This window comes from Nerophis lumbriciformis, linkage group LG19, assembly GCF_033978685.3.
Source record: "Nerophis lumbriciformis linkage group LG19, RoL_Nlum_v2.1, whole genome shotgun sequence".
Lineage (NCBI taxonomy): Eukaryota > Metazoa > Chordata > Actinopteri > Syngnathiformes > Syngnathidae > Nerophis > Nerophis lumbriciformis.
Window position 1 is genome coordinate 39374589 of NC_084566.2, and position 64536 is coordinate 39439124.

Here is a 64536-nt window from a genome sequence, read left to right on the forward strand (position 1 = left end):
AAACTTAACCACTTTCCACCTTAATATTGAGTAACATAAACAAGTTAAACAGTTTACTTACAGACTTATCTTTTCCAAGGCTTGTAAGAGCTAACACAACTTGTCTACTTCTCAATTGTCTCAACCCGGAAGTGCCCAAACTAATGACGCGTAGTATTTTCATATCGCCACAAGGTGTCAGTAAGAGTCTACAATCAAATGGGCATAACATTGTAGGCATGCTTGCCAACCCTCCCGGATTTTCCGGGAGACTCCCGAAATTCAGCGCCTCTCCCGAAAACCTCCCGGGACAAATTTTCTCCCGAAAATCTCCCGAAATTCAGGCACACAATATAAACAGCGTACCTGCCCAATAATGTTATAACTGTAGAATGATCGAGGGTGAGTTCTTGGTTTCTTATGTGGGTTTATTGTTAGGCAGTTTCATTACCGTCCTCCCAGCGCGGCAACAACACACAACAACAGCATTTCGTCTACCATAAAGCAGTTCGTCTGCCGTAAACGGCAATGTTGTGACACTCTTAAACAGGACAATACTGCCATATAGTGCATTTGATGAAAGCACTTGTTGCGTGCCACACAGCAATGCATCATCAGAGAGGGCGTTCAGCATGGTTAGAAAAATAGTGACAAATAGAACAAGGATGGACAATTCAACCCTTAACTCAACAATGAGTAGATGAGTGTTATGTATGTGTATATGTGTAAATAAATGAACACTGAAATTCAAGTATTTCTTTTATTATATATATATATATATATATATATATATATATATATATATATATATATATATATATATATATATATATATATATATATATATATATATATATGAAATACTTGACTTAGTATTTATTTTATATATATATATATATATGAAATACTTGACTTAGTATTTATTTTTTATATATATATATATATATATATATGAAATACTTGACTTGGTGAATCCTAGCTGTAAATATACTCCTCCCCTCTTAACCACGCCCCCAACCACGCCCCCGCCCCGGCCCCCACCCCCCACCTCCCAAAATCGGAGGTCTCAAGGTTGGCAAGTATGATTGCAGGTCCCACAGGGCATTTCCTGTACGTGGGAAGGGATTCGTTCTCAGGGATTCGAATAAAGAACCAACTCTTTTTCTTTACTGTAGTGGCCTCGATAACGGGAACCGGTTCTCAAAAAGGGATTTGAGTCCATGGAATCGGTTCTTTTCTTATCGAACAACCGGGAGAACCGATTTCGAACATCATCCCTAATTAGCAGTAACATTTATATTACGATATTAGCAGTATCTCTATTTTCATGTGGTTAGCAGTACCAAATACATTGCGTTATTAGCAGTAACATTTACATGACGTTGTTAGCAAAAATGAAATACATTGCGTTATTAGCAGTAACATTGCGTTATTAGCAGTAGCATTGCGTTATTAGCAGTAACATTGCGTTATTAGCAGTAACATTTACATGACGTTATTAGCAAAAATGAAATACATTGCGTTATTAGCAGTAACATTGCGTTATTAGCAGTAACATTGCGTTATTAGCAGTAACATTGCGTTATTAGCAGTAACATTGCGTTATTAGCAGTAACATTGCGTTATTAGCAGTAACATTTACATGACGTTATTAGCAAAAATGAAATACATTGCGTTATTAGCAGTAACATTGCGTTATTAGCAGTAACATTGCGTTATTAGCAGTAACATTGCGTTATTAGCAGTAACATTTACATGACGTTATTAGCAAAAATGTTGACATTACTTTATTAGCAATAATGTTTGCATCCCGTTATTAGCAGGGCATGCACATTACTCATTAGCAATAACATGCACATTACGTTATTAGTTGTAGGCTTAACGTTTACATTCCAATACAATTACCATGCCAATGTTAGCATTGAGGTTTGCTGTGGTAATTGTCATCCAGAAGACAAGCAAATACAAACATTGGAGCAAACCCCCTAATAAAGGACTTTGGAATTAAGCAACCCAAAGAATTAAGACTTTAAAGGAGTCATCTAAACCACTAATTTAGGCCGAGTAAGCTTTTCCTGAGGGATTTCTGTCCATCTTGTTTGCAGCCAGCATTATGGAGTCACAACCAGGCAAAGGGATCAGAGCAGGTTTAACCTCCACCAGCTATAAATTCACCAGTAAGACACAAACTGTTTGTCCATCTTCTAATTACAGCAACAATCTGGTGTCCGGATCAAACACGTTTACACTGCAGCCTAATCCAGCTAAAGTGAAGCATTACGTCTTTTGTGCCTGCTGCAAATCTTGTTTAGGTCTTGATTACCATCAGCTTGGATTGTTTAGCAACCAATAAGCTCTGAGATGACACAAAATAAGACCACGCTGCATTAGGGAGTACAATCAAAACGCTGCACTTTGGAACAAAAATTCTATTTTAGATGAGTTGACACTCTGATCTAAAAACTATTACAAATATCTATTTTTTTTTTTTCAAATACAGCAATTTTATTATCTTTGTGGAAAATATTGGACACAGTGTGTTGTCAAGCTTGTGAGATGCGATGCAAGTGTAAGTGCAAAAAGTCAGTGTTCAAAAACAAGAAAAAAAAAAAATACAAAAATGAGGGGTATTTTATTTGAACTAAGCAAAATTATCTGCCAATAGAACAAGAAAGTTTGGCTTGTCAAGACTTTCCAAAACAAGTCAAATTAGCTAACCTCAATGAACCCAAAAATACCTTAAAATAAGTATATTCTCACTAATAACAAGTGCACTTTTCTTGATAGAAAAAACAAATATGAGACCTTTTTTGCTCAATATGTTGAAAAATATTCTTAAATGAAGTAAATGCTAGTGCCATTATCTTGACATAATGATATGCGCTCGGCATTACATTTCTTGAAACCAGCAAACTTATACTAAAAACTAATTTATTGTTCTTAATGGAAAGGCAACAAGGCAAGCGCTTGTTACTCTCGGGGTCTCCTAGCCGCTCAGGCAAATCATATTGTCGAAAAATGCATTTTTCCATGGATAACATGACATCATCGCGCCAAGTGCGTGCTCTTTCAGTCATTAGTGCGCAAGGAATATATATACAGGTAAAATCCAGTAAATTAGAATATTTTGAAAAACTTGATTTATTTCAGTAATTGCATTCAAAAGGTGTAACTTGTACATTATATTTATTCATTGCACACAGACTGATGCATTCAAATGTTTATTTCATTTAATTTTGATGATTTGAAGTGGCAACAAATGAAAATCCAAAATTCCGTGTGTCACAAAATTAGAATATTACTTAAGGCTAATACAAAAAAGGGATTTTTAGAAATGTTGGCCAACTGAAAAGTATGAAAATGAAAACTATGAGCATGTACAATACTCAATACTTGGTTGGAGCTCCTTTTGCCTCAATTACTGCGTTAATGCGGCGTGGCATGGAGTCGATGAGTTTCTGGCACTGCTCAGGTGTTATGAGAGCCCAGGTTGCTCTGATAGTGGCCTTCAACTCTTCTGCGTTTTTGGGTCTGGCATTCTGCATCTTCCTTTTCACAATACCCCACAGATTTTCTATGGGGCTAAGGTCAGGGGAGTTGGCGGGCCAATTTAGAACAGAAATACCATGGTCCGTAAACCAGGCACGGGTAGATTTTGCGCTGTGTGCAGGCGCCAAGTCCTGTTGGAACTTGAAATCTCCATCTCCATAGAGCAGGTCAGCAGCAGGAAGCATGAAGTGCTCTAAAACTTGCTGGTAGACGGCTGCGTTGACCCTGGATCTCAGGAAACAGAGTGGACCGACACCAGCAGATGACATGGCACCCCAAACCATCACTGATGGTGGAAACTTTACACTAGACTTCAGGCAACGTGGATCCTGTGCCTCTCCTGTCTTCCTCCAGACTCTGGGACCTCGATTTCCAAAGGAAATGCAAAATTTGCTTTCGTCAGAAAACATGACTTTGGACCACTCAGCAGCAGTCCAGCTGGTGTCGGTCCACTCTGTTTCCTGAGATTAATTGTAATTTTTAAGAATTTATCTGAATGTGCATGAATTATTTCTGTTCAGAATTGTTTGAAATGTCACATGTTAAATGTTTAAATATTAACTGTCAGTTTACTGTACTGTGCCAACTGTACTACTATATGAGTACCTATTTTCTATTGTTTCATTGAAAATAAAGCAGCAAAGTCCATTTGGCTGTCATCTGTTTTAATTATGAGACACAATTGTATCAAAGTCATGATTTTTTATTTCATGCTTGAAATAAGAAATGATTACTTTAAAAAAGTAGTTTTATACTTGTGAGTGTTGATGACACAGCTTTGCAACAGTTGATATTCTAGTTTCAAGCATGTTTTACTCAATATAGGTCATCAAATCTCAGCAACAAGCTGTAATATCTTACTGAGATCATTTAGGACCAAAACCCTTAAAACAAGTAAAACACTCTAACATAAAATCTGCTTAGTGAGAAGAATTATCTTATCAGACAGAAAATAAGCAAATATCACCCTTATTTGACATATTTCATCTTACTTAGATTTCACTTTTTGCAGTGTATACAGTATATAATTAAGTTAAAGTTAAAGTTAAAGGGGAACATTATCACAATTTCAGAAGGGTTAAAACCATTAAAAATCAGTTCCCAGTGGCTTATTTTATTTTTCGAAGTTTTTTTCAAAATTTTACCCATCACGCAATATCCCTAAAAAGAGCTTCAAAGTGCCTGATTTTAACCATCGTTATATACACCCGTCCATTTTCCTGTGACGTCACATAGTGAAGCCAACACAAACAAACATGGCGGAAAGAACAGCAAGCTATAGCGACATTAGCTCGGATTCAGACTCGGATTTCAGCGGCTTAAGCGATTCAACAGATGACGCATGTATTGAAACGGATGGTTGTAGTGTGGAGGCAGGTAGCGAAAACCAAATTGAAGAAGAAACTGAAGCTATTGAGCCATATCGGTTTGAACCGTATGCAAGCGAAACCGACGAAAACGACACGACAGCCAGCGACACGGGAGAAAGCGAGGACGAATTCGGCGATGGCCTTCTAACCAACGATTGGTATGTGTTTGTTTGGCATTAAAGGAAACTAACAACTATGAACTAGGTTTACAGCATATGAAATACATTTGGCAACAACATGCACTTTGAGAGTGCAGACAGCCCATTTCAGGCGCGCTAAGAACATATATTTTTCCACGATTTCAGCACTCAGGTTAACCATACCTAAATAGACACAAAATACTGCATTACACAAGACTACCCGAATGTACTCGAATGATTGAAAAAAATAAATGTTTTTAAGCTAAATTATTGGTAAACACAGTTTATGTATAATAATTTACGTAAAACCGCGAGTAATGAATAAAGTTTTCATCAATTAATATATTCTGTAGACATACCCTCATCCGCTCTTTTTTCCTGAAAGCTGATCTGTCCAGTTTTGGAGTTGATGTCAGCATCTGCTTTGAGTGTCGCAGGTTATCCACACATTCTTGCCATCTCTGTCGTAGCATAGCTTTCGTCAGGTAAAGTGTGCGGAACAAACGACTGACCATTTCGTCGGCTTTCCCCACAGCCTCGTATTTTGAACAAATTTCGTCCAATTTCTTGCCACTTTCGCATCTTTTGGCCACTGGTGCAACTTGAATCCGTCCCTGTTCGTGTTGTTACACCCTCCGACAACACACCGACGAAAGTGAGAAAATGGCGGATTGCTTCCCGATCTGACGTCACGTTGACAGCCAGCGACACGGGAGAAAGCGAGGACGAATTCGGCGATCGCCTTCTAACCAACGATTGGTATGTGTTTGTTTGGCATTAAAGGAAACTAACAACTATGAACTAGGTTTACAGCATATGAAATACATTTGGCAACAACATGCACTTTGAGAGTGCAGACAGCCCAGTTTTCATCAATTAATATATTCTGTAGACATACCCTCATCCGCGCTCTTTTCCTGAAAGCTGATCTGTCCAGTTTTGGAGTTGATGTCAGCAGGCCAGGGAAGCTAGGGTCGATAGGGGGTTTAGCTCGCTCGTCTGCGGGAACAAACTGCCGCCATTGCTTGCCGAGCTAGCGAGGTCCTTTGTCCCTGAATTGCTCACACACTCCGGCAGATTCAATGGGGGTCTGGCGGAAGATTTCTTTGACTTTATCGTTGGAAATGCATCTGCTTTGAGTGTCGCAGGATATCCACACATTCTTGCCATCTCTGTCGTAGCATAGCTTTCGTCGGTAAAGTGTGCGGAACAAACGTCCAATTTCTTGCCAATTTCGCATCTTTGGGCCACTGGTGCAACTTGAATCCGTCCCTGTTGGTGTTGTTACACCCTCCGACAACACACCGACGAGGCACGATGTCTCCAAGGTACGGAAAACAGTCGAAAAAACGGAAAATAACAGAGCTGATTTGACTCGGTGTTTGAGAAAATGGCAGATTGCTTCCCGATGTGACGTCACGTTGTGAGGTCATCGCTCCGAGAGCGAATAATAGAAAGGCGTTTAATTCGCCAAAATTCACCCATTTAGAGTTCGGAAATCGGTTAAAAAAACATATGGTCTTTTTTTCTGCAACATCAAGGTATATATTGACGCTTACATAGGTCTGGTGATAATGTTCCCCTTTAAAGTATCAATGATTGTCTCAAACACACACACCAGGTGTGGCGAAATGTTGGTACAAAGGTTGAACTAACATGTGTACAAGTATATTTCACATGTCTTTATTGTGTATATAATTGAACAGTGTTTATGTTGTGTACAAGGTGTATTTATAATATGTTGTGCAAAGGAAATTTCATATTTTTTGGAAGCTCATCTTGTACTTGACATTGTTTATAGCAGGGGTGCTCACACTTTTTCTGCAGGCGATTTACTTTTCAATTGATCAAGTCGTGGAGATCTACCTCATTCATATATATATAATTTATGTTTACTTATTTATGAAATATATGTTTTTGTTAATAAGTTAAAGGTGTTTAATGATAATGCAAGCATGTTTAACACATATAGTTAATATTGTTAATAAATTAAAGGTGTTTAATGATAATACAAGTATGTTTAATACATATAGTTAATATTGTTAACAAGTTAAAGGTGTTTAATGATAATACAAGCATGTTTAATACATATAGTTAATATTATTAATAAGTTAAAGGTGTTTAAAGATAATACAAGCATGTTTAACACATATAGTTAATATTGTTAACAAGTTAAAGGTGTTTAATGATAATACAAGAATGTTTAATACATATAGTTAATATTGTTAACAACTTAAAGGTGTTTAAAGATAATACAAGCATGTTTAACACATATAGTTAATATTGTTAATAAATTAAAGGTGTTTAATGATAATACAAGAATGTTTAACACATATAGTTAATATTATTAATAAGTTAAAGGTGTTTAAAGATAATACAAGCATGTTTAACACATATAGTTAATATTGTTAATAAATTAAAGGTGTTTAAAGATAATGCAAGCATGTTTAACACATATAATTAATATTGTTAACAAGTTAAAGGTGTTTAAAGATAATACAAGCATGTTTAACACATATAGATTCCTTTCTTTCATGAAGACAAGAATATAAGTTGATGTATTACCTGATTCTGATGACTTGCATTGATTGGAATCAGACAGTGGTGCTAAAAACGTCCGCATTTTCGAATGGAGGAGAAAAAAGTCCTCCTTTCTGTCCAATACCACATGAAAGTGGTTGGTTTTTGGCATCTTGTTTGTCCAGCTTCCGTACTCCTTTGTATACACTTTACAAGAAATACATTGTCGGCAAACTCCGTAGCTTGCCAGCTTTCTGAGACTCTTATTTTGTTAACGCAGGCAGGATGAAGCAGAGCTTTTACTGTGCAACTGTGCAGTCGGTCTTTGGAGTTTTGACGACAGGTACGGCGCCAGAGTCTGTTGAAATAAAGTGTTTCTCGCCTTCCGGTCGGTAATTTTAATGAGCTGGCAGCAGCCAGCGTCATCTCAGAAGACCCTCGGGTGCCGTGAATGTCAATCAAGTGACGAAAGTGATGTCATAGTGAAGATTTATGATCGCTCATTTTTAGGACTATTTTTTTAATGCCTGGCTGGTGATCGACTGACACACTCTCCGAGATCGACCGGTAGCTCGCGATTGACGTAATGAGCACCCCTGGTTTATAGGGTTAGGCACAATAAGTGTTCAACTTCAGCCTAAACCCTTTCGGTCTGCAACATTTTCAATTTATGAACGTACAACTGTTTGTTTATGTAAAACTGTTTGTTTATTTTGTTGACCACTGACCGAAGAAATAATAAACTGACTAACCTAAACTAATACCAAAATTGTTGTTGGATTGCAATGATCTACATCAGGGGTGCTCATTACGTCGATCGCGAGCTACCGGTCGATCTCGGAGGGTGTGTCAGTCGATCACCAGCCAGGCATTAAAAAAATAGTCCTAAAAATGAGCGATCATAAATCTTCACTATGACGTCACTTTCGTCACTTGATTGACATTCACGGCACCCGAGGGTCTTCTGAGATGACGCTGGCTGCTGCCAGATCATTAAAATTACCGACTGGAAGGCGAGAAACACTTTATTTCAACAGACTGGCGCCGTACCTGTCGTCAAAACTCCAAAGACCGACTGCACAGTTGCACAGTTGCGCTACCAAAATAAGAGTCTCAGAAAGCTGGCGTGCACAAGCTAGCAAGCTACGGAGTTTGCCGACAATGTATTTCTTGTAAAGTGTATACAAAGGAGTACGGAAGCTGGACAAATAAGATGCCAAAAACCAACCACTTTCATGTGGTATTGGACAGAAAGGAGGACTTTTTTTTCTCCTCCATTCGAAAATGGGGACATTATCAGCACCACTGTCTGATTCCTATCAATGCAAGTCATCAGAATCAGGTAATACACCAACTTATATTCTTGTCTTCATGAAAGAAAGGAATCTATATGTGTTAAATGTCACGTTCAAACACTGAAGACATCTATTAAACAAGACAAAAGGCAAGGAATCAAACAGAGACAGAATTCAATTTGGACTCAATATTGAGGAGAGACATGGCCACTGCACTCTCTGTACAGTCCTGCACCACGCTCTGACGAAGAAGGTTTTCGTCTCCTCTTTATTACAATATTCAATGTTCACGCACCAACACATGTCTCAGCAGGAATGGGGAGTATGTAAAACAGTCATTGTTTTCGGTCGCTTTGAAGACCAAGAAGTGGGATTTCTCGGGCTTGGGCTCTTCCTGGATCCAGCTGGGGCAGGTGTTGGAGGACAATGGATAACCCCTCCCGTCTCCTGACCACAGTTGCTTCAAAAGGGCAGCGGGACGTAAATAGCGTTGACTTCAAAGAGAGTTCGTTTAACACTTCAAAGAGAGTTCCTCTGGAAGTTGAGCAGATCCTGCCATCTGTCCGTGTTGAAATCACAGTGGCGTTTTACGAGCCTTCTTCCTCTTGTTAGGCCTCGAAAGACAGCATTCATAATACAACTTTTCTTTTGTGATAACTTACAATTATTCCAACATTAAACATGCTTGTATTATCTTTAACCACCTTTAACTTGTTAACAATATTAACTATATGTGTTAAACATGCTTGTATTATCTTTAAACACCTTTACTTGTTAACAATATTAACTATATGTGTTAAACATGCTTGTATTATCTTTAAACACCTTTAACTTGTTAACAATATTAACTACATGTATTAAACATGCTTGTATTATCATTAAACACCTTTAACTTATTAACAATATTAACTATATGTGTTAAACATGCTTGTATTATCTTTAACCACCTTTAAGTTGTCAACAATATTAACTACATGTGTTAAACATGCTTGCATTATCTTTAAACACCTTTAACTTGTTAACAATATTAACTATATGTGTTAAACATGCTTGTATTATCTTTAACCACCTTTAAGTTGTCAACAATATTAACTACATGTGTTAAACATGCTTGCATTATCTTTAAACACCTTTAACTTGTTAACAATATTAACTATGTGTTAAACATGCTTGTATTATCATTAAACACCTTTAACTTGTTAACAATATTAACTATATGTATTAAACATGCTTGCATTATCTTTAAACACCTTTAAATTGTTAACAATATTAACTATGTGTTAAACATGCTTGTATTATCATTAAACACCTTTAACTTGTTAACAATATTAACTATATGTATTAAACATTCTTGTATTATCATTAAACACCTTTAATTTTTTAACAATATTAACTATGTGTTAAACATGCTTGTATTATCATTAAACACCTTTTACTTGTTAACAATATTAACTATATGTATTAAACATTCTTGTATTATCATTAAACACCTTTAATTTTTTAACAATATTAATGACGTGTTAAACATGCCTGTATTATCATTAAACACCTTTAACTTGTTAACAATATTAACTATATGTATTAAACATGCTTGTATTATCTTTAAACACCTTTAACTTGTTAACAATATTAACTATATGTGTTAAACATGCTTGTATTATCTTTAACCACCTTTAAGTTGTTAACAATATTAACTACATGTATTAAACATACTTGTATTATCATTAAACACCTTTAACTTATTAACAATATTAACTATATGTGTTAAACATGCTTGTATTATCTTTAAACACCTTTAAGTTGTTAACAATATTAACTATATGTATTAAACATTCTTGTATTATCATTAAACACCTTTAATTTTTTAACAATATTAACTATGTGTTAAACATGCTTGTATTATCTTTAAACACCTTTAACTTGTCAACAATATTAACTATATGTATTAAACATGCTTGTATTATCATTAAACACCTTTAATTTTTTAACAATATTAATGATGTGTTAAACATGCTTGTATTATCATTAAACACCTTTAACTTGTTAACAAAAACATATATTTCATAAATAAGTAAATGTAAATTATATATATGAATGAGGTAGATCCCCACGACTTGATCAATTGAAAAGTAGCTCGCCTGCAGAAAAAGTGTGAGCACCCCTGATCTACATATAAGAGCATCATGCGAGTTACAAAACAACACACATGCTACATTTCCCACGCTCCCTGATAAGATAGCATTTGGAGTAAATACGAGGCGCCGCTGATGTATAAAAACACAGAGCGTCAAACGGGGATTTCACTACCAATACTCCGAGCCGACAGGTGAGTGTGAAAACCATGCCATGTTTAAACTGAACGACTACCCACATTTTCCACTGTACAGGTTTGCGAGAAGAAAAAAAAATGGCTGCCACGCAGGTCACGTCCTTGATGTTGCTGTCCGTCCTGGCGGCAAACGCTCAGGTCATCATGCCGGGAAGATGCCCCAAATCAGTCGAAGTCCAGAAGGACTTCGACACTGCTCGGGTGAGACGAAGCTAGCTCTCTTTAAGACGGACGTGAAGGAATAAGGTGAATTTGCGTTGACAGTATCTGGGGAAGTGGTACGAAATCCAGAGGCTGCCTCAGTCCTTCCAGAAAGGACAGTGTTGCACTGCCGCCTACAGCCTGAAGAGCCCTGGAGTTGTCGGGGTCCTCAACAGCGAGCTACTGTGAGTGTGGCGGCAAATACCATTGATTGATTGATTGATTGATTGAAACTTTTATTAGTAGATTGCACAGCACTAAATGGTAACACCCCAATAAGATTTTCAACTTGTTCAACCACGTTAAAGGGGAACATTCTCACCAGACCTATGTAAGTGTCAATATATACCTTGATGTTGCAGAAAAAAGACCATATATTTTTTTAACCGATTTCCGAACTCTAAATGGGTGAATTTTGGCGAATTAAACGCCTTTCTATTATTCGTCACATCGGGAAGCAATCCGCCATTTTCTCCCTTACAACGGCAGCGATTTTTTGGATGGTAAGTGGCGGGGAGCGAACCTGCAACCCTCAGGTTTCTGGCACGGTTGCTCTACCCACTACGCCATGCCGCCCCAATTCATTCAACCATGCAAAACCCAACAGTAGTCTACCCCACATGAGGCATTAAATATAAGTGGTTAATAGATACGTTTTTAGTTTATTTTTGAAGTTGGAGAATGGATACAGCATCTTGAGGCTCTCATCAAGCCGGTTCCAAATCTTTGGTCCCCTGCATACAACACTTCGAGCGGTACAATCCAGTAAACGATGTTTCCCTGATATCAGATCTCAGCCTTCCCGGTAAGGTCTATTCAGGTGTACTGGAGAGGAGGCTGCGCCGGATAGTCGAACCTCGGCTTCAGGAGTAACAGTGTGGTTTTCGTCCTGGTCGTGGAACTGTGGACCAGCTCTATACTCTCGGCAGGGTCCTTGAGGGTGCATGGGAGTTTGCCCAACCAGTCTACATGTGCTTTGTGGACTTGGAGAAGGCATTCGACCGTGTCCCTCGGGAAGTCCTGTGGGGAGTGCTCAGAGAGTATGGGGTAACGGACTGTCTTATTGTGGCAGTTCGCTCCCTGTATAATCAGTGTCAGAGCTTGGTCCGCATTGCCGGCAGTAAGTCGGACACGTTTCCAGTGAGGGTTGGACTCCGCCAAGGCTGCCCTTTGTCACCGATTCTGTTCATAACCTTTATGGACAGAATTTCTAGGCGCAGTCAGGGCGTTGAAGGGATCTGGTTTGGTGGCTGCAGGATTAGGTCACTGCTATTTGCAGATGATGTGGTCCTGATGGCTTCCTCCGGCCAAGATCTTCAGCTCTCACTGGATCGGTTCGCAGCCGAGTGTGAAGCGACTGGGATGGGAATCAGCACCTCCAAGTCCGAGTCCATGGTTCTCTCCCGGAAAAGGGTGGAGTGCCATCTCCGGGTTGGGGAGGAGATCTTGCCCCAAGTGGAGGAGTTCAAGTCCCTCGGAGTCTTGTTCACGAGTGGGGGAAGAGTGGATCGTGAGATCGACAGGCGGATCGGTGCGGCGTCTTCAGTAACGCGGACGCTGTATCGATCCGTTGTGGTGAAGAAGGAGCTGAGCCGGAAGGCAAAGCTCACGATTTACCGGTCGATCTACGTTCCCATCCTCACCTATGGTCATGAGCTTTGGGTCATGACCGAAAGGACAAGATCACGGGTACAAGCGGCCGAAATGAGTTTCCTCCGCCGAGTGGCGGGGCTCTCCCTTAGAGATAGGGTGAGAAGCTCTGTCATTCGGGGGGAGCTCAAAGTAAAGCCGCTGCTCCTCCACATCGAGAGGAGCCAGATGAGGTGGTTCGGGCATCTGGTCAGGATGCCACCCGAACGCCTCCCTAGGAAGGTGTTTCGGGCACGTCCGACCGGTAGGAGGCCACGGGGAAGACCCAGGACACGTTGGGAAGACTATGTCTCCCGGCTGGCCTGGGAACGCCTCGGGATCCCCCGGGAGGAGCTGGACGAAGTGGCTGGGGAGAGGAAAGTCTGGGCTTCCCTGCTTAGGCTGCTGCCCCCGCGACCCGACCTCGGATAAGCGGAAGAAGATGGATGGATGGATGGATGGATCTAAGTTACGAGTGTTGTGGGCATGCTGGGGATGGTAGATAGGAACCAAGCTACAGAGCCTTAAATTCAGCCTGTAAATGACTTGATAGGTTAAACAAGCATTTTGATAAATATTGAACTCTGTCAGTCTTAAGAGATGATAATTATGGAATAGATGTCGAGTGGGGGCATTAAACTTGGACCATGACAGGGCCCGTATAATTTTCTTTTGCATGGATTCTAATTTGTGGAGGTAGGTAGGGAAGGTGTTACACCAGATGACATTGCAGTAGTTTAGATGTGGTTCAAAGAGAGTTTTATATATATTACTTTTTTTTTAAAGTAATAATTTCCTATTTCAAGCATGAAAAAAAATTATGCTGAGCACATATGTCAAGATAGTGGCACTAGCATTTACTTCATTTAAGAATATTTTTCAACATATTGAGCAAAAAGGTTTCATTTTTTCTTCTACCAAAAAAGTGCACTTGTTATTAGTGAGAATATACCTATTTTAAGGTATTTTTGGGTTCATTGAGGTTAGCTAATTTGGGACCCCAATGTCCCTTTTTTAAATAATAATTTATTATTATTATTATTATTAAGCTTTGACCCCCTTGACATGATTCAAAACTCACCAAATTTGACAGACATCAATACTGGCGAACAAAGCGATTTAATCAAAAACCAAACTCCAAAACTCAAAATTGCTCTCTAGCGCCCCCTAGGAAGAAAACCGACAAAACTGCCTCTAACTCCCAGTTCGAATGTTGTAGAGACATGAAACAATAACCTCTATGTAGGTCTCACTTACACCTAGATTTCATACACTGACATCCTTTAGCAGAAAACAGGAAGTTGGCAATTCCCCCTTCAAAAAAACAAAAGTTTCATAAAAACAGTCATTTTTGCCTGTTTGAGCTGTTATTTGACCCCCTTAACATGCTTCAAAACTCAGACTGGACACACATCAGGACTGGCAAAATAGCGATCTAATTAAAAAACCTAACCCCAAATCTCAAAATTGCGCTCTAGCGCCCCCTAGGAAGAAAACAAACAAAACTGCCTCTAACTCCCAGTACGTGTCAGGCTTGTCCCTGACAGTTTGGTCAAGTTTTAGTTTTTCCTCTGTCATTTCCTGTCAACGCTCTTATTTTGGTTCTGTTTCCTGTTTCTCCCTGAGTGCTGTGTCCCTTCAGCTGGGGCTGATTGGCACCTGGCTATTTATACCTGCCCTACCCTCCAGTCACTGCTGGATCATTGTCGTTCCTACCTGTCGTGTCGTTGTTCTTAATACTTGTCGTTGTAGCTCTGTCTACTTTTGTTTCACTCTGCTCATGTCCTAGTTCCTTCGTGTCACAGAAAGTGTTTTTGGTTTCTTGTCCACAGTTAGCCTCTGTGCTATTTTAGTTCATAGCCAAGTTTGTTCTCCGCCTTGTGCGCGCCTTTTGTTACCCTTTCGTTTGTTGTTTTGCCTTAGTGTTTAATTAAATCATGTTTTCTCGTACAATGCCTTCCGCCTTCTCTGCATCCTGGGGTTCGTCACCTACAAACTCTGACAGTACGAATGTTGTAGAGACATGAAACAATAACCTCTATGTAGGTCTCACTTACACCTAGATTTCATACACTGACATCCTTCAGCAGAAAACAGGAAGTTGGCAATTCCCCCTTCAAAAAACAAAAGTTTCATAAAAACAGTAATTTTTGCCTGTTTGAGCTGTAATTTGACCCCCTTAACATGCTTCAAAACTCAGACTGGACACACACATCTCTGTATTTCCTGCCCATTGATGTTGATATGGCAGTGCTCAGTATTTGTCCGGTTTTTATTAGAACGAAATAGAATAAAATTTGTTTTATTTACATTAAGTGAGAGCTTATTGCATTTGAACCAGGAATCCACATTCACAAGCTCTGAATTGACAGTTACTTGTAGATGGTGTAGGCTCCTGTGTGAGGTAAACAAATTTGTATCGTCAGCAAAAATTATTTTATGAAAAGTTTCGGAGGAGTTTACAAAATCATTTATGTATAGGATAAAAAAGGTGGTTCAACTTGTTCAACCACGTTAAAGGAGAACATTATCACCAGACCTATGTAAGCGTCAATATATACCTTGACGTTGCAGAAAAAAGACCATATATTTTTTTAACCGATTTCCGAACTCTAAATGGGTGAATTTTGGCGAATTAAATGCCTTTCTAATATTCGCTCTCGGAGCGATGACCTCACAACGTGACGGCACATCGGGAAGCAATCTGCCATTTTCTCAAACACCGAGTCAAATCAGCTCTGTTATTTTCCGTTTTTTCAACTGTTTTCCGTACCTTGGAGACATCGTGCCTCGTCGGTGTGTTGTCGGAGGGTGTAACAACACCAACAGGGACGGATTCAAGTTGCACCAGTGGCCCAAAGATGCGAAATTGGCAAGAAATTGGACGTTTGTTCCGCACACTTTACCGACGAAAGCTATGCTACGACAGAGATGGCAAGAATGTGTGGATATCCTGCGACACTCAAAGCAGATGCATTTCCAACGATAAAGTCAAAGAAATCTGCCGCCAGACCCCCATTGAATCTGCCGGAGTGTGTGAGCAATTCAGGGACAAAGGACCTCGGTAGCTCGGCAAGCAATGGCGGCAGTTTGTTCCCGCAGACGAGCGAGCTAAACCCCCTATCGACCCTAGCTTCCCTGGCCTGCTGACATCAACTCCAAAACTGGACAGATCAGCTTTCAGGAAAAGAGCGCGGATGAGGGTATGTCTACAGAATATATTAATTGATGAAAATTGGGCTGTCTGCACCCTCAAAGTGCATGTTGTTGGCAAATGTATTTCATATGCTGTAAACCTAGTTCATAGTTGTTAGTTTCCTTTAATGCCAAACAAACACATACCAATCGTTGGTTAGAAGGCGATCGCCGAATTCGTCCTGGCTTTCTCCCGTGTCGCTGGCTGTCAACGTGACGGCACATCGGGAAGCAATCCGCCATTTTCTCACTTTCGTCGGTGTGTTGTCGGAGGGTGTAACAACACGAACAGGGACGGATTCAAGTTGCACCAGTGGCCCAAAGATGCGAAAGTGGCAAGAAATTGGACGAAATTTGTTCAAAATACGAGGCTGTGGGGAAAGCCGACGAAATGGTCAGTCGTTTGTTCCGCACACTTTACCGACGAAAGCTATGCTATGACAGAGATGGCAAGAATGTGTGGATATGCTGCGACACTCAAAGCAGATGCTGACATCAACTCCAAAACTGGACAGATCAGCTTTCAGGAAAAGAGAGCGAATGAGGGTATGTCTACAGAATATATTAATTGATGAAAACGTTATTCATTACTCGCGGTTTTACGTAAATTATTATACATAAACTGTGTTTACCAATAATTTAGCTTAAAAACATTTATTTTTTTCAATCATTCGAGTACATTCGGGTAGTCTTGTGTAATGCAGTATTTTGTGTCTATTTAGGTATGGTTAACCTGAGTGCTGAAATCGTGGAAAAATATATGTTCTTAGCGCGCCTGAAATGGGCTGTCTGCACTCTCAAAGTGCATGTTGTTGCCAAATGTATTTCATATGCTGTAAACCTAGTTCATAGTTGTTAGTTTCCTTTAATGCCAAACAAACACATACCAATCGTTGGTTAGAAGGCGATCGCCGAATTTGTCCTCGCTTTCTCCCGTGTCGCTGGCTGTCGTGTCGTTTTCGTCGCTTTCGCTTGCATACGGTTCAAACCGATATGGCTCAATAGCTTCAGTTTCTTCTTCAATTTGGTTTTCGCTACCTGCCTCCACACTACAACCATCCGTTTCAATACATGCGTAATCTGTTGAATCGCTTAAGCCGCTGAAATCCGAGTCTGAATCCGAGCTAATGTCGCTATAGCTTGCTGTTCTATCCGCCATGTTTGTTTGTGTTGGCTTCACTATGTGACGTCACAGGAAAATGGACGGGTGTATATAACGATGGTTAAAATCAGGCACTTTGAAGCTTTTTTTTAGGGATATTGCGTGATGGGTAAAATTTTTAAAAATTTTGAAAAATAAAATAAGCCCTGGGAACTGATTTTTAATGGTTTTAACCCTTCTGAAATTGTGATAATGTTCCGCTTCAATCAATTCATCAGAAAATTCATTAGGTACAGTCTGTCACACAATGTGCCTTTTCAAGGACAATGAGGCTGCATTTTGATTGACACACCCAAAGGTATTGATTGAACTGTGTTTATTGTAGCCCTTTTTCTACACTGCAAAAAGTGAAATCTAAGTAAGACGAAATATGTCAAATAAGGGTGATATTTGCTTATTTTCTGTCTGATAAGATCATTCTTCTCACTAAGCAGATTTTACGTTAGAGTGTTTTACTTGTTTTAAGTGTTTTGGTCCTAAATGATCTCAATAAGATATTACAGCTTGTTGCTGAGATTTGATGACCTATATTGAGTAAAACATGCTTGAAACTAGAATATCAAGTGTTGCAAAGCTGTGTCATCAACACTCACAAGTATAAAACTACTTTTTTAAAGTACCGTAATCATTTCTTATTTCAAGCATGAAAAAAAAATAAATCAGGATTTTGACACAATTGCGTCTCATAATTAAAACAGATGACAGCCAAATGGACTTTGCTGTTTTATTGTCAATGAAACAATAGAAAATAGGTACTCATATAGTAGTACAGTTGGCACAGTACAGTAAACTGACAGTTAATATTTAAACATTTAACATTTCAAACTATTTTGAACAGAAATAGTTCACGCACATTCAGATGAATTCTTCTTACAATTAAAGATTTTTTGTCCGAGGTTCCGGGCTGTATTTATGCGCACTAATTGATTGAAAGAGCACACACTTGGCGTGATGATGTCATGTTATCCATGGAAAAATGCATTTTTAGACAATACGATTTGCCTGAGCGGCTAGGAGACCCCGAGAGTAACAAGCGCTTGCCTTGTTGCCTTTCCATTAAGAACAATAAATTACTTTTTAGTATAAGTAAATGTAATGCTGAGCGCATATCATTATGTCAAGATAATGGCACTAGCATTTACTTAATGTCGGAATATTTTTCAACATATTGAGCAAAAAGTTTGTTTTTTTTCTACCAAGAAAACCGCACTTATTGAGAATGTACTTATTTTAAAAGGTATTTTTGGGTTCATTGAAGTTAGCTAATTTTACTTGTTTTGGAAAGTCTTGACAAGCAAAATATTCTTGTTCTATTGGCAGATAATTTTGATTAGTTCAAATAAAATACCCCTCATTTTTGTATTTTTTTTTCTTGTTTTTGAACACTGACTTTTTGCAGTGCGCTAACTGCCTCTTTGCTATAACTTTTACCATCATATTTGTACATATCGTATTTGCTGATGTTGCTCTATTGTTGCTGTTTTTGAGAATTGAGAATTTGAGAATTTACTTATTTTAAAGGTATTTTTGGGTTCATTGAAGTTAGCTAATTTTACTTGTTTTGGAAAGTCTTGACAAGCAAAATATTCTTGTTCTATTGGCAGATAATTTTGATTAATTCAAATAAAATACCCCTCATTTTTGTATTTTTTTTTCTTGTTTTTGAACACTGACTTTTTGCAGTGCGCTAACTGCCTCTTTGCTATAACTTTTACCATCATATTTGTACATATCGTATTTGCTGATGTTGCTCTATTGTTGCTGTTTTTGAGAATTGAGAATTTGAGAATTTACTTATTTTAAAGGTATTTTTGGGTTCATTGAAGTTAGCTAATTTTACTTGTTTTGGAAAGTCTTGACAAGCAAAATATTCTTGTTCTATTGGTAGATAATTTTGATTAATTCAAATAAAATACCCCTCATTTTTGTATTTTTTTTCCTTGTTTTTGAACACTGACTTTTTGCAGTGCGCTAACTGCCTCTCTGCTATAACTTTTACCATCATATTTGTACATATCGTATTTGCTGATGTTGCTCTATTGTTGCTGTTTTTGAGAATTGAGAATTTACTTATTTTAAAGGTATTTTTGGGTTCATTGAAGTTAGCTAATTTTACTTGTTTTGGAAAGTCTTGACAAGCAAAATATTCTTGTTCTATTGGCATATAATTTTGATTAGTTCAAATAAAATACCCCTCATTTTTGTATTTTTTTTTCTTGTTTTTGAACACTGACTTTTTGCAGTGCGCTAACTGCCTCTTTGCTATAACTCTTACCATCATATTTGTACATATCGTATTTGCTGATGTTGCTCTATTGTTGCTGTTTTTGAGAATTGAGAATTTGAGAATTTACTTATTTTAAAGGTATTTTTGGGTTCATTGAAGTTAGCTAATTTTACTTGTTTTGGAAAGTCTTGACAAGCAAAATATTCTTGTTCTATTGGCAGATAATTTTGATTAATTCAAATAAAATACCCCTCATTTTTGTATTTTTTTTTTCTTGTTTTTGAACACTGACTTTTTGCAGTGCGCTAACTGCCCCTTTGCTATAACTTTTACCATCATATTTGTACATATCGTATTTGCTGATGTTGCTCTATTGTTGCTGTTTTTGAGAATTGAGAATTTACTTATTTTAAAGGTATTTTTGGGTTCATTGAAGTTAGCTAATTTTACTTGTTTTGGAAAGTCCTGACAAGCAAAATATTCTTGTTCTATTGGCAGATAATTTTGATTAATTCAAATAAAATACCCCTCATTTTTGTATTTTTTTTTCTTGTTTTTGAACACTGACTTTTTGCAGTGCGCTAACTGCCTCTTTGCTATAACTTTTACCATCATATTTGTACATATCGTATTTGCTGATGTTGCTCTATTGTTGCTGTTTTTGAGAATTGAGAATTTACTTATTTTAAAGGTATTTTTGGGTTCATTGAAGTTAGCTAATTTTACTTGTTTTGGAAAGTCTTGACAAGCAAAATATTCTTGTTCTATTGGCAGATCATTTTGATTAATTCAAATAAAATACCCCTCATTTTTGTATTTTTTTTCCTTGTTTTTGAACACTGACTTTTTGCAGTGCACTAACTGCCTCTTTGCTATAACTTTTACCATCATATTTGTACATATCGTATTTGCTGATGTTGCTCTATTGTTGCTGTTTTTGAGGATTGAGAATTTGAGAATTTACTTATTTTAAAGGTCTTTTTGGGTTCATTGAAGTTAGCTAATTTGACTTGTTTTGGAAAGTCTTGACAAGCAAAATATTCTTGTTCTATTGGCAGATAATTTTGATTAATTCAAATAAAATACCCCTCATTTTTGTATTTTTTTTTTCTTGTTTTTGAACACTGACTTTTTGCAGTGCACTAACTGCCCCTTTGCTATAACTTTTACCATCATATTTGTACATATCGTATTTGCTGATGTTGCTCTATTGTTGCTGTTTTTGAGAATTGAGAATTTACTTATTTTAAAGGTATTTTTGGGTTCATTGAAGTTAGCTAATTTTACTTGTTTTGGAAAGTCTTGACAAGCAAAATATTCTTGTTCTATTGGCAGATAATTTTGATTAATTCAAATAAAATACCCCTCATTTTTGTATTTTCTTTTCTTGTTTTTGAACACTGACTTTTTGCAGTGCGCTAACTGCCTCTTTGCTATAACTTTTACCATCATATTTGTACATATCGTATTTGCTGATGTTGCTCTATTGTTGCTGTTTTTGAGAATTGAGAATTTGAGAATTTACTTATTTTAAAGGTATTTTTGGGTTCATTGAAGTTAGCTAATTTTACTTGTTTTGGAAAGTCTTGACAAGCAAAATATTCTTGTTCTATTGGCAGATAATTTTGATTAATTCAAATAAAATACCCCTCATTTTTGTATTTTCTTTTCTTGTTTTTGAACACTGACTTTTTGCAGTGCGCTAACTGCCTCTTTGCTATAACTTTTACCATCATATTTGTACATATCGTATTTGCTGATGTTGCTCTATTGTTGCTGTTTTTGAGAATTGAGAATTTGAGAATTTACTTATTTTAAAGGTATTTTTGGGTTCATTGAAGTTAGCTAATTTTACTTGTTTTGGAAAGTCTTGACAAGCAAAATATTCTTGTTCTATTGGCAGATCATTTTGATTAATTCAAATAAAATACCCCTCATTTTTGTATTTTTTTTTCTTGTTTTTGAACACTGACTTTTTGCAGTGCACTAACTGCCTCTTTGCTATAACTTTTACCATCATATTTGTACATATCGTATTTGCTGATGTTGCTCTATTGTTGCTGTTTTTGAGAATTGAGAATTTGAGAATTTACTTATTTTAAAGGTATTTTTGGGTTCATTGAAGTTAGCTAATTTTACTTGTTTTGGAAAGTCTTGACAAGAAAAATGTTCTTGTTCTATTGGCAGATAATTTTGATTAGTTCAAATAAAATACCCCTCATTTTTGTATTTTTTTTTTCTTGTTTTTGAACACTGACTTTTTGCAGTGCGCTAACTGCCTCTTTGCTATAACTTTTACCATCATATTTGTACATACCGTATTTGCTGATGTTGCTCTATTGTTGCTGTTTTTGAGAATTGAGAATTTGAGAATTTACTTATTTTAAAGGTATTTTTGGGTTCATTGAAGTTAGCTAATTTTACTTGTTTTGGAAAGTCTTGACAAGCAAAATATTCTTGTTCTATTGGCAGATAATTTTGATTAATTCAAATAAAATACCCCTCATTTTTGTTTTTTTTCTTGTTTTTGCCTCTTTGCTATAACTTTTACCATCATATTTGTACATATCGTATTTGCTGATGTTGCTCTATTGTTGCTGTTTTTGTCTAATCCCCCTCTTGTCCCCACAATTACCCCTCTGTCTTCCTTTTTTCTCTCTTTCCATCCCCTCCTGCACCAAATATAAATACATTTAATAAAGTCAAATACAAATAAGGCAAACAAAAGTATCTCACACTTCTCTTTTGTAAAGTAAATCTGAACATCTACATCAACTATATGATTTGCCTGAGAAGCTGAACAGACATGGAACATTTTGGCCCCAGTATTGATCTGTGGTAGGCCAATATTTTTATTGCGCTGTTGACATTTAACTAGATTTTCATATTGCTCCCTGTTGGTTAAGTAGCTTCTTACCCAGTTCGAGACCAACCCTTTGATGCCATACTGTTCTTGTTAATGAAGATACGATTGTGTCAAATGATAGTTTACCAATTGCATCGGTAATTCCCTTATTTGGAATAATGCCATTGATATTGAAATATTTGCTCTGTATCCGTATAGCAGGGGTGCTCATTACGTCGATCGCGATCTACCGGTCGATCTCGGAGGGTGTGTCAGTCGATCACCAGCCAGCCATTAAAAAAATAGTCCTAAAAATGAGCGATCATAAATCTTCACTACAACGTCACTTTCGTCACTTGATTGACATTCACGGCACCCGAGGGTCTTCTGAGATGACGCTGGCTGCTGCCAGCTCATTAAAATTAGCGACTGGAAGGCGAGAAACACTTTATTTCAACAGACTCTGGCGCCGTACCTGTCGTCAAAACTACAAAGACCGACTGCACAGTTGCACAGTAAAAGCTCTGCTTCATCCTGCCTGCGCTAACAAAATAAGAGTCTCAGAAAGCTGGCAAGCTACGGAGTTTGCCGACAATGTATTTCTTGTAAAGTGTATACAAAGGAGTCCGGAAGCTGGATAAATAAGATGCCAAAAACAAACCACTTTCATGTGGTATTGGACAGAAAGGAGGACTTTTTTTTTTTCCTCCATTCGAAAATGCGGACGTTATCAGCACCACTGTCTGATTCCAATCAATGCAAGTCATCACAATCAGGTAATACACCAACTTATATTCTTGTCTTCATGAAAGAAAGGTATCTATATGTGTTAAACATGCTTGTATTATCTTTAACCACCTTTAAGTTGTTAACAATATTAACTATGTGTTAAACATGCTTGTATTATCTTTAACCACCTTTAAGTTGTTAACAATATTAACTATGTGTTAAACATGCTTGTATTATCTTTAACCACCTTTAAGTTGTTAACATTAACTATATGTGTTAAACATGCTTGTTTTATCTTTAACCACCTTTAAGTTAACAATATTAACTATATGTATTAAACATGCTTGTATTATCTTTAACCACCTTTTTGTTAACATTAACTATATGTGTTAAACATGCTTGTTTTATCTTTAACCACCTTTAAGTTGTTATTAACTATATGTGTTAAACATGCTTGTTTTATCTTTAACCACCTTTAACTTGTTAACATTAACTGTGTTAAACATGCTTGTATTATCTTTAACCACCTTTAACTTGTTAACAATATTAACTATGTGTTAAACATGCTTGTATTATCTTTAACCACCTTTAAGTTAACAATATTAACTATATGTATTAAACATGCTTGTATTATCTTTAACTACCTTTAAGTTGTTAACAATATTAACTATATGTGTTAAACATGCTTGTTTTATCTTTAACCACCTTTAAGTTGTTAACATTAACTATATGTGTTAAACATGCTTGTTTTATCTTTAACCACCTTTAAGTTGTTAACATTAACTATATGTGTTAAACATGCTTGTTTTATCTTTAAACACCTTTAAGTTGTTAACATTAACTATATGTGTTAAACATGCTTGTTTTATCTTTAAACACCTTTAACTTGTTAACAATATTAACTATATGTGTTAAACATGCTTGCATTATCATTAAACACCTTTAAGTTAACAATATTAACTATATGTATTAAACATGCTTGTATTATCTTTAACTACCTTTAAGTTGTTAACAATATTAACTATATGTGTTAAACATGCTTGTTTTATCTTTAACCACCTTTAAGTTGTTAACATTAACTATGTGTTAAACATGCTTGTTTTATCTTTAAACACCTTTAACTTGTTAACATTAACTATATGTGTTAAACATGCTTGTATTATCATTAAACACCTTTAATGTATTAACTATGTGTTAAACATGCTTGCATTATCATTAAACACCTTTAACTTGTTAACAAAAACATATATTTCATAAATAAGTAAATATAAATGATATATATGAATGAGGTAGATCCCCACGACTTGATCATTTGAAAAGTAGCTCGCCTGCAAAAAAAATGTGAGCACCCCTGCCGTATAGCTTCTCCGCAAGTGCTCAACTTTGGTTAATGAATTTGTCAAATCTGAGAATGATTTCAGAAAATTGGATGTAAAGAAACCGGTCTAATTTACAAAGTGGTTTGTGTCTCCAGCCCTAAAAATCAGCTACTTTTGCAGTTTATTTTGGAATTTGCCCATTTGAAAGGATTGCCAATATACACTGAAGGGTTTGAAATTTCTTCAGAATTGAGAATCAGGGGACTTTCCAGACTAGGAACACCTAATATTCCAACTTTCCAGTACAAACACAACCCAAACCCCGAGCTGTAACTTCATATTTGATTGTGCAGGTGTACCTATTGAAGTGAGTCACTTTGCTCCATGACAATACTCTTTGGGGTCCACAGTGCTGATGGGCGCATCAGCTCAATAACCGGGTCCGCCACGGCTAAAGACCCCTCTGAGCCTGCCAAGCTGCAAGTGTCCTTCTTTGAGGGTTAGTTTAAAAATACACAACATTCCATACAGTAGCTTTGGTTCAACAGGTCTCTGACCCATCTCTCCCCAACAGATACTCCCCCTGGGTCTTACTGGGTCCTGGCATCAGACTACAGCAACTACGCTCTGGTCTACAGCTGCGCAGACTTCGGTGTGGTCCACGTGGACTCAGTTTGGATCTTGAGCAGGAGGCCCGCCCTAGCCGAGGAGACTCTGGAGGAGCTGCACAGCACTTTGACGTCCATCGGGGTCAGAGTGGACAAGCTGCTCAGCACCAATCAGGATGAGGTTTACTGCAAGGCCATGAACCAATGACCCAACTTGTTGGATACAACTTATAAAGTTCCACTTGAACCAATAAAAATCACAACAATAATTAGTTGTATTCAATCCTTTATTGATGTAGGAACACCCTAGTGCTTAGCGCTGCAATAAATGGGGTCTTGGTTGGTGACGATCATTTCGTCCACATTGACATGAGCGGCGGTCAGAAGGCCGTTCAATTGCTCCAGCTTGCTTTTGCTCAGAGTGGGCTCCCTGCTCAAGATCCAGGCCAGCAGTTCGTGGACCTGGCCCAGGTCTTGACAGCTGTAGATCACAGCGTGACCGACGTAGTCTGTGGACAGCACCCAGTATTTGCCAGGAAATGCCACTAAGGAGGTGAAAAGTCAGCTTTTGGAAAGACAAACAAAAGAAACACTACAAAATGTGAAACATACTTTCAGAGAAAAAGACCTCCATCTTGGCAGGTTCTTCAGGATCCGTCACCCAAACTGTGCCATTAACCGTATGAATGGAACCATTGTCACTACAGGGAGAGTTACACTTCATTTTAAAAAAAACAAACAAACTGGCACAACAAACATGTTCCGACTTAGACGTTTACAAATAAACATTTAAAGGTTTGAGTTTTTAATGAGTCAAAACGAGTGTTGCACGTTTGGTTTATGTAACCTCACTTCCTGTTAGGTTTAGATCATACTTGCCAACCTTGAGACCTCCGATTTCGGTGGCTAAAAGGGGAGGAGTATATTTACAGCTAGAATTCACCAAGTCAAGTATATATATATAATAAATACTTGAATTTCAGTGTTCATTTATTTACACATATACAGGGCCGGCCCGTGGCATAGGCCGTATAGGCAAATGCTAAGGGCGCCGTCCATCAGGGGGCGCCACGCCAGTGCCACAAATGTTCAAGAAAAAAAAAAGAAAAAAAAAAAAGTTGGTACTATTATTTCTAAATACAAAAATCCCACGTTAATTAAAATGCAAAGTAAAGCCTATTTAATAGAAATATTATTTGTTACAACATTACGCCCCCCCCCCGCACGGTACGGTGCGCCCCCTCCCTTCCGGTATCATGACTCTTTTTGGACGTCACCACATCAAAAAATCAACACAAGATGTCAAAACGGCCAAAACTGTCAGGTGCCCAGGGAAGAAAAAAGAGAAAAGAAGAGGAGGAGCAACGAGAAAAGACAGAGGTAGCAGGTAGGTAACGTTAGCCTACATGACATTATTTGTCTGTTACAGAATGTGATAGTAACCTGGCTTTTTAGCATTAAGCTAATGTTACATGATTCGGCAATTGCTAATCAATAAATAGCTAGTTCTGTTTTAACGTCGGGTTAATATTGTGGAGGGGGCTAAATTGTTATGGAAAATAATAATGTAACGTTAGGTAATTACAGTACTCCCACCTTACATTCCTCAGGGACATTTGTATTAGATCTTTTAAGCAGGTGTTTTTTGTTTACATTGTTATTGCCTTCTGGTTAGCTAATGTTTGCCCTGCAGGTAATAGTCACTTTTCCACCCCTTTATATATTAGGTATAGTTGTAAGTAAAAAAAAAAAAAGGTCAAAGACAAAGCTATTCGGTTTCTTGTGAGTACCGGTATATACACTTCACTGCCGATGTGGGGGGGCGCCACCTAAAATCTTGCCTAGGGCGCCAGATTGGTTAGGGCCGGGCCTGCACACATAACACTCATCTACTCATTGTTGAGTTAAGGGTTGAATTGTCCATCCTTGTTCTATTCTCTGTCACTATTTTTCTAACCATGCTGAACACCCTCTCTGATGATGCATTGATGTGTGGCACGCACAAAAGTGCTTTCATCAAATGCACTAGATGGCAGTATTGTCCTGTTTAAGAGTGTCACAACATTGCTGTTTACGGCAGACGAACTGCTTTACGGTATACAAAAAAGTGACTGCTGTTGTGTGTTGTTGCCACGCTGGGAGGACGTTAATGAAAACTGCCTAACAATGAACCCACATAAGAAACCAAGAACTCGCCCTCCATCATTCTATAGTTATAACGTGATTGGGCAGGTACGCTTTTTTATGTTGTGGAGGACCTGAGTCCGCCTGAATTTCGGGAGAGGCGCTGAATTTCGGGAGTCTCCCGGAAAATCCGGGAGGGTTGGCAAGTATGGTTTAGATTTATTGGTCCCCGTTGGGGAAATTCATTTTCACTGCCGTACATTTTGTTCTTATTTTGGAAAACCTTGTATTAGTAGATTGCACAGTACAGTACATATTCCGTACAATTGACCACTAAATGGTAGCACCCGAATAAGTTTTTCAACTTGTTTAAGTCGGGGTCCACGTTAATCAATTCATGGTAAAGTTACATGGTTTAATGCATCACAACAAAATTAGGCATAATGTGTTAATTCCACAACTGTATATATCGGTTGATATTGGAATCGGTAATTAAGAGTTGGACAATATCGGACAGCTCTACTCACAGGTATAAAACTACTTTTTTTAAAGTAATAATTTCTTATTTCAAGCATGAAAAAAAATTATGCTGAGCGCATATTATGTCAAGATAATGGCACTAGCATTTACTTCATTTAAGAATATTTTTCAACATATTGAGCAATCAGGTTTCATTTTTTCTTCTACCAAAAAAGTGCACTTATTAGTGAGAATATACTTATTTTTGGGTTCATTGAGGTTAGCTAATTAGGGACCGCAATGTCCCTTTGGGACAAAGGTTTTTTTAAATTACCGGTATTATTATTATTATTATTATTATTATAGCTTTGCGCTGTAATTTGACCCCCTTAACATGCTTCAAAACTCACCAAATATGACACACATGAGTACTGGCGAACAAAGCGATTTAATCAAAAACCAAACCCCAAACTTAATTGCGCTCTAGCGCCCCCTAGGAAGAAAACAAATCTGCCTCTAACTCCCAGTACGAATGTTGTAGAGACATGAAACAATAACCTCTATGTAGGTCTCACTTACACCTAGATTTCATACACTGACATCCTTCAGCAGAAAACCGGAAGTTGGCAATTCCCCCTTCAAAAAACAAAAGTTTCATAAAAACAGTAATTTTTGCCTGTTTGAGCTGTAATTTGACCCCCTTAACATGCTTCAAAACTCAGACTGGACACATCAGGACTGGCAAAATAGCGATCTAATAAAAAAAAAACAACCTAACCCCAAATCTCAAAATTGCGCTCTAACGCCCCCTAGGAAGAAAAGACAAAACTGCCTGTAACTTCCAGTACGAATGTCGTAGAGACATGAAACAAAAACGTCTATGTATGTCTAACTTTGACCTACATTTCATATATCTACACACAATACCCTATAATGACAATATGAAATGGAATGAATTCATTTCTGTCCTCTAAATTGTACACACAATACCTTGTTGAATGGGTAAAAGCGGGAAACACCAGCAAAAGTCGGTCCTGTCCATCGCTGCTTGCAGCTTTAAATTTTACTTATTTTGGAAAGTCTTGACAAGCCAAATTTTCTTGTTCTATTGGCAGATAATTTTGCTTAGTTCAAATAAAATACCCCTCATTTTTGGATTTTTTTTTCTTGTTTTTGAACACTGACTTTTTGCAGTGTAGTTACATAAATGTCACATTTGTAGGGAAGGGTATTCAAAATGCACTTAAGACCCAATAAGAATAAAATGCACATGCTTAGGTTTTTATAAAATGTGACACTTTAGCCTGGTGTGCTTATAAGAGTATCGGTAGTCTTGGCGCAGTCTATGCCATACTTGCCAACCCTCCCGGATTTTCCGGGAGACTCCCGAAATTCAGCGCCTCTCCCGAAAACCTCGCGGGACAAATTTTCTCCCGAAAATCTCCCGAAATTCAGGCGGAGCTGGAGGCCACGCCCCCTCCAGCTCCATGCGGACCCGAGTGACGTGTTGACAGCCTGTTCACAACATTGCGTTAACAGCAATGTTGTGACACTTTTAAACAGGACAATACTGCCATCTACTGTACATGCATATGTGACCCACCCATAATGTGTCACATTTTTGTGTTGATTTATTTATTTTATTTTGTGGTTTGAATTCGTTTTTGGAGCTGTCATTACACATTTATCAGTATTCACATTGGTCAGTAGGGCGTTTCTTCCCAATTGAATGCTATCACCTGCAGACCGGAAGTGTCTTGTCATTCTGATGAGCGCGACCAGTCTGTGAACAATTGAAACGTCCTGTGTGCTTTTTTCCTCCTGTATAACAGGTTAGTTTTGGTGAATCAACTCACTGAATAATATCCATGTGATCTTTATAAGTTTAAGTACACATTCTGATGGTGGAGCCTAACTCTAAAGTGTTTGTGAGTTGTAGTTAGTATTTGTGAATGAATCCAGTGCACAGCTGCAGTAATCCATACAAAAAGGCGACGTGAGTGCGCAATGGTTATATAGGAACTTCTGATCCTAATTCAGACTCCCAAATTAGAGCTCCTGTTTTCTTATTGATTTTATAATGTATATTTGTATAATGTGTGTGTTCTGAAATAGTGACAGAATAGAACAAGGATGGACAATTCAACCCTTAACTCAACAATGAGTAGATGAGTGTTCTGTGTGTATATGTGTAAATAAATGAACACTGAAATGCAAGTATTTCTTTATATATATATATATATATATATATATATATATATATATATCTTAACCACGCCCCCCGCCCCACCCCCCGAAATCAGAGGTCTCAAGGTTGGCAAGTATGGTCTATGCAACGTATTGTGTGCTGCTGCATGATTATTTTAAAGTATATTTGAGAATGTATCAAGTATAAGGAAAGGATGTTAGTGTGTACTCACAGCAGCTCACTGTTGAGAACGCCAATGACTCCAGGACTTGTTAAGGTGTAGAGGGCAGTAGCACACTCGCCATTCTGGAAGGACGCCGGGAGCCTCTCGATGTCATACCACTTGCCAACGTACTGCAGAAAAAACAAAGTGACACTTTACTTAGTCTCTCCTCAAAGTCATTGTAATAAGGACAATTATTAACAACTAGTGATGGGTCCGGCGCATGCGTCGAGCTCATAGAGCAAAACCCTGTGTCGGTGCGCGTACCTCTTTTAGAAAGTCACGTGACCGATCATGAGCTGTTTTATTTGTGTTAATTTCCTTGTCGTTTCATCCTCTTCTCTCAAAGTTTCCACTTGATCTATTAGAATTCAAAATGATTCTTAGTTTACTATTCATATTTTCTGCAGGTTAAATGTCTCATTTGTACGACAATTATTGTCGTACATTAACAAATCCACCTCCTCGATGCTGTCAGCCAGAGAAATAATAACTAAGAGAAATAGTCTAAAATTTAATACGTTGGAAAAACAGTTTGAAAAAAAAAAAAAGTGTATAAAAAACATTCACAGTCCACAAGCATCCTCATTCACAACACGTTATCTTACATTTCCATGTTATGATACATGTTCACATTTATTGACTGCATCTAAAAAAAGATAAAAATCTATTTTTATTTAAATGAAAATATGAAATAATTAGGGATGTCCGATAATGGCTTTTTGCCAATATTGCCCAACTCTTTAATTACCGATATCAACCAATATATACAGTCGTGGAATTAACACATTATTATGCCTAATTTGGACAACCAGGTATGGTGAAGATGAGGTACTTTTTAAAAAAAAAAAAAAAAAAAAAAAAAAAAAAAAAAAAAAAAAAAAAAAAAAAAAAAAAAAAAAAAGAGTTAAACAATATAAAAACAGTTACATAGAAACTAGTAATTAATGAAAATGAGTTTGAGTTTGAGTTTATTTCGAACATGCAAGTATACAACATGATACATCACAATCTCCAGTTTCTCTTTTCAACATGTTGGAAAAGGAGTAGGAAGAAGCAGAGCTTATTTAATCCTACCCCTTTTCTTTTACATAACAGTTGCTAAAACTTTTGTTCACTTCCTGTTCTCAATTTATTCACAATATACTCCATAAGTAATCACAATAAAATAAGTAAATAAATGATAATTGGTGAAGTAAGTTACATTTCATATGTTGAGATAAGTAAGATTATTTTGTGAGTGAAAGAATGAAAGAATGGATGAGTTAAATAAATTCAGAATGTTTATCATGGTTCTTCTTCTTTGTACTTTGTAAACACTTTAAGTTTGAAGAGTTTCTTGAAGTGGATCATATTAGTACATTGTTTGATTGCTTTGCTTAATCCATTCCATAATTTAATTCCACATACTGATATACTGAAGGTCTTAAGTGTTGTACGTGCATACAAATGTTTTAATGAGTAAAATGAAGTGTTAAAGGCTAGTACTATTAGTGGAGCAGCAGCACGCACAATCATGTGTGCTTACGGACTGTATCCCTTGCAGACTGTATTGATATATATTGATATATAATGTAGGAACCACAATATTAATAACAGAAAGAAACAACCCTTTTGTGTGAATGAGTGTAAATGGGGGAGGGAGGTTTTTTGGGTTGGTGCACTAATTGTAAGTGTATCTTGTGTTTTTTATGTTGATTTAAAAAAAAAAAAAAAACCCGATACTGATTAAAAAACAAACTATACCGATAATTTCCGATATTACATTTTAATGCATTTATCTCTAGAAATAATCCTAAATGAAATATAATGACTTAGTTTATATTATTGTATATATTAGGTCGCCCGGAAAAGGGTGGAATGCCATCTTCGGGTTGGGGAGGAGACCCTGACCCAAGTGGAGGAGTTCAAGTACCTCGGAGTCTTGTTCACGAGTGAGGGAAGAGTGGATCGTGAGATCGACAGGCGGATCGGTGCGGCGTCTTCAGTAATGCGGACGCTGTATCGATCCGTTGTGGTGAAGAAGGAGCTGAGCCGGAAGGCAAAGCTCTCAATTTACCGGTCGATCTACGTTCCCATCCTCACCTATGGTCATGAGCTTTGGGTTATGACCGAAAGGACAAGATCACGGGTACAAGCGGCCGAAATGAGTTTCCTCCGCCGGGTGGCAGGGCTCTCCCTTAGAGATAGGGTGAGAAGAGAGAAGCTCTGCCATCCGGGGGGAGCTCAAAGTAAAGCCGCTGCTCCTCCACATCGAGAGGAGCCAGATGAGGTGGTTCGGGCATCTGGTCAGGATGCCACCCGATCGCCTCCCTCGGGGAGGTGTTTAGGCCACGGGGAAGACCCAGGACACGCTGGGAAGACTATGTCTCCCGGCTGGCCTGGGAACGCCTCGGGGTCCCACAGGAAGAGCTGGACGAAGTGGCTGGGGAGAGGGAAATCTGGGCTTCCCTGCTTAGGCTGCTGCCCCCGCGACCCAACCTCGGATAAGCGGAAGAAGATGGATGGAATATATATTGGGTCATAAAATCAGTGTCAGTTGAGTCGGTCCATAGGTTGCCTGTAGGGATTTTTAATGTCCAGCAGATGTCAGTATTTAGTGACACAGTATCAATACAGTTTTGCAATGTGTCAAAACTAGTGATGGTCCGGCTACACCGATGCATCGGCGCATGCGTCGAGCTCATAGAGCAGAACCCTGTGTCGGTGCGCGTACCGCTTTTAGAAAGTCACGTGACCGATCATGAGCCGTTTTGGTCACGTGACCGATACGCAAACTGTGTCGCACTGACGCCTCCTCTGTGCCCTGTGAGCGGGTCTTTTCTACAGCCGGAGAAATAATAACTAAGAGAAATCGTCTAAAATGTAATACGTCGGAAAAACTTTTTTTTTTTTTTTTTTTTTTTTTTAATAAAAATGTGTAAAATAAAATTAAAAAAATTCCCAGTCCACAATCATCCACAACACGTTCTCTTAGATTTCCATGTTATGATACATGTTCACATTATTTATTGACTGTATCTAAAAAAGATAAAAATATATTTTTATTTAAATGAAGATATGAAATAATCCTAAATGAAATACAATGACTTGGTTTATATTATATATATATTAGGGCAGGGGTCACCAACGCGGTGCCCGCGGTCACCAGGTAGCCCGTAAGGACCAGATCAGTCGCCCGCTGGCCTGTTCTAAAAATAGCTCAAAGAGCAGCACTTACCAGTGAGCTGCCTCTATTTTTTAAATTGTATTTATTTACTAGCAAGCTGGTCTCGCTTTGCTCGACATGTTTAATTCTAAAAGAGACAAAACTCAAATAGAATTTGAAAATCCAAGAAAATATTTTAAAGACTTGGTCTTCACTTGGAATAAGCGGTAAAAAATGAATGGATGGATGGGTCTTCACTTGTTTAAATAAATTAATTTATTTTTTTACTTTGCTTCTTATTACTTTTAGAAATACAATTTTAGAGAAAAAATACAACCTTAAAAATGATTTTAGGATTTTTAAACAAATATACCTTTTTACCTTAAATTTCTTCCTCTTCTTTCCTGACCATTTAAATCAATGTTCAAGTAAAAAAAATTTTTTTTTTTTATAGTAAAGAATAAATATTTTAGCTTCTGTTTTTTTCAACAAAGAATATTTGTGAAATATTTCTTCAAACTTACTATGATTAAAATTCAAAAAAATTATTCTGGCAAATCTAGAAAATCTGTAGAATCAAATTTAAATCTTATTTCAAAGTATTTTGAATTTCTTTTAAAATGTTCTGGAAAATCTAGAAGAAATACTGATTTGTCTTTGTTAGAAATATAGCTTGGTCCAATTTGTTAAATATTCTAACAAAGTGCAGATTGGATTTTAACCAATTTAAAACATGTCATCAAAATTCTAAAATTGATCTTAATCAGGAAAAATTACTAGTGATGTTCCATAAATTATTTTTTTCAAAAAGATTCAAATTAGCTAGTTTCTCTTCTTTTTGTCAGTTGAATTTTAAAATTTTAAAGAGTCGAAATTGAAGATAAACTGTTTCAAAATTGTATTTTAATTTTTTTCGTGTTTTCTCCTCTTTTAAACCGTTCAATTAAGTGTTTTTTTCATCATTTATTCTCTACAAAAAACCTTCCGTAAAAGGAAAAAAAAATGTACGACGGAATGACAGACAGAAATACCAATTCTTTTTAGAAATACAATTTTAGAGAAAAAAATACAACCTTAAAAATGATTTTAGGATTTTTAAACAAATATACCTTTTTACCTTCTAAATTTCTTCCTCTTCTTTCCTGACAATTTACATCAATGTTCAAGTAAATTTTTTTTTTTTTTTTTATTGTAAAGAATATTTTAGCTTCTGGTTTTTCGACGAAGAATATTTCTGAAATATTTCTTCAAACTTACTATGATTAAAATTCAAAAAAATTATTCTGGCAAATCTAGAAAATCTGTAGAATCAAATTTAAATCTTATTTCAAAGTATTTTGAATTTCTTTTAAAATGTTCTGGAAAATCTAGAAGAAATACTGATTTGTCTTTGTTAGAAATATAGCTTGGTCCAATTTGTTAAATATTCTAACAAAGTGCAGATTGGATTTTAACCAATTTAAAACATGTCATCAAAATTCTAAAATTGATCTTAATCAGGAAAAATTACTAATGTTCCATAAATTATGTTTTTCAAAAAGATTCAAATTAGCTAGTTTCTCTTCTTTTTGTCGGTTGAATTTTGAATTTTAAAGAGTCGAAATTGAAGATAAACTATGTTTCAAAATTTAATTTTAATTTTTTTCGTGTTTTCTCCTCTTTTAAACCGTTCAATTAAGTGTTTTTTTCATCATTTATTCTCTACAAAAAACCTTCCGTAAAAAGGAAAAAAAAATGTACGACGGAATGACAGACAGAAATACCCATTTTTTAAAATATATATATATATATATATATATAAATGTATTTATTTAGCTATTCTTGTTTAAATCACACTTATGTGTAACTTACAAATGACAATATATTTATTTATTTAAGTGTGTATCAAACTGGTAGCCCTTCGCATTAATCAGTACCCAAGAAGTAGTTTTTGGTTTCAAAAAGGTTGCTGACCCCTGTACTAGGGCATACAATCAGTGTCAGTTGAGGCGGTCCATAGGTTGCCTGTAGGGATTTTTAATGTCCAGCAGATGTCAGTATTTAGTGACACAGTATCGACACAGTTTTGCAATGTGTCGAAACGCTTCATGACGCCTCATCAACCCATCACTACATTTTACTTAGTCTCTCCTAGTGATGGGTCCGGCAACACCGATGCATCGGCGCATGCGTCGAGCTCATAGAGCAAAACCCTGTGTCGGTGCGCGTACCGCTTTTAGAAAGTCACGTGACCGATCATGAGCTGTTTTGGTCACGTGACCGATACGCGAACTGTGTCGCACTGACGCCTCCTCTGTGCCCTGTGAGCGGCTCTTTTCTACAGCCGGAGAAATAATAACTAAGAAGAGAAAGCGTCTAAAATGTAATACGTTGGAAAAACTGTTTTTTTTTTGTTTTTTTTTTTTAAATAAAAGTGTAAAAAAAAAAAATAATTTCCAGGTCCACAAGCATCCTCATTCACAACACGTCCTCTTAGATTTCCATGTTATGATACATGTTCACATTATTTATTGACTGTCTAAAAAAGACAAAAAATATATTTTTATTTAAATGAAGTTATGAATTAATCCTAAATGAAATACAATGACTTGGTTTATATTATTGTATATACTAGGTCAGTGGTTCTCAACCTTTTTTCAGCAATGTACCCCCTGTGAATTTTTTTTTAATTCAAGTACCCCCTAATCAGAGCAAAGCATTTTTGGTTGAAAAAAAAAAAAAAAGATGAAGTAAAATACAGCACTATGTCATCAGTTTCTGATTTATTAAATTGTATAACAGTGCAAAATATTGCTCATTTGTAGTGGTCTTTCTTGAACTATTTGGAAAAAAAAGATAAAAATAACTAAAAACTTGTTGAAAAACAAACAAGTGATTCAATTATAAATAAAGATTTCTACACATGGAAGTAATCAACTTAAAGTGCCCTCTTTGGGGATTGTAATAGAGATCCATCTGGATTCATGAACTTAATTCTAAACATTTCTTCACAAAAAAAAAAATCTTTAACATCAATATTTATGGAACATGTCCACAAAAAAATCTAGCTGTCAACACTGAATATTGCATTGTTGCATTTCTTTTCACAGTTCTTTTTGACAGACATTTTAGTGACAAACCTGAGCTTGTGCTTCACGGAGTTTATGAACTTACATTCATATTTTGTTGAAGTATTATTCAATAAATATATTTATGAAGGATTTTTGAATTGTTGCTATTTTTAGAATATTTTAAAAAAATCTCACGCACCCCTTGGCATACCTTCAAGTACCCCCAGGGGTACGCGTACCCCCATTTGAGAACCACTGTACTAGGTCATAAAATCAGTGTCAATTGAGTCGGTCCATAGGTTGCCTGTAGGGATTTTTAATGTCCAGCAGATGTCAGTATTTAGTGACAGTATCGACACAGTATCAATACAGTTTTGCAATGTGTCGAAACGCTTCATGACGCCTCATCAACCAATGTGTCGAAACCATGGGTTGATGAGGCGTCATGAAGCGTTTCGACACATTGCAAAACTGTATTGATACTGTGTCGATACTGTGTCACTAAATACTGACATCTGCTGGACATTAAAAATCCCTACAGGTAACCTATGGACCGACTCAACTGACACTGATTTGATGCCCTAGTACAGGGGTCACCAACCTTTTTGAAACCAAAAACTACTTCTTGGGTACTGATTAATGCGAAGGGCTACCAGTTTGACACACTTAAATAAATAAATATATTGTCATTTGTAAGTTACACGTAAGTGTGATTTAAACAAGAATAGCTAAATAAATACATTTATATATCAAATAAAATGGGTATTTCTGTCTGTCATTCCGTCATACATTTATTTTTCCTTTTACGGAAGTTTTTTTTGTAGAGAATAAATGATGAAAAAAACACTTAATTGAACGGTTTAAAAGAGGAGAAAACACGAAAAAAATTAAAATACATTTTTGAAACAGTTTCTTCAATTTCGACTCTTTAAAATTCAACTGACAAAAAGGAGAAAAACTAGCTAATTTGAATCTTTTTGAAAAAATTAAAAAAATTTATGGAACATCAATAGTCATTTTTCCTGATTAAGACACATTTTAGAATTTTGATGACATGTTTTAAATTGGTTAAAATCCAATCTGCACTTTGATAGAATATTTAACAAATTGGACCAAGCTATATTTCTAACAAAGACAAATCAGTATTTCTTCTAGATTTTCCAGAACAAAATTTTTAAAAGAAATTCAAAATACTTTGAAATAAGATTTAAATCCGATTCTACAGATTTTCTAGATTTGCCAGAATATTTTTTTTTAATTTTAATCATAGTAAGTTTGAAGAAATATTTCACAAATATTCGTCGAAAAAACAGAAGCTAAAATATGTATTCTTTACAATAAAAAAAATAAAAATAACTTTAACATTGATTTAAATTGTCAGGAAAGAAGAGGAAGAAATTTAAAAAGGTAAATTTGTTTAAAAATCCTAAAATCATTTTTAAGGTTGTATTTTTTCTCTAAAATTGTATTTCTAAAAGTAATAAGAAGCAAAGTAAAAAATAAATGAATTTATTTAAACAAGTGAAGACCCATCCATCCATCCATTTTCTACCGCTTATTCCAAGTGAAGACCAAGTCTTTAAAATATTTTCTTGGATTTTCAAATTCTATTTGAGTTTTGTCTCTTTTAGAATTAAAAATGTCGAGCAAAGCGAGACCAGCTTGCCAGTAAATAAATAAAATTTAAAAAAATAGAGGCAGCTCACTGGTAAGTGCTGCTCTTTGAGCTATTTTTAGAACAGGCCAGCGGGCGACTGATCTGGTCCTTACGGGCTACCTGGTGACCGCGTTGGTGACCCCTGCCCTAGTATATACAATAATATCTTTTTCAATAGTATCTTTTTTAGATACAGTCAATAAATAATGTGAACATGTATCATAACGTGGAAATCTAAGAGAACGTGTTGTGGATGATTGTGGACTGGGAATTTTTAAAATTTCACTACCCATTAGTGATGGGTCCGGCAACACCGATGCATCGGCGCATGCGTCGAGCTCATAGAGCAAAACCCTGTGTCGGTGCGCGTACCGCTTTTAGAAAGTCACGTGACCGATGATGAGCTGTTTTGGTCACGTGACCGATACGCCAACTGTGTCGCACTGACGCCTCCTCTGTGCCCTGTGAGTGGCTCTTTTCTACAGCCGGAGAAATAATAACTAAGAAGAGAAATAGTCTAAAATTTAATACGTTGGAAAAACTTTTTTTTTTTTTTTAAATAAAAATGTGTAAAAAAAAAAAAAAAAAAAAAAATTCCCAGTCCACAAGCATCCTCATTCACAACACGTTCTCTTAGATTTCCATGTTATGATACATGTTCACATTATTTATTGACTGTATCTAAAAAAGATAAAAATATATTTTTATTTAAATGAAGATATGAAATAATCCTAAATGAAATACAATGACTTGGTTTATATTATTGTATATACTAGGTCAGTGGTTCTCAAATGGGGGTACGCGTACCCCTGGGGGTACTTGAAGGTATGCCAAGGGGTACGTGAGATTTTTTTTTAAATACTCTAAAAATAGTAACAATTCAAAAATCCTTTATAAATATAAATAAAAATCTTTTTTTCCCAATAGTTCAAGAAAGACTACTACAAATGAGCAATATTTTGCACTGTTATACTATTTAATAAATCAAAAACTGATGACATAGTGCTGTATTTTACTTCTTTCTTTCTTTAGTTTATTTCGAACATGAACACACTTACATCATAATACATCACACAATTTCATATCATTTCATTTTACATCATGCCCGAAAAGGAGTAGGAAGAAGAAAAGCTTATTTAATCCTACCCCTTTCCCACTTCAAGCGTTTACAAATATATAGAATCATTTACTGACCTTTTTATATAATAAAATAACATCTATGAATTAGTATACAACAGTTTTGTAATATGTAATTAATTAATTAATTCAGTCATTATTAACATACTGAGATGAAGAATATCTTATTTTCAATAAGGTTGAAAGTATCTCATAATTCTTCTTTTTTGTACTCTGTAAGCACTATTATTTTGAACAACCTCTTAAACTGGATCATATCAGTACAATTTTTAACTTCTTTACTTAATCCATTCCATAATTTAATTCCACATACTGATATGCTAAAAGTTCTAAGTGTTGTACGTGCATATAAATGTTTTAAATTATTTTTTCCTCTAAGGTTATATTTCTCCTCTTTAGTTGAGAAGAATTGTTGTACATTCTTTGGTAGCAGGTTATAGTTTGCTTTGTACATCATTTTAGCTGTTTGCAATTTTACCAAATCACCAAACTTTAATATTTCTGACTTAATAAATAAAGGGTTTGTGTGTTCTCTATATCCAACATTATGTATTATTCTAACTGATCTTTTTTGTAACACGGTTAGCGAATGTAGCGCACATTTGTAGTTATTTCCCCATATTTCTGCACAATAACTCAGATATGGTAACACTAGCGAGCAGTAGAGAATATGTAGTGATTTTTGGCCCAGTTCTTACTTACTTCTTACTTATACTTGTTTATCTCTTTTTTTTTTCAACCAAAAATGCTTTGGTCTGATTAGGGGGTACTTGAATTCAAAAAAATTTCACAGGGGGTACATCACTGAAAAAAGGTTGGTGACCCCTGTACTAGGTCATAAAATCAGTGTCCATAGGTTGCCTGTAGGGATTTTTAATGTCCAGCAGATGTCAGTATTTAGTGACACAGTATCGACACAGTAGTGATGGGTCCGGCAACACCGATGCATCGGCGCATGCGTCGAGCTCATAGAGCAAAACCCTGTGTCGGTGCGCGTACCGCTTTTAGAAAGTCACGTGACCGATCATGAGCTGTTTTGGTCACGTGACCGATACGCGAACTGTGTCGCACTGACGCCTCCTCTGTGCCCTGTGAGCGGCTCTTTTCTACAGCCGGAGAAATAATAACTAAGAAGAGAAAGCGTCTACAATGTAATACGTCGGAAAAACTTTTTTTTTTTTTTTTTTTAATAAAAATGTGTAAAAAAAAAAAATAAAAAAATTCCCAGTCCACAATCATCCACAACACGTTCTCTTAGATGTCCATGTTATGATACATGTTCACATTATTTATTGACTGTATCTAAAAAAGATAAAAATATATTTTTATTTAAATGAAGATATGAAATAATCCTAAATGAAATACAATGACTTGGTTTATATTATTGTATATACTAGGGCAGGGGTCACCAGGTAGCCCGTAAGGACCAGATCAGTCGCCCGCTGGCCTGTTCTAAAAATAGCTCAAAGAGCAGCACTTACCAGTGAGCTGCCTCTATTTTTTTAAATTGTATTTATTTACTAGCAAGCTGGTCTCGCTTTGCTCGACATTTTTAATTCTAAAAGAGACAAAACTCAAATAGAATTTGAAAATCCAAGAAAATATTTTAAAGACTTGGTCTTCACTTGGAATAAGCGGTAGAAAATGGATGGATGGGTCTTCACTTGTTTAAATAAATTCATTTATTTTTTACTTTGCTTCTTATTACTTTTAGAAATACAATTTTAGAGAAAAAAACACAACCTTAAAAATGATTTTAGGATTTTTAAACAAATATACCTTTTACATTTCTTCCTCTTCTTTCCTGACAAATTAAGTCAATGGTCAAGTACATTTTTTTTTTTTTTATTGTAAAGAATAAATATTTTAGCTTCTGTTTTTTTCAACAAAGAATATTTGTGAAATATTTCTTCAAACTTACTATGATTAAAATTCAAAAAAAATTATTCTGGCAAATCTAGAAAATCTGTAGAATCAAATTTAAATCTTATTTCAAAGTATTTTGAATTTCTTTTAAAATTTTTGTTCTGGAAAATCTAGAAGAAATACTGATTTGTCTTTGTTAGAAATATAGCTTGGTCCAATTTGTTAAATATTCTAACAAAGTGCAGATTGGATTTTAACCAATTTAAAACATGTCAACAAAATTCTAAAATTGATCTTAATCAGGAAAAATTACTAATGATGTTCCATAAATTATTTTTTTCAAAAAGATTCAAATTAGCTAGTTTCTCTTCTTTTTGTCAGTTGAATTTTGAAATTTTAAAGAGTCGAAATTGAAGATAAACTATGTTTCAAAATTTTATTTTAATTTTTTTCGTGTTTTCTCCTCTTTTAAACCGTTCAATTATGTGTTTTTTTCATCATTTATTCTCTACAAAAAACCTTCCGTAAAAGGAAAAAAAAATGTACGACGGAATGACAGACAGAAATACCAATTCTTTTTAGAAATACAATTTTAGAGAAAAAAATACAACCTTAAAAATGATTTTAGGATTTTTAAACAAATATACCTTTTTACCTTCTAAATTTCTTCCTCTTCTTTCCTGACAATTTACATCAATGTTCAAGTAAATTTTTTTTTTTTTTTTATTGTAAAGAATATTTTAGCTTCTGGTTTTTCGACAAAGAATATTTGTGAAATATTTCTTCAAACTTACTATGATTAAAATTCAAAAAAATTATTCTGGCAAATCGAGAAAATCTGTAGAATCAAATTTAAATCTTATTTCAAAGTATTTTGAATTTCTTTTAAAATGTTCTGGAAAATCTAGAAGAAATACTGATTTGTCTTTGTTAGAAATATAGCTTGGTCCAATTTGTTAAATATTCTAACAAAGTGCAGATTGGATTTTAACCAATTTAAAACATGTCATCAAAATTCTAAAATTGACCTTAATCAGGAAAAATTACTAATGATGTTCCATAAATTATTTTTTTCAAAAAGATTCAAATTAGCTAGTTTCTCTTCTTTTTGTCAGTTGAATTTTGAAATTTTAAAGAGTCGAAATTGAAGATAAACTGTTTCAAAATTTTATTTTAATTTTTTTCGTGTTTTCTCCTCTTTTAAACCGTTCAATTAAGTGTTTTTTTCATCATTTATTCTCTACAAAAAACCTTCCGTAAAAGGAAAAAAAAATGTACGACGGAATGACAGACAGAAATACCAATTCTTTTTAGAAATACAATTTTAGAGAAAAAAATATAACCTTAAAAATGATTTTAGGATTTTTAAACAAATATACCTTTTTACCTTCTAAATTTCTTCCTCTTCTTTCCTGACAATTTACATCAATGTTCAAGTAAATTTTTTTTTTTTTTTTTTATTGTAAAGAATAAATATTTTAGCTTCTGGTTTTTCGACGAAGAATATTTGTGAAATATTTCTTCAAACTTACTATGATTAAAACTCAAAAAAATTATTCTGGCAAATCAAGAAAATCTGTAGAATCAAATTTAAATCTTATTTCAAAGTATTTTGAATTTCTTTTAAAATGTTCTGGAAAATCTAGAAGAAATACTGATTTGTCTTTGTTAGAAATATAGCTTGGTCCAATTTGTTAAATATTCTAACAAAGTGCAGATTGGATTTTAACCAATTTAAAACATGTCATCAAAATTCTAAAATTGATCTTAATCAGGAAAAATTACTAATGTTCCATAAATTATGTTTTTCAAAAAGATTCAAATTAGCTAGTTTTTCTCCTTTTTGTCGGTTGAATTTTGAATTTTAAAAAGTCGAAATTGAAGATAAACTGTTTCAAAATTTTATTTTAATTTTTTTCGTGTTTTCTCCTCTTTTAAACCGTTCAATTAAGTGTTTTTTTCATCATTTATTCTCTACAAAAAACCTTCCGTAAAAGGAAAAAAAAATGTACGACGGAATGACAGACAGAAATACCAATTCTTTTTAGAAATACAATTTTAGTGAAAAAAATACAACCTTAAAAATGATTTTAGGATTTTTAAACAAATATACCTTTTTACCTTCTAAATTTCTTCCTCTTCTTTCCTGACAATTTAAATCAATGTTCAAGTAAATTTATTTATTTTTTATTGTAAAGAATAAATATTTTAGCTTCTGGTTTTTCGACAAAGAATATTTGTGAAATATTTCTTCAAACTTACTATGATTAAAATTCAAAAAAATTATTCTGGCAAATCTAGAAAATATGTAGAATCAAATTTAAATCTTATTTCAAAGTATTTTTAATTTTTGTTCTGGAAAATCTAGAAGAAATACTGATTTGTCTTTGTTAGAAATATAACTTGGTCCAATTTGTTAAATATTCTAACAAAGTGCAGATTGGATTTTAACCAATTTAAAACATGTCATCAAAATTCTAAAATTTAATCAGGAAAAATTACTAATGATGTTCCATAAATTATTTTTTAAATTTTTTCAAAAAGATTCAAATTAGCTAGTTTTTCTCTTCTTTTTGTCGGTTGAATTTTGAATTTTAAAGAGTCGAAATTGAAGATAAACTAGGTTTCAAAATTTTATTTTAATTTTTTTCGTGTTTTCTCTTTTAAACCGTTCAATTAAGTGTTTTTTTTCATCATTTATTCTCTACAAAAAACCTTCCGTAAAAGGAAAAAAAAAAATGTACGACAGAATGACAGACAGAAATACCCATTTTTTTTATATATATATAAGTGTATTTATTTAGCTATTCTTGTTTAAATCACACTTACGTGTAACTTACAAATGACAATATATTTATTTATTTAAGTGTGTATCAAACTGGTAGCCCTTCGCATTAATCAGTACCCAAGAAGTAGTTTTTGGTTTCAAAAAAGGTTAGTGACCCCTGTACTAGGGCATCAAATCAGTGTCAGTTGAGTCGGTCCATAGGTTGCCTGCAGGGATTTTTAATGTCCAGCAGATGTCAGTATTTAGTGACACAGTATCAATACAGTTTTGCAATGTGTCGAAACGCTTCATGACGCCTCATCAACCCATCACTACATTTTACTTAGTCTCTCCTCAAAGTCATTGTAATAAGGACAATTATTAACAACGAAGCTCACCTTGGTGACGTCAAAGTCAGCTTGCACGGCGACATTGTCGGGACACTTGCCAGGTTTCAACACCTGAGCTGAGACGGTCAGGGAATACAGCAGAGTCAAGCAAACAACCTGCGAGGCCTTCATCTTGTTATCTCAACACCAAGTTCAACTCACAAGCCCACTCTCGTCCGTATTTAAGGCCTCCTGAGAAGAAGCACACCTTAATTGGACACAGGTGCTCCTGATTTGCTTGATGCCCTGCAGCTCTGCAAACAGGTTAGAGCAATGTGGAGCCATAAACACCTCGGTAAAAAGTGAGAAACGATTGCACCGTGGAGGATTAACTCTACATCCTCAGTTGTCTGACGCTGGCAAAATCAATTAAACCTCTTTGCGCAAAGTGGATTCGGAGAAATAATCATAATCATAAGAAAGTTAAGAGGATAAGACCATGTTGTTAGCACGATGCTACGTAGCACTGGAGGGGAAGGAACAATGTCTCAATAACAAGTCTGCACCTTGTGATTCCAATTAGCTAATAGCTGACTTCAAGTCTCAAATAAAGTGTGGGCTGCACAAAGATCTCCATTGATGACGCTGAGACGACACTTTGGCTCTGACCTCACGCTCTGCAGCATCTTACCGTTCATACAAGCTGACCGCGAGGTAAGGACTATAATTGTACTATTTATCACTGCAAAAAGTGAAATCTAAGTAAGATGAAATACCTCAAATAAGGGTGTTTTGTGCTTATTTTCTGTCTGATAAGATAATTCTTCTCACTAAGCAGATTTTATGTTAGAGTGTTTTACTTGTTTTAAGGGTTTTGGTCCTAAATGATCTCAGTAAGATATTACAGCTTGTAGCTGAGATTTGATGACCTTTATATATTGAATATATAAAGGGAAAAATATCCAAATCCATTGCCATTCTTTATAAAGTAAAACACATGCTGAATAAGAAATGTTTGCATATGTTATATTATTCTTTTATTTTTCCATATTTAACATATTGTGTAAGTTTGGGGAAATGTTTATAGAACAAAAACATAGACCCAATAATTAAACTTCAAAAAAGGGTAATAAGAATAATACACAAAGCGTGCTACTATGAACATACCAATCCATTATTTATAAGTTCTAATGTGTTAAAATTTTCAGATATTGTGTTTTTAAAAACAATGGAAATTATGTTTGGAGTAAAGAACAACAGCCTTCCAGCTTGTATTCTTAGGTTATTTCAATTAAGAGGAGAAACCCATAATTTACAAGGGGTATTGATTTTTGAAATAGGTAAAGCAAGAACGAATATTAAATACAAATGTATTTCAGTTTTAGGAGTTAAATGGTGGAATAAGCTCAGTGATGAGTTGAAGACATGTACTTCTTTAAGGTTTAAGAAAACATTGAAAGGTGAGATAATTGAAAATTATAAAATATAGTAACAATTACTTTCATCCCATTGATTTTTTTTAATTTTTTTTTTTAACATTGATGTTCCAGGTAATCTTATTTTCAGTGAAGGTATAAGCTTTGGCTTCAGCCTATTCCTTTTTCGGTCATGCTTTTTCTTTTCTTTTCCTTTTGTGTGTAAATGTTTATGATTGTTATACTGTATATGTATAGTCTGTACTTTTAAACTGGTCACACAAAATGGTTAATGGTTGATGGTTGATTTATATGACCGAAATAAACTTATTTCATATCATATCATTATATTGAGTAAAACATGCTTGAAACTAGAATATCAAGTGTTGCAAAGCTGTGTCATCAACACTCACAAGTATAAAACTACTTTTTAAAAGTCATCATTTCTTATTTCAAGCATGAAAAAAATAAAAATAAATCATGACTTTGACACAATAGAAAATAGGTACTCATTAGAGATGCGCGGTTTGCGGGCACAACCGCGGAGTCCGCGGATTATCCGCGGATCGGGCGGATGAAATTTAAAAAAATAAGATTTTATCCGCGTGCGGGTCGGGTCGGGCGGATCAATTAGATTTTTTTTTTTTTTTTTTTTTTTTTTTTTGTTTTTTTTTTGCGGGTGGCAGTTAAACCAATTCGGAAATATATACACATAGTTAAATGTTGTTACCCACATACGAAAAACGAGCAGGCACCTGCTGCATATGCCACAACAGAAGAAAGAAAAGAGATGGACACTTTTACGGAGCGGAGAAGGGACGCCTCGCCGGTGTCCGGGACCGAGGCCCCTTCCCCCGAGAGGGCCCCACCGGGAGCCGTAGCTGAGGCGATCCGCGAGAAGGGCCCGACGCATGTCCAGGGTCACTACCGCGCCCACCGCACCGACACCCCGCCTCGTCCGCCTTCGCCGCGGCCGGCGTCACGCGCAGCAGGTAAGCAGCTTACCTGCCCGCCACCCCCCGAAATTCACATTTCTATCACAATTATCATACTGTAAACATGGTAAGCTAACTTCATTAAAATTAATAGTCCTGTCAATAGCATGGAATTACAATTCAAATGTAGTTTTTTTTGTAAGCCTTTCAAAAGAATTCAAAATATGAAAAATTAATGAAAATTAATTTAAGCCATCAGACACTTTGAAAAGTGGCACATCACATCTCTAATGTAATCATTTGAACTTTTCAACACAAATAGCACTGCAAAAATATTAAGGACATACTTCTGTATTTTGGTAGTTATGCTGTCAACATTTAACAAGATTTCTTCAACTTGGACTTGAAAGCATAAATAGTATAAACACTTTTAACAGTATGTCGTGCTGTGAAATACAGCCGACAGGATTGCGCACCACACAGGAAGCAAGGCCAAAGTGCATGCATGGTGCAGGAGAAGAAAGGACTTCTTTCATTTAAGGTTTGTGATAAACCATCAAACTAATTCGTTAAAAGGACTCTATAGTAATATAAAGCGAATTTTTCTGGACATTATCATGCAAGAAAAGTTTATTTTTGGGACCGCGATCACCGCGTAATGATTTTTAAAGGTTGCATTACAAACATGTAACTGTCCCATGTGATCAGCCAGTGCGATTGGAAGTCCATGCTCAATTATTGCCTCCGTAAATAAAACTTCGGCATTTATCACATCCAAAGAATCTGTTTGGGCGACGAAAAACGTTGAAAGTTTTCCACTTTTATCGCTAGCAACGGCATTAGGCTTGTGTTTTTTTGTCCCAACGTGGTCTTTTACATCGCTAATTCCTCCGTGTCCGATCGAAAAATCTTGTCTGCACAAGGTGCAATTCGCGTAGTTTTCACCCTTTTTTTTTTAAATTAAAGAAAAAACGTATTTTTTATCACTGCACCCGTAACCCGGAATAGGTTGATGAAAATCGTACGAATTACGGGAAAACCGGAGTAGTTGGCAGGTGCCTCACTAATGCCTTGCATCGTCTATATTAGATATATAACAACGGGCGGGTGCGGTTCTGTTCAAATGTTAGATCGGGTGGATTGCGGATGGTTGACGACTTTCTGATGCGGTTGCGGATGAAATATTTGCCTATCCGCGCATCTCTAGTACTCATATAGTAGTACAGTTGGCTCAGTAAAGCAAACTGACAGGTAATATTTAAACATTTAAACATGTGACATTTCAGAAATAATTCATGCATATTGAGAAAAATTCTTCAAAATTACAATACATTTTTTTGGCATATTTTACACATACACACAAAATACTTGGTGCAATGGAAATGTAATGCCGAGTGCATATCATTATGTCAAGATATATATATAGAGAATATTTTTCAACATATTGAGCAAAAAGGTCTTTTTCTAGCAAGAAAAGTGCACTTGTTATTAGTGAGAATATACTTATTTTAAGCTATTTTTGGGTTCATTGAGGTTAGCTAATTTGACTTGTTTTGGAAAGTCTTGACAAGCCAAATTTTCTTGTTCTATTGGCAGATAATTTTGCTTAGTTCAAATAAAATACCTTTTAATTTTTTTATTATTCTTGAACACTGACTTTGCAGTGTACATTATTGTGATTGTAAAATGTATTTTTTTTGTGAACAGCCTGTATGTGGTTGTCTACAAAACTTGTCTTTCTGGTTTTAGTAATAAAACTTGTTACTGAATGATATATTTTATACACATCTTGCATACATGTTCACTTATTCCATTTAAAACTAAAACATAGGTTATATACTTGGATATATATAAAAGAATGCTTTAAATCAGTGGTCCCCAGGGGCGCCGCTAGGGATTTGGGGCCTCATGAAAAGAATCTTTACAGGGCCCCCAACAGTGTCATTATTTTTTTCTGTATAAGTATAAAACTACTTTTTAAAAGTCATCATTTCTTATTTCAAGCATGAAAAAAAAAAAAAATCATGACTTTTTGACACAATAGAAAATAGGTACTCATATAGTAGTACAGTTGGCTCAGTAAAGCAAACTGACAGGTAATATTTAAACATTTAAACATGTGACATTTCAGAAATAATTCATGCATATTGAGAAAAATCCTTCAAAATTACAATACATTTTTTTGGCATATTTTACACATACACACAAAATACTTGGTGCAATGATGGGGGAAATGTAATGCCGAGCGCATATCATTATGTCAAGATAATGGCACTAGCATTTACTTCATTTAAGAATATTTTTCAACATATTGAGCAAAAAGGTCTTTTTTTTTTTTCTACCAAGAAAAGTGCACTTATTAGTGAGAATATACTTATTTTAAGGTATTTTTGGGTTCATTGAGGGTAGCTAATTAGGGCCCGCATGGCCCATTGTATAAGGACTCCCAAAGGGAGTCCTTATGCAATGGGACATAAGGACCTATTGTATTTGTAAGGTTTTATTAGGGCCCGCATGGCCCATTGTATAAGGACTCCCAAAGGGAGTCCTTATACAATGGGACATAAGGACCTATTGTATTTGTAAGGTTTTATTCTTTATTCTTTTTCTTCCGCCGCCTCTTTGAGCACTAATTTGACCCACTTAACATGCTTCAAAACTCACCATATTTGACCCACACATCAGGACCTGAGAAAATTGTCTTTTAATAAAAAAAAACCGAACCGCAAAAATCAAAATTGCGCTCTAGCGCCCCCTAGGAAAAAAAAAATAGACTGCCTGTAACTCCCACTAGGAAGGTCGGAAAGACATGAAACAAAAACCTCTATGTAGGTCTGACTTAGACCTAGTTTTCATAATTGTATATCTTCGGGCAAAAATCAACAGGAAGTTGGCAATTCCCCCTTCAAGACAAATAAGTACTAAAAACAGTCACTTTTGCCTCTTTGAGCTGTAATTTGACCCCCTTAACATGCTTCAAAACTCACCAAACTGAACGCACACATCAGGACTGGCAAACATTGCGATCTAAAAAAAAAAACCTAATCTCAAAATTGCGCTCTACTGCAATTTTTTAATAAAACGCAAAAAAAAAACTGCTCCTCGGAAGAAAAAATGACAAAACTGCCTGTAACTCCCACTGGGAAGGTCGGAGAGACATGAAACAAAAACTTCTATGTAGGTCTCACCTAGACCTACATTTCATAAATTGACAAGCCCCAGCAAAAATCAACAGGAAGTTTGCTATTCCCCCTTCAAAACAAATTTTTTTGTAAAAACCGGTCACCTTCCTTCAAAAACGAACTCCTCTGAGCGCATTTGTCGTTTCGCCTTCAAACTAACACAGGAGAGAGATTGAACCCTTGTGATTACAATTACAGAAGCGCTTTTTTTCTAACTGCTCCGGTTTTGATTTTATGACCCTTCAAAGACCCGCTGCGCTGCTGTTTTTTTTAAGATGGCTGCTTAAAAGCAGGAAGCACCAACGTGCCCACACAATGCAGACAAGGTAGGTACACTAGACAAAAGTCTTGGGACACTTCAGACTAAAAGTAGACAAAAGTATTAGGACACTTATGACTATCGCTGGACAAAAGTATTGGGACACTTAGTACTAGCACCTGCCAAATACGCGGGCCCGACCAACGCTGCTTGCAGCTTTAATTAGGGCCCGCACGGCCCATTGCAAAAGGACTCCCACAGGGAGTCCTTATGCAATGGGACATAAGGACCTATTGTTTTTCGTTCGTTTTATTATTCTTTCTTATTATTATTATTCTTCCGCCGCCTCTTTGAACACTAATTTGACCCACTCAACATGCTTCAAAACTCACCATATTTGACACACTCATCAGGACCTGCGAAAATTGTCTTTTGATAAAAAAACCGAACCCCAAAAATCAAAATTGCGCTCTAGCGCCCCCTAGGGAAAAAAAAAAACAGACTGCCTGTAACTCCCACTAGGAAGGTCGGAAAAATATGAAACAAAAACCTCTATGTAGGTCTGACTTAGACCTAGTTCTCATAATTGTATGTCTTCGGGCTAAAATCAACAGGAAGTTGGCAATTCCCCCTTCAAGACAAAAAAGTACTAAAAACTGTCACTTTTGCCTCTTTGAGCTGTAATTTCACCCCCTTAACATGCTTCAAAACTCTCCAAACTTTACACACACATCAGGACTGGCTAAAACTGTGATCTAATGAAAAAACCTAACCCCAAATCTAAAAATTGTGCTCTACAGCAATTTTTTACTAAAACTGACAAAAAACTGCTCCTCGGAAGAAAAAAACTACTAAACTGCCTGTAACTCCCACTGGGAAGGTCGGAGAGACATGAAACAAAAACCTCTATGTAGGTCTCACTTAGACCTACATTTCATTAATTGACAACCCCCCGCAAAAATCTACTGGATGTTTGCTATTCCCCCTTCAAAAAAAATTTTTTGTAACAACCGGTCACCTTCCTTCAAAAACGAACTCCTCTGAGTGCGTTTGTCGTTTCGCCTTCAAAATAACACAGGAGAGACATTGAACCCTTGTGAATACAACAACAGAAGCCTTTTTTAATTAAGTGCTCCGGTTTTGATTTTATGACCCTTCAAAGACCCGCTGCACTCATGCTGCTGCGGTGCTGTTTCTGTAAGATGGCTGCTCAAAAGCAGGAAGCACCAACGTGCCCACACAATGCAGACAAGGTAGGTACACTAGACAAAAGTCTTGGGACACTTCAGACTAAAAGTAGACAAAAGTATTGGGACACTTATGACTATCACTGGACAAAAGTATTGGGACACTTAGGACTAGCACCTGCCAAAGACGCGGGCCCGACCAACGCTGCTTGCAGCTTTAATTTTACTTGTTTTGGAAAGTCTTGACAAGCTGAATTTTCTTGTTCTATTGGCAGATAATTTTGCTTCATTCAAATAAAATACCTCAAATTTATTTATTTTTCTTGTTTTTGAACACTGACTTTTTGCAGTGTACCGCTATTGATTCATTCATAAATTCACAGGCTTGACCGTGTTGAACAAAAAGTGCGGCCATACTTGCCAACCCTCCCGGATTTTCCGGGAGACTCCCGAAATTCAGCGACTCTCCCGAAAACCTCCCGGGACAAATTTTCTCCCGAAAATCTCCCGAAATTCAGGCGGAGCTGGAAGCCACGCCCCCTCCAGCTCCATGCGGACCTGAGTGACGTGTCAACAGCCTGTATTCACGTCCGCTTTCCCACAATATAAACAGCGTGCCTGCCCAAACACGTTATAACTAGAATGATGGAGGGCGAGTTCTTGGTTTCTTATGTGGGTTTATTGTTAGGCAGTTTCATTAACGTCCTCCCAGCGCGGCAACACACAACAGCAGTCATGTTTTATTCTACCGTAAAGCAGTTCGTCTGCCGTAAACAGCAACGTTGTTGTAATATATTGAGTTGGAGGCAATAACCAGGCGAGGTGATGAAGTACGTCTCTTTACTGTAGACTTCAGAACAGACTCACACACTTGACGTCAGGTGCGCAACACCATGTAAATCGTTGGCCAACCCCAGTACGCTATAGCCAACATTCACCAGGAGATGGCAACAGACAAACATAGATCACTCTATTACATTCCTCCCCTTTTAGAAATGTAGAAGTTACTCAAAATAAACAACCCAACCAAAAAATGCAGCAACTCAATTAAAAAACTGTACGTAAGCCACATTCTTTTTTTCTTTAGTACTGAACTCTTAACCCTCATTTGTAAACAATAACATGCTTATTATACAAACAGTATTTGTACACCTTTAACACAGATTTTTATACTGTCTTCAGAGATTCCGTTTTTTTGGTGGTACTCGAAACCTTTCTGGGTACCTGCGAAAGGGTGTTCAGCATGGTTAGAAAAATAGTGACAGAGAATAGAACAAGGATGGACAATTCAACCCTTAACTCAACAATGAGTAGATGAGTGTTATGTGTGTGTGTATATGTGTAAATAAATGAACACTGAAATTCAAGTATTTCTTTTATTATTATAGATATCTATCTATCTCTAGAATTCACTGAAAGTCAAGTATTTCATATATATATATATATATATATATATATATATATATATATATATATATATATATATATATATATATAATACTTGACTTGGTGAATTCTAGCTGTAAATATACTCTTCCCCTCTTAGCCCCACCCCCACCTCCCGAAATCGGAGGTCTCAAGGTTGGCAAGTATGGTGTGAAGTGAACTATATTTATATAGCGCTTTTCTCTACTGACAAAGCGCTTTTACATAATGAAACCAAATATGTAAGTTATATTTTTTAAAGCAGTGTGGGTGGCACTGGGAGCAGGTGGGGTAAAGTGTCTTGCCCAAGGACACAACGGCAGTGACTAGGATGGCAGAAGCGGGGATCGAACCTGGAACCCTCAAGTTGCTGGCACGGCCACTCGACCAACCGAGCTATGCCGCCCCATATAGCGTGCCACGTGTTACCCAGTTTCCCCTAGGGCAGGGGTCGGCAACCCAAAAATGTTGAAAGAGCCATATTGGACCAAAAATACAAAAACAAATCTGTCTGGAGCCGCAAAAAAAAATTAAAAGCCATATTACATACAGATAGTGTGTCATGAGATATACATTGAATTAAGAGGACTTAAAGGAAACTAAATGAGCTCAAATATAGCTACAAATGAGGCATAATGATGCAATATGTACATATAGCTAGCCTAAATAGCATGTTAGCATCGATTAGCTTGCAGTCATGCAGTGACCAAATATGTCCGATTAGCACTCCACACAAGTCAATAACATCAACAAAACTCACCTTTCGTGCACAACGTTTAAAGTTTGGTGGACAAAATGAGACAGAAAAAGAAGTGGCATAAAACACGTCCTAGAAAGTTATACATGTAAACAAACTCCGGTGAGTTCAAGGACCGCCAAAATTAGTGGGACAAAACGGCGCTCGCCAAATGCTCGAATCAGTGAAGCATGTTTAATATAAACAGTGTGCTTTGTAACAATTAGGGAGGTCTGTGTCATGTTTGTCCTCCTACAGAAACCATATTAAAACAAAAATATATTTTTTTCCCCCTCATCTTTTTCCATTTTTCATACATTTTTTGAAAAAGCTCCACAGAGCCACTAGGGCGGCGCTAAAGAGCCGCATGCGGCTCTAGAGCCGCGGGTTGCCGACCCCTGATGTAAACAAACTACGGTGAGTTCAAGGACCACCAAAATTAGTGGGACAAAACGGCACTCGCCAAATACTCGAATCAGTGAAGCATGTTTAATACAAACAGTGTGCTTTATAACAATTGGGGAGGTTTGTGTCATGTTTGTCCTCCTACAGAAATCATATTAAAACAAAAATATATTTTTTTTTCCCCCTCATCTTTTTCCATTTTTCATACATTTTTTGAAAAAGCTCCACAGAGCCACTAGGGCGGCGCTAAAGAGCCGCGGGTTGCCGACCCCTGATGTAAACAAACTACGGTGAGTTCAAGGACCGCCAAAATTAGTGGGACAAAACGGCGCTCACCAAATACCGTATTTTCCGCACCATAAGGCGCCCTGGGTTATAAGCCGCGCCTTCAATGAACGGCATATTTCAAAACTTTGTCCACCAATAAGCCGCCCCGTGTTGTAAGCCGCATCTAACTGCGCTAAAGGAATGTCAAAAAAACAGTCAGATAGGTCAGTCAAACTTTAATAATATATTAAAAACCAGCGTTCTAACAACTCTGTTCACTCCCAAAATGTACGCAAATGTGCAATCACAAACATACGTATATCAACATGGACAGAGCTGCGTGAAAAAAGCCACCCGGCCTCATCGCGTAAACTTAAACTTACCTTAACCACTCGCTCATCTTTTCTTCATCCATCCCTTCGAGTTAGCTTTTATGATGACGCCGGCTGGAAAGGTCTCTTTTGGCAAGGTCTTCCTTTTGAATATCACCATGGGTGGAAGTTTCTGGCCATTAGCATGGCAAGCTAGAACCACAGTGAAGGATGACTTCTCATTCCCTGTGGTGCGAATATTCACCGTACGTGCTCCCGTTGTATCCACAGTGTGGTTCACAGGAATATCAGTTGCTGTGAAATAGTAATCCGTGTGCGGATGGAGAGATTGCGTCTTTTCATGAACCGGATACCTGTCTCTTAGTAGGAGCCATTTTGTGGTCTTTACAGATGTAAACACACAAAGGAAATGAAACGTACGGTATATCCGCGCGCTTTTTCTTCTTCTACGCGGGCGGGTGGTTGCTTACAGTAGAAGAAGAAGCGCTTCCTGTTCTATGGGGGCGGGTGCTTACCTTGGCGGTTGCTTGCGTAGAAGAAGAAGCGCTTCCTGTTCTACCGGGAAAAAAGATGGCGGCTGTTTACCGAAGTTGCGAGACCGAAACTTTATGAAAATGAATCTTAATATTTATCCATATATAAAGCGCACCGGGTTATAAGGCGCACTGTCAGCTTTTGAGAAAATTTGTGGTTTTTAGGTGCGCCTTATAGTGCGGAAAATACGGTACTCGAATCAGTGAAGCATGTTTAATATAAACAGTGTGCTTTATAACAATTGGGGAGGTTTGTGTCATGTTTGTCCTCCTATAGAAACCATATTAAAACAAAAAAATATACATTTTTTCCCCACATCTTTTTTTCATACATTTTCGAAAAAGCTCCAGAGAGCCACTAGGGCGGCGCTAAAGAGCCGCATGTGGCTCTAGAGCCGCGGGTTGCCGACCCCCGCCCTAGGGCAACAACTTTAATGTTTGATGAAATGTGATTATGTGCATGAGTGTAGGTACTCAGTGTCCGCCCTGAGATGGGTAGGTTGTGAGTTCAAACCCCGGCCGAGTCATACCAAAGACTATAAAAAATGGGAGCCATTACCTCCCTGCTTGGCACTCAGCATCAAGGCTTGGAATTGGGGGTTAAATCACCGAAAAGACTATAAAAAAGAAAAAGAAATAATAAATAAATAAATATTAATAATAAATAAATAATAATTTAAATTTCATATTTCATATTTCTCAATAATTTAAATTTAAATAATAATAAGAAATAAATATATTAAAAAGACTATAAAAATGGGAGCCATTACCTCCCTGCTTGGCACTCAGCATCAAGGCTTGGAATTGGGGGTTGAATCACCAAAAAGACTATAAAAAAAGAAAAGAAATAATAAATAAATAAATATTAATAATTAATAAATAATAATAATTTAAATTTCATATTTCTCAATAATTTAAATTTAAATAATAATAATAATAAATAAATATATTAAGAAGACTATAAAAATGGGAGCCATTACCTCCCTGCTTGGCACTCAGCATCAAGGCTTGGAATTGGGGGTTAAATCACCGAAAAGACTATAAAAAAAAAAAAGAAATAATAAATAAATAAATATTAATAATTAATAAATAATAATAATTTAAATTTCATATTTCTCAATAATTTAAATTTAAATAATAATAATAAATACATATATTAAGAAGACTATAAAAATGGGAGCTATTACCTCCCTGCTTGGCACTCAGCATCAAGGCTTGGAATTGGGGGTTAAATCACCAAAAATGATTCCCGGGCGTGGCACCACTGCTCCCCTCACCTCCCAGGGGGTGATCAAGGGTGATGGGTGAAATGCAGAGAATAATTTGACCACACCTAGGGTGTGTGTGACTATCATTGGTACTTTAAAGTGCTTGCATATGTACAGTATGTGTGAATGTTTGTACTTGTACTTGATATCAGTCATGTGGGGGTTTAATTGATCATGTTTTCAGGTACCGAAGGCCAATCTGACCATGGCTATTTCTTTAATGCTGGTGGCGTTCGTCGTCTCTCTGGTCGGAGCTCAGGTGCCCCACTGGGGATCGTGTCCAGAACCGGACGTTCAGGCCTCGTTCGACGTCAAACTGGTAGAACAGCTATTTGCTTGAATATGTTAGGGATTGTGCACTCTTTCAGAACTTGTTTTTTTTATCTCCTTGCAGTTCATGGGCAGGTGGTTTGAAATCGGAAGACTGCCGACTCAGTTTGAAAAGGGTTGCTGCATGGAGACAAACTTTACTTTAAGGACCAACAACTCGTTCCGAGTGGTCAGCTCGCAAATGCTGTAAGTCTTGTCCGGGCCTTTTTGCGCAAAAAGATCGAGTTTGAGCCCATTATCGAATTCTCTTTTCGAACCGATTCCTTATCGAATCCAGATAGGTTGTTGTATATGGAAAAAAAACACTATTTGGTTTAACAAAAGCTCACTTTTATTTTATAAGAAAAAACTAAAATAAAATAAATAAATATTGACTGTTACCCAAAGTATATTAAGTGGGATTTTTCAGAAAAACAAATATATACAGTAACACAAAAACAACCTGTCTCTGTGATCACTATAGGTGTATAAATAATAGTGTTAAATAAAATCAGTCCCTTGGGCACAAAACTGAAAATAATACAGCTCTCCAAAAAGTGCACTTCTGCTGCTATTGGAACATACTAACTACCAGAGGTGGGTAGAGTAGCCAGAAATTGTACTCAAGTAAGTACTGTTACTTTAGAGATTTATTACTCAAGTAAAAGTAAGGAGTAGTCACCCAAATATTTACTTGAGTAAAAGTAAAAAGTATGTTGTGAAAAAACTACTCAAGTACTGAGTAACTGATGAGTAACATACACACTTATATATATATATATATATATATATATATATATATATATATATACACATTGATATATACAGTATATAATTTATATGTATTTATTTAGCTGTTTTTGTTTACATGTTAAAGGTGTTTTAATGAATATACATGCATGTTTAACATATAGATTCCTTTCTTTCATGAATATAAGTTGGTGTATTACCTGATTCTGATGACTTGCGTTGATTGTAATCAGACAGTTGTGATGATAACGTCCACGTTTTCAAATGGAGGAGAAGAAAAGTTCCTCCTTTCTGTCTAATACCACATGAAAGTGGTGGGTTTTTGGCATCTTATTTGTTCAGCTTCCATATTCGTTTTTATACACTTTACAAGAAATATATTGGCGTCAAACTCCGTAGCTTGCTAGCTTGTTTGCGCTGGCTTTCGGAGACTCTTGTTTTGAAAGCGCAGGCGCGATGGAGCGGCACTTTTATTGTGAAGACAGGAACGTCCTCATGTGCGGTCAGTCTTTAGGCTTTTGACGGGATGTACGGTTAAAATAAAAAAGTATCTTTTTTCCTTCACACTTTTGATTGATTGATTGGAACTTTTATTAGTAGATTGCACAGTACATATTCCGTACAATTGACCACTAAATGGTAACACCCCAATAAGTTTTTCAACTTGTTTAAGTCAGGTCATGTGACCGCCTGGCTCTGTTTGATTGGTCCAACGTCACCAGTGACTGCATCTGATTGGTGGAACGAAGTGAAACGTCACCAGTAAGGCAGGCACTATGAAGGTCTGTCTGACAGACCAAAACAAACAAAGCGTGCATTAACAGATCGTAAAAATTAGTAGCGCGTAGAGAGCTGAATGTAGATAAAAGTAGCGGAGTAAAAGTAGCGTTCCTTCTCTATAAATATACTTAAGTAAAAGTATGTTGCATTAAAACTACTCTTAGAAGTACAATTTATCCCAAAAGTTACTCAAGTAGATGTAACGGAGTAAATGTAGCGCGTTACTACCCACCTCTGCTAACTACACACACAGGCAGACAGCTAACAAACAATCCAAGCAGTCTAATAAAGTTCCAAAGCAGATTAATCCATTTGGGCTCTTTATTGTTGTTGATCTTGCTTTGTCTTTTCCTATCTTTACTTTTGTCTTGCACTGGACTTATTTTTTTAATTTTTTTAAACTGAAATACACACAATGACAAACGTATAAGCTATGTGATTCAATTAACATACTGTAATGTAATACACAATATGTAAATATTAGTTTCACACAAATATACAGTACTATCATCAAACAAATACTTCTGAGTGTTGAAACTATTTTGATGGTGGAAATACACTTTAAGTCCTCAAAACATCCATTGAAACAGTGCACAAAAATCGTTTTTCAATAAACATCTTATATCAAACATAACCACTTTCCACCTTAATATTGAGTTACATAAACAAGTTAAACAGTTTACTTACAGACTTATCTTTTCCAAGGCTGGTAAGAGCTAACACAACTTGTCTACTTCTCAATTGTCTCATGAACTTAACTGACGTCGTCAACCCGGAAGTGCCCAAACTATTGACGCGTAGTATTTTCATATCGCCACAAGGTGTCAGTAAGAGTCTACAATCAAATGGGCACAACATTGCCCATTTGGGATTCGTTCCCAGGGATTCGAATAAAGAACCAAATCTTTTTCTTTACTATAGTGGCCTCGATAACGGGAATCGGTTCTTTTCTTATCGAACAATCGGGAGAATCGGTTTCGAACATCATCCCTATTGCAGGGTGTACTTTTTTTTTTTTCTGAAATGTGAGCTGATTTATCTTGAACAGAAAAGGAGCGCGGAGGACGATTGAAGGCATTGGCGTCATAGAGGATCAGAAGCATCCTGCCAAGCTTGGAATAAGCTTCTCCTATGGCAAGATTCAACTTTTCAGTCGTCACATGCTTCACTTATTTTTCCTTGTAGAAAGATGCTATCCTTTAGCACCCTTTTTGTTTGTGTCTCACTAAACAGTGCTGCCCTATTCCCCCTACTGGATCCTGTCCACGGACTACGTCAACACGGCCCTTGTCTACTCCTGCACGGACGTCCTGAGGGTCTTCCACCTCGACTTCGCCTGGATCCTGGCGCGGACGCGTACCCTGCCGGAGTCCGCCGTCGAAATGGCCAAGGAGACGTTTGCCAGCAAAAACATCGACGTGAGCCGCATGATTGCCACCAAACAAACAGGCTGTGACGAGTGACGAGCAATATTTAAAACAAAGGTTGAAATGGCCTAAATTGAGTGTTGTGATTTAATGGAAGGAATGTGTTGTCTCATGTATAGATTGAAATGAGCTTTAAGAACATTCTATTATACCTGCAGGAATTTATCCTTAAATGTATAGCTTTGCTGTTTCAGTTGTTAGTCCTAATACAGAAATGATATTCTAGAATTGCATAAACTGACTACTTAAAAGGTGAATTAAAAGTGATGAACCAATTATGCAGGCGTTTTTTGTCAATTTCCCATCTCCGTGGTAACATGCAGCTTTGAATTTAGATTTCGAAACCCATCCATCCATCCATTTTCTACCGCTTATTCTCTTTGGGGTCGCGGGGGGCGCTGGAGCCTATCTCAGCTACAATCGGGCGGAAGGCGGGGTACACCCTGGACAAGTCGCCACCTCATCGCAGAGATTTCGAAACCTCAGAATGTAATATACTGTGCACTGCAAAAGTCAGTGTTAAAAAAAAAAAAAAAATACAAAAATGAGGGGTATTTTATTTGAACTAAGCAAAATTATCTGCCAGTAGGACAAGAAAATTTGGCTTGTCAAAACTTTCCAAAACAAGTAAAATTAACTAACCTCAATGAACCCAAAAAAACCTTTTTAAAATAAGTATATACTCACTAAGTGCACTTTTCTTGGTAGGAAAAAAAAGACCTTTTTGCTCAATATGTTGAAAAATATTCTTAAATGAAGTAAATGCTAGTGCCATTATCTTGACATAATGATATGCGCTCGGCATTACATTTCTTGAAACCAGCAAACTTATACTAAAAACTAATTTATTGTTCTTAATGGAAAGGCAACCGCTTGTTACTCTCGGGGTCTCCTAGCCGCTCAGGCAAATCATATTGTCTAAAAATGCATTTTTCCATGGATAACATGACATCATCGCGCCAAGTGTGTGCTCTTTCAGTCAATTAGTGCACATTAGAGATGCGCGGATAGGCAATTATTTCATCCGCAACCGCATCAGAAAGTCGTCAACCATCCGCCATCCACCCGATGTAACATTTGATCAGAACCGCACCCGCCCGCCATCCGCCCGCACCCGCCCGTTGTTATATATCTAATATAGACGATGCAAGGCATTAGTGAGGTTATAAAGCTTTTGCCTGTTAAAGAAAGGAGACTGATCCAATGCAGCACAGACATTCGCGTGCCACGCTGTCACGACCCAGACGCACACCAGTGCGCAATCATATGGGAGCCGCGCTGAGCGCACCTCCAAGCGCGTCTCGCTGCCGGCGACGGCCGGGTATGGGCCCGACGCTCCAGCGCCATCCATTTTCAGGGCTAGTTGATTCGGCAGGTGGGTTTTTACACACTCCTTAGCGGGTTCCGACTTCCATGGCCACCGTCCTGCTGTCTATATCAACCAGGGTGAGCCCCACCCCTTTCGTGAGCGCACTGCGCGCGGAGTGACCCCTGTTACGCGCCCCCGGCAACAGGGGTGGCGGGCAAGTAAGCTGCGCGGGCGGAGCGCGCGGAGTGACCCCTGTTACGAGCCACGGGGGTGGCGGGCAGGTAAGCTGCTTACCTGCTGCGCGTGACGCCGGCCGCGGCGAAGGCGGACGAGGCGGGGTGTCGGCGCGGTGGTGACCCTGGACGTGGGTCGGGCCCTTCTCGCGGATCGCCTCAGCTACGGCTCCCAGTGGGGCCCTCTCGGGGGAAGGGGCCTCGGTCCCGGACCCCGGCGAGGCGTCGGGGGCCTTCTCCGCTCCGTAAAAGTGTCCGTCCTCCATAAGTAATCACAATAAAAATAAATACTCTGTGAAGTAAGTTACATTTCATATGAGATGAGTAAGATTTTGAAGATGAGTGGATAGATGAAATAAATTTAGAATGTGTATCTTGTTCTTTGTAAACACTTGAGTTTGAAGAGGTTCTTGAAGTGGATCAATCAATATTTATTTATATAGCCCTAAATCACAAGTGTCTGAAAGGGCTGCACAAGCCACAACGAAATCCTCGGTTCAGAGCCCACATAAGGGCAAGGAAAAACTCACAACCCAGTGGGACGTCGATGTGAATGACTATGAGAAACCTTGGAGAGGACCGCACATGTGGGTAAATCCCCTCTAGGGGAGACTGGATGCAATGGACATTGAGTGGATCTAGCATAATATTGTGAAAGTCCAGTCCATAGTGGATCTAACATAATATTGTGAGAGTCCAGTGCATAGTGGATCTAACATAGTGTGAGAGTCCAGTCCATAGTGGATCTAACATAATAGTGTGAGAGTCCAGTCCATAGTGGATCTAACATAATAGTGAGAGTCCAGTCCATAGTGGATCTAACATAATATTGTGAGAGTCCAGTCCATAGTGGATCTAACATAATAGTGTGAGAGTCCAGTCCATAGTGGATCTAACATAATAGTGTGAGAGTCCAGTCCATAGTGGATCTAACATAATAGTGTGAGAGTCCAGTCCATAGTGGATCTAACATAATATTGTGAGAGTCCAGTGCATAGTGGATCTAACATAATAGTGTGAGAGTCCAGTCCATAGTGGATCTAACATAATAGTGAGAGTCCAGTCCATAGTGGATCTAACATAATAGTGTGAGAGTCCAGTCCATAGTGGATCTAACATAATATTGTGAGAGTCCAGTGCATAGTGGATCTAACATAATAGTGTGAGAGTCCAGTCCATAGTGGATCTAAAATAATATTGTGAGAGTCCAGTCCATAGTGGATCTAACATAATAGTGTGAGAGTCCAGTCCATAGTGGATCTAACATAATAGTGTGAGAGTCCAGTCCATAGTGGATCTAACATAATATTGTGAGAGTCCAGTGCATAGTGGATCTAACATAATATTGTGAGAGTCCAGTGCATAGTGGATCTAACATAATAGTGTGAGAGTCCAGTCCATAGTGGATCTAACATAATAGTGTGAGAGTCCAGTCCATAGTGGATCTAACATAATAGTGTGAGAGTCCAGTCCATAGTGGATCTAACATAATAGTGAGAGTCCAGTCCATAGTGGATCTAACATAATAGTGTGAGAGTCCAGTCCATAGTGGATCTAACATAATAGTGTGAGAGTCCAGTCCATAGTGGATCTAACATAATATTGTGAGAGTCCAGTGCATAGTGGATCTAACATAATAGTGAGAGTCCAGTCCATAGTGGATCTAACATAATAGTGAGAGTCCAGTCCATAGTGGATCTAACATAATATTGTGAGAGTCCAGTCCATAGTGGATCTAACATAATATTGTGAGAGTCCAGTCTATAGTGGATCTAACATAATAGTGAGAGTCCAGTCCATAGTGGATCTAACATAATAGTGAGAGTCCAGTCCATAGTGGATCTAACATAATATTGTGAGAGTCCAGTGCATAGTGGCTCTAACATAATAGTGAGAGAGTCCAGTCCATAGTGGATCTAACATAATAGTGTGAGAGTCCAGTCCATAGCGGATCTAACATAATAGTGAGAGTCCAGTCCATAGTGGATCTAACATAATAGTAAGAGTCCAGTCCATAGTGGATCTAACATAATAGTGAGAGAGTCCAGTCCATAGTGGATCTAACATAATATTGTGAGAGTCCAGTCCATAGTGGATCTAACATAATATTGTGAGAGTCCAGTGCATAGTGGATCTAACATAATATTGTGAGAGTCCAGTCCATAGTGGATCTAACATAATAGTGAGAGTCCAGTCCATAGTGGATCTAACATAATAGTGTGAGAGTCCAGTCCATAGTGGATCTAACATAATATTGTGAGAGTCCAGTGCATAGTGGATCTAACATAATAGTGTGAGAGTCCAGTCCATAGTGGATCTAACATAATAGTGAGAGTCCAGTCCATAGTGGATCTAACATAATAGTAAGAGTCCAGTCCATAGTGGATCTAACATAATAGTGAGAGTCCAGTCCATAGTGGATCTAACATAATAGTGAGAGTCCAGTGCATAGTGGATCTAACATAATATTGTGAGAGTCCAGTCCATAGTGGATCTAACATAATAGTGAGAGTCCAGTCCATAGTGGATCTAACATAATATTGTGAGAGTCCAGTCCATAGTGGATCTAACATAATAGTGTGAGAGTCCAGTCCATAGTTGATCTAACATAATAGTGTGAGAGTCCAGTCCATAGTGGATCTAACATAATAGTGAGAGTCCAGTCCATAGTGGATCTAACATAATAGTAAGAGTCCAGTCCATAGTGGATCTAACATAATAGTAAGAGTCCAGTCCATAGTGGATCTAACATAATAGTAAGAGTCCAGTCCATAGTGGATCTAACATAATAGTGAGAGTCCAGTCCATAGTGGATCTAACATAATAGTAAGAGTCCAGTCCATAGTGGATCTAACATAATAGTAAGAGTCCAGTCCATAGTGGATCTAACATAATAGTAAGAGTCCAGTCCATAGTGGATCTAACATAATAGTGAGAGTCCAGTCCATAGTGGGGCCAGCAGGAGATCATCTTGAGTGGAGACAGGTCAGCAGTACAGAGACATCCCCAACTGATGCACAGATAAGTGGTCCACCCTGGGTTCCCGCTTTGGACAGCAAGCGCCTCATCTGTGGTCACCGAATCTGTGCACAGAGCAGAAAAGAAACAGCAGATCAACTGGTCTAAAAGGGGGGTCTATTTAAAGGCTAGAGTATACAAATGAGTTTTAAGATGGGACTTAAATGCTTTTACTGAGGTAGCATCTCTAACTGTTACCGGGAGGCCATTCCAGAGTACTGGAGCCCCAATCTTGGACTGTTGACTGCAGGTCTTGCAGTTAATGGAGTAACACGTATTTCTACATGAATGAAATCTGTACAAGATGTAAAACCTAAGTGAGCATCATGCAAAGCACATCCGGCGTCTGATGTAGCGTTCCGCCTCGGGTCAGGGATCACACTAGTTTGAGGAAGGAGAGAATAGAAGGAATGTTTTTAGGTAGGCTCGTAAAAATAATTCCCTGCTGTGGTGTACCAGCAGTGCTCTCATGGCCCGCAGGTGAAAGACATCATGGGCTGTACACGAGTCAAAAATGAGCCAATGAAAATGTCATTGTTCATCACGAGCATCTCTTCCTTCACCTCCAACTACTTGGTTCTCTGTAGGAGAGGAGAATAAAATGTACTGTATACAATATACTGAATTTTTTTTATTTATTTTGCAAATAATCATTAACTTAGAATTTAAAGGCAGCGACACGTTGCAAAAAAGTTGTTACAGGGGCATGTTCACCACTGTG

General features: G+C 36.9%; 3 protein-coding genes across 3 annotated transcripts; 2 read left to right on the forward strand and 1 right to left on the reverse strand.

Moving 5' to 3' along the window:
- Positions 1–11242: 11242 nt before the first annotated feature.
- On the forward strand, positions 11243–25359 carry LOC133618450 (apolipoprotein D-like). Its single transcript, XM_061978807.1, has 4 exons — positions 11243–11383; positions 11447–11568; positions 24900–24988; positions 25064–25359. The coding sequence occupies exons 1-4, from the start codon at positions 11261–11263 to the stop codon at positions 25303–25305; spliced, it is 576 nt and encodes a 191-aa protein (XP_061834791.1). The 5' UTR covers positions 11243–11260; the 3' UTR covers positions 25306–25359.
- An 11-nt stretch (positions 25360–25370) lies between these two features.
- LOC133618451 (apolipoprotein D-like) lies at positions 25371–44277 on the reverse strand. Its single transcript, XM_061978808.1, has 4 exons — positions 44115–44277; positions 30101–30222; positions 25710–25798; positions 25371–25642 (listed from the first exon to the last, which is right to left on the reverse strand). The coding sequence occupies exons 1-4, from the start codon at positions 44235–44237 to the stop codon at positions 25404–25406; spliced, it is 573 nt and encodes a 190-aa protein (XP_061834792.1). The 5' UTR covers positions 44238–44277; the 3' UTR covers positions 25371–25403.
- Positions 44278–44415: 138 nt separating this feature from the next.
- Positions 44416–59531, forward strand: apoda.1 (apolipoprotein Da, duplicate 1). The gene is made up of 5 exons (XM_061978806.2): positions 44416–44759; positions 56174–56308; positions 56384–56505; positions 58877–58962; positions 59062–59531. The coding sequence occupies exons 1-5, from the start codon at positions 44685–44687 to the stop codon at positions 59289–59291; spliced, it is 648 nt and encodes a 215-aa protein (XP_061834790.1). The 5' UTR covers positions 44416–44684; the 3' UTR covers positions 59292–59531.
- Positions 59532–64536: the final 5005 nt, after the last annotated feature.

Bases quoted from the DNA above. Each gene is read 5' to 3' on its own strand.
- LOC133618450 (XM_061978807.1), top strand. From the start codon at position 11,261: ATGGCTGCCACGCAGGTCACGTCCTTGATGTTGCTGTCCGTCCTGGCG. The intron at 11,384-11,446 runs GTGAGACGAAGC...TTGCGTTGACAG, and splicing joins AGGACTTCGACACTGCTCGG to TATCTGGGGAAGTGGTACGA. The intron at 11,569-24,899 runs GTGAGTGTGGCG...TGGGGTCCACAG, and splicing joins GTCCTCAACAGCGAGCTACT to TGCTGATGGGCGCATCAGCT.
- LOC133618451 (XM_061978808.1), bottom strand. From the start codon at position 44,237: ATGAAGGCCTCGCAGGTTGTTTGCTTGACTCTGCTGTATTCCCTGACC. The intron at 30,223-44,114 runs GTGAGCTTCGTT...TTTTTTCTGCAG, and splicing joins CTGACTTTGACGTCACCAAG to TACGTTGGCAAGTGGTATGA. The intron at 25,799-30,100 runs GTGAGTACACAC...CTCTCCCTGTAG, and splicing joins GTTCTCAACAGTGAGCTGCT to TGACAATGGTTCCATTCATA.
- apoda.1 (XM_061978806.2), top strand. From the start codon at position 44,685: ATGACGCTGAGACGACACTTTGGCTCTGACCTCACGCTCTGCAGCATC. The intron at 56,309-56,383 runs GTAGAACAGCTA...ATCTCCTTGCAG, and splicing joins CCTCGTTCGACGTCAAACTG to TTCATGGGCAGGTGGTTTGA. The intron at 58,963-59,061 runs GCAAGATTCAAC...CTCACTAAACAG, and splicing joins TGGAATAAGCTTCTCCTATG to TGCTGCCCTATTCCCCCTAC.